Raw genomic sequence first — 72,089 nt, 5'->3', positions numbered from 1 at the left:
GTGGTATTCCTTAAAATACATGGAGGCTAAGCAGCATTATTGTTTGGTGGATTGATTGCTTGTTATTTCATAGTGTGAAATAATCCTATTTGCCTTAAGATAGGTTTATTCCCAGTTTCAACAATGTTGTGATCTTAATCCCCTCTGCTCTCCTGTTTGGCAGGTCATTAAGACATCAGTTTCAGTATATGTGCTTATTAACTGTTTGGTCCTGTATGTTTCATAGGAATTTATATTCAGCTTTAGCCCTGCCTGTTTATTATAGTGATTTCATTGTGCTCCAGCGTTTTCATTCCTTTTTAACTTTTAATCTGTGCTAATTATTCTAATTGACTGAATAATATTAGAACAGGAAGCAGCACTGTTGAAAATGACAGTGCCTCAACACTTTCTAACACCCTCAAGCTATAGAAACTACTCTAAAGAATCTGCTTACTTTTTAATACAGGCCACTTAAGGAAGAATTAGAGAAGCCAACTACAATGGAAAAATCACCCATAAGCAAGCGCCCTACATTTTTGTCCTATGTAAGCACATTTTTGACCAACTAGAGAGTTAAATAGGGTATAACTGTCCTTTTCTCAGAAAAAAGTGATTGATTGCATTTAGTTCCTAGGAAATATAAACAACTTTTATTTCTCAGTTTTACAGTATTGCAGCTGATCCATCTGTCCTGACCATTCGTGTACCATCACATAATTAAGTCTGCTTTAAGAATAAATACCCTCTTCTTCCTCTTTATTATGCATGTAGTGTGCAGGGCAATTTACTACATAACAGATGTAGCTAAGTACCCAGGATCATGTCATGATTCATTCATTTAAACACAATCTGCTATGGTAATGTACAGATTTTTTGTTTAAAAAAAATTTAAACATGAAGCAGCTAAGGTTTTTTTTTTCAGTCGTTAGATGAAATATTGTTCTGCTTGCTAAACAAGTGGACTGAACTAAAAAGTCTGTGTATGTTGGAGGCTCAGAACTACAGCTTGGTTTAGAATCATATTAAGATGAACAATCATATTGAGTAAGTTTTTCTGCTCCAATTATTCCAGTGAGTATGGAGGGACTAAGAGTGTAGGTACCCTAATTTAACAGCCACCTTTCCCCCAGAAAGCCCTGGGCATTGTAATTCTGCAAAGAGAAGCTCAGGAGTACTGTTTGTTCTTTTCAAACTATAATACCAAGGTGGTTTTTGTTTGTTTTTAGCACAACCTATGACAATTAAACTGTAATAAAGCTAATACAAGTTTAGATATAAATACAGTTTGATTTACCAACAGTATTCTGCTTGATTATCCCTCCCCACAAATACTGGGTGCACATGATTAGGAATCCCCCAGTATGTGTGCATAGGAAGGGAAAGGTTGTGCCATCAAGTCAGTGTCAACTCCTGGCGACCATAGAGCCATGTGGTTTTCTTGGTAGAATACAGGAGGGGTTTACCATTGCCATCTCCCACCCAGTATGAGATGATGCCTTTCAGCACCTTCCTATATCGCTGCTGCCCGATATAGGTGTTTCCCATAGTCTGGGAAACATACAGTACCAGCAGGGAATTGAACCAACAGCCTCCTTCTATCTAGGCAGGATAATTCGCTGCTGCACCATTAGGTGGCTGTGTATGTGTGCAGTATCTCATATTACAGGCAAGAACAGGACAAGCCTAAGTATCTGTAACAATATGTGCATTTTGGAGTCCTGTGGAGCATAGGTTTGCACCAGGGTACAGCATATATGTACACTTCTTTTGGAAAGAATGAAAAATTGAATTGAATTGGTTGCGATAGTTCAACTATTACATAATAAATGTCTGTGGTAGGGCCTGTATGAACCCAACGGCCAGTTCATTCAGTATTCCGTTTGTTTTCATAAGGGTTACCTAGCAATGCAGCAGAGAAACCGAGTTTTTCTTTTTTCAAACAACTGACTTACTTTCTGCATAGTGAGCCGCCAGTCCAAGGGAGAGGCATGCTTACTGCTTCCAGTCTACTGTACATCCTGCCTGAGCTGCTTCTGAGGGTGAGGAGGCTCCATGCCTACTAAGGAGTACAATAACACATGTGCCTTGTTGTACAGTGGATTGGAAGCAATGAGCATTTCTCTCTCTTGGATTGGTGGCTAGCTGCACAGAGTGTAAGCTACTATTTTTAAAACTGAAAATAAGCACCAGAGCTCCCTTGGTCAGCTGCTTCTGAGCAGATGCCAATTCCCCCACAATGTCCCCAACATTGCGTCAGTCCATTGAGAGGGAAACATGGTACTGGGAAACAGCTGCCAGGAGAGGCTCAAGCAGCAGGTAAGCCTCGCCCCATTATGAAAATGAATAGGAGAAGAAAATTAGCAGGATTTGTCTAAAACTAAAACTTCTTAAAGGCAATATAGAATGTAAACTCTGGCTGTTGCCTAAATCTATCTCTCAACATTAATTGGTGTTTCTACAATTAGAAATACTACTTTCTCTATCTCCTGTAATTTCAGATGTTATACCTTAAGGCTGCTCTTGCCAGCAGCCTAACCCAGGCTAGGGAAGCCCAGCCAGGGTTTGGCTGTCGTGTTAGACCCAGCACTGAGATCATGTGTGTGCTTGGGGTGCTCACCCGCCTAGCCTACTGGGGGATTCTGAAAGCAGTTTTGAGATCCTAAAGATGAAACATAAGAACAGCCCTGCTGGATCAAGCCCAAGGCCCATCTAGTTCAGCATCTTGTTTCACAAAGTGGACCACCAGATGCCGCTGGAAGCCACAGGCAGAAGTAGTGATGTGCCCAGACCAGTCCGGAGGCCATTCTACAGGCCTCCAGACTGGTCCGGACATGGGCGGTTTGGATTCGGGTGGTTCGGGGTGGGGGGTTCCTTTAAGGCGCGGGAGGGTTTATTTACCCCTCCCGCCGCTTCCCCCCCCCTCCGGTGCCCGTATTTCTTTGAATAATTTTGCTTACTATCTCTTGGAGCGCCCCTTCACCGGCGCTGTGCTGCAGAAGTTCTTTAAGTAATGGGGCGGCAGGATATGTCCCTGCCACCCCTTCCCCCGCTTGGCATGCTGTGCAAAAAGGCTTTAAGAAGCCTTGTGTGTGTGCATGCGCGCACTTACTTTCTTGACTAAACGGAGCGGCAGGATATCTCCCTGCCGCCCCTTCTTCCACTTTGCTGCACTTTGCAGCAAAGCAGAACGGCAGCAAAGCAGAACGGAAGAAGAGGCGGCAGGGAGATATCCTGCCACTCCGTTTAGTCAATAAAGTACGTGCGCGCATGCACATACACAAAAGGCTTCTTAAAGCCTTTTTGCTCTGCATGCCAAGTGGGGGAAGGGGTGGCAGAGAGATATTACTTAAAGAACTTCTGCAGCACAGCGCCGGAGAAGGGGCGCTCCAAGAGATAGTAAGCGAAATTATTCAAAGAAATACGGGCACCGGAGGGGGGTAAAGCGCCGGGAGGGGTAAATAAACCCTCCCGCGCCTTAAAGGAACCCCCCACCCCAGTGCTGGACCGCAGCTCCGCGGTTCCGTGCACACCCCTAGGCAGGAGTTGAGGGCATGCCCTCTCTCCTGATGTCACTCCCCTGCAACTGGTACTCAGCGGCATCCTCCCTTTGAGGCTGGAGGTGGCCTACAGCCCTCTGACTAGTAGCCGGTGATAGACCTCTCCTCCATGAAGTTATCCAAACCCCTCTTAAAGCCATCCAGGTTGTTGGCTGTCACCACATCTCTTGGCAGAGAATTCCACAAGTGGATTATGCGTTGTGTGAAAAAGTACTTCCATTTGTTGGTCCTAGATTTCCCGGCAATCAATTTCATGGGATGACCCCTGGTTCTAGTGTTATGTGAGAGGGAGAAGAATTTCTCTCTATCCACTTTCTCCACATCATGCATGGTTTTATAGACCTCTATCATGTCTCCCTGCAGTCGTCTTTTTTCTAAACTAATAAGCCCCAGGTGTTGTAGTCTTGCCTCATAAGAAAGGTGCTCTAGGCATCTTGCTTGCCCTCTTCTGCACCTTTTCCAGTTCTACAATGTTCTTTTTTAGATGTGGTGACTAGAATTGTATGTAGTACTCCAGGTGTGGCCACACCATAGTTTTATATAAAGGCATTATAATATTAGCCAGGTTTTTTTGAGTAGTGGTTAGAGTGGTGGACTAGGACTGGGGAGACCCGAGTTCAAATCCCCATTCAGCCATGATACTAGCTGGGTGGCTCTGGGCCAGTCACTTCTCTCTCAGCCTAACCTACTTCACAGGGTTGTTGTGAGGAGAAACTCAAGTATGTAGTATACCGCTCTGGGCTCTTTGGAGGAAAAGCAGAATATAAATGTAATAATAATAATAATCTCTAGCATGGAATTGGCCTTTTTCACAGCTGCTGCACATTGAGTCGACACTTTCAACAAGCTGTCCACCACGACCCCCAAGATCCCTCTGCTGATCAGTCAGTGACAGCTAAGATCCCATCAGTGTATACTTGAATTTGGGGTTTTTCATCCCAATGTGCATCACTTTACACTTGCCAACATTGAACCGCATTTGCCACTTTGTCACCCACTCACCCAGTTTGGAGAGATCCTTTTGGAGCTCCTCACAATCCGTTTTGGATTTCACTACCCGAAAGAGTTTGGTGTCATCTGCAAATTTGGCCACCTTGCTACTTACTCCTGCTTCTAGATCATTTATGAATAAATTAAAAAACACCGGTCCCAGTAAAAATCCCTGGGGGACCCCACTTCTTACTTCCCTCCATTGTGAAAACTCTCCATTTATACCTACCCTCTGTTTCCTCTCTTTCCACCAGTTAGCAATCCACACATGTACTTGTCCTCTTATCCTATGATCGCTAAGTTTCCTCACTAGTCTTTGATGGGGAACTTTGTCAAAAGCTTTTTGGAAGTCCAGGTAGACTATGTCAACTGGATCACCTTGATCCACACACTTGTTGACACTCTCAACGAACTCCAAAAGGTTCTTTATGTGTTGGCAGTTTGGTGGATACAGCCCTTCTGAAGCCATCAATGATTTCCTGGGAGGCAGTAGTTTACATAACAAAACCATGAAATGTGGTCCATTTTAAGAGAAAAGTGTGGACACTAATGAGTAGAGTGAGAAATGTTAGCCTTATTCACAGAACAAATTGGGAAGAATCAATTCACAGAGCGGAGAGCAGGGCTGATCCTACAGGACTCACCCCCTGACCTCTGAACGTTGATCTAAAGTTCTGAACGGAGCCTACTCTCATGCAGGAGCAAATTGGCATTGTACCTTGTACCTTTGTACCTTGTTCAGGGATTTGGATTAATGTATGGAGGTCAGGAGTGATCTTGCTACTTTCTCCATAAACTGATTCTACATGCATTTGTTGTGTGACTCAGCTGAACTCAATCGGAGGAGATACACCTGCAAGTAAAAATGAAAATTATTATTAGGGATAGAAATATGACCTGTAGAAACACAAACCAAACTATGTTCAGTTCTGTGAACTGCTGACCAAGGCAGGAATATGGAAGTTACTAAATGCATATGTGATAGGGATATTCCCAGTTTGAAAGCATATATTTTTACTGTATCTGAAACCATATTATGTGTAAAACATTCAGCTTTTAGCATGTATTCTTTTGGTGGAGCAGTTTTATCACTACAATGCCAATTTCCCGTACCTAACCTTGTAGAATTGTACACATGAAATACCACTGAGATAATCTAGTATAACCTCTAGAGCAGAATCTTACATTTTTCAAGGCTTCTGAAAGAGAGAGAGAGAGAGAGAGAGAGAGAGCGCCCATCTTTGGATGTAACATGGAACCGTGGGTCCAATGGGCCCACGGTTCTGCGCCCCCTCCCCCCCCACTCTCCTGTGTGCATTCAGACAAAATGGAGAGGTACCTCTCTGCAGTCTTGCTGACTGCAGAGAGGAAGGGGATTTGGCTGTTGGAGCTTCCTTCTTTAATGAAGCACAGCCCCAGCAGCCTATAGCAGCCCGAGCGAGGGAGGAGCTTCCTCCCTCAATTTTGGTTGCAGAAGGAGGAATTCTGATGCCAGCGTTTGGACATAAGGCTGGCACCACAAAACTGGAGGCACAGATGGTGAAACCTATTTATTCCAAAGGTAGAAATCAGAGTATAGGGAGGAAAACCGTGGGTCTACTTTTTCATGAAACTGCTTGCACATGTAATGCCATTGTTTCTGGGTCAGTGTGATCGAGTTGTGTGCAGGGCAGCAACAACCACCACCAGCAGGCAGGAGTCAGCTGGCTCAGCTGCCAAAGAGGAGGAGGGGATGGCAGTGGTAACAATGATATGGGGGGAGGGAGAATAAACATGGCGGGTAGAGGGGAGAAGAAATGTAGGTGTGATGGCAGCAAGCAGCAGGAGCACAAAAGCTGCAGTTGCTGCACCGGGTCTGGAGACAGGGGTTGGATTAAGATTTCTCCCCCCTCCACTTGCTACCCTTGCCTTCCAAAGAGTTTCTTCACTGTTTTTCTCCCTACCCCGCCTTTGCTGCAGCGGAGGTGAGGGAGGAAGAGGGGAGAGTGGAAGCCTGGACTGTCTCCATGCAAAATGTGGTATGTGCGGGTCAGTGGGAAGTTTCTTATTCAGAATACCTTCTTTAAAATATATTTAAAGGTGTGTACACACACACACACACACACACACGGGAGGGGGGAGAGAGAGAGATTCTGCAAAGGGTGGCCCTGTTCCCTGTTAGCCCATTAGGTCCAGGTTCCAAAATTACCTACTTTGCGGCAGGGCCCCCACTTCCCAAAAGGCCTCTAGGTCCAGGCTCCATAATTACTTAGGTGCACTACTGACAAGGCTACAGTCACATCCAATTTGGAGTAAAGTGAATTGACTGGAATCTCTAAACAAACCATGGAAGGATCCTGCCAGAAAGCTGGATTTCCCTAGAGTTGTTTTATTAGGATTCAGGATAAAGATAAAGTAATAAGTACATGTCTGTTTTGCAGTGTATTTTTTTCATATTACACCAAGGAACAATGCATGGATCAACTTGTTAGGACTTATAGGAAGGCCATCTGCATTTTCTTTCCTCTTATCATTCTGTTGGAGTATTTGCTTGCAGCTTCAGGGCATAAGTTTTACATACAGTTCAACACACTTCATTCCATCCTAATCTTGTCCTCTCCCTTTGAAAGATCTTTCTCATTTGAAACACACTATGGAATATTTGTTTCCATCTGCAGAATAAAAGTTGTGCATAAAGTATGTGGGCTACAATTTCTTTATGCTTGCCCCATGGCTGTTTTGTGTGTACAAATATTTATTTTCTGTTGGCTGGAATAAGTTTAATTATCATTCCCCCCTAAGAAGGAGGAGGAGGAGGAGGAGGAGGAGGAGGAGGAGGCAGGGCAAGATTTTTGTGCAATTAACATGTCTCTTTTTTAAAACACCCTTTTCTATAATCTGTCTTTGAGAAATAAGTAAGAACCTACCAGGTTTTTTTCTTTATATTCAGATGTTCAGTTTCTGAGAAGTTTAACATGTCCAAGAAACCTCTGGGAAAGTCTGGGGAAACTTTGGGTTCTAAGCTAACAGATGTAGACACAGGTCTACATCTCATTTCCAATATCTGATCCTAAGGAGATGGTGTCCCTGAACTAGTGCTTGGAAACAGTTTTAGTCTGAGTAAGAGTGAATAACCTGAAGCTTCATAAGACAAAATGGTGATTCCATTTATTCTGTGATCTGGTCAGAAGTATCTTGGATACCCTCCCACTGAAAGCTCAAGCAAGCAGCTTGAGGATACTTCTGGCTCTGAAGCTGTCGCTAGATGTTGAAGTGGTAGCTATGACCGGGAGGGTCTTTGCCCAGCTTTGGCTGGTTCACCAAATGCAGCCCCAGCTGGAGACAATGAACTTAGCTTCAGTGACCATGCCCTAGTTACATCCAGGCTAGACTCTGATAATGCTATCTATAGACTCATCCAGACATTATAAAATTGCCCAACTGTAGCTGTATACAGTGGGGTGAAGGGGGAGAGAGTCCTGCCCCCACCAACTCAATCAGCAGTGCATCCAGCCACTCATGGATGCAGCAGGGCTTGTCTGAAGAGGGAAGAGGCCGAAACATGATGGCAGGTGTTTCCATTGTTGCGAGACTGTATCAATCCAGTTTCACAATCATAGATATGCCCACCATCATGCTATGGACTTTTCCTGCTTTGGACAAGCCCCATTATAAGTGTGAGTGACAGGGTGAGGGTGGGATTTGCCCTGTGGGGCAGTTTTATAATGTCTGAATGAGGCTTATGTGGGGCTGTCTTTAAATACAGTTTGGCAGCAACAACTAGTGCAATGCTAGGATAGTGATGGGATTGAGGTGAATGGTCTATATGACGCTTTTGTTGTACCAGCTGCATTGCTTGCCAGTTTAATTTCAGGTTCAGTTCAAAAGGGGTTCAGTTTTAAAAGGCCAGTTATTCCCATGTGAATCCCCTGGAGGCTTTTGATGGGCGTCAGGTGCTTGATCTCCGGCCTACTTTTAACTGAGATGAATGTGGCAAGTGCCAGATAGGCCACCCACACGATTACTGGCTCTCTCACGGAGCTGGTTGGGGCTGTGGGGATTGGGGGCCACCTGTGCTCTGGAAGTCCCAGAATGCCCTGCATGAGTGTGTTGGGCATCCTGGGAAGCCCCCCAACACTGCGAGGCTTGTTGTAGCCTCCCAGTTGGGGGTCTCCTTATGAGTCGATGTGTCACGGAGCCGTGCGTGGCGACTCACAATCAGGGAAATGGGGGGAACTTGATAGTTGTAACTTCTCCTGAATAAGAGAGCCTTGTTTTCCATCACCTCTGGAATCCCTCAGAGCACTAAGTTCCACTGGATTCCAACCACTTAACTGCTGTCCACAGATCCAGTGCAATTATGTTCAAATGGATCTCTTGTGACCCTTCAGTGGAGTGACCGGATATTTTCACAGAAATGAATACATATGTTTTAATGAATACATTGTTTTAATGAATGGCGGTATAGAAATTTAACAATAAAAAAATACGTGGATAGACACTGGAAAATTAGAATGAAATGAAATATATTAAAAGGAACTTACAGAAGCAAATCTGAAATATCCATGTGGGTTAGAATCCATAGAAGATATATTATTAGATGTAAATAAGTGTATATAGTTTTGACTTTATTTTTTACTGCATCGCTAGTGTGGCCAGACAGACAGGCCTGTTTTAAAACTAGCCATATTTATGTATTTATTACATGTATATACTGCCCCATCCAAATAGCTCTGGGCAGTGCACAACAACAAAACCAAAACCTGTGAATCGGTCATAGTAAATAAAACATTGATTACTAGGTTGCAGCAGTACACGTAAGAAGGAACTGGGATTCTCGGGCATTAGAAATATGCAAAAAGGAAAAACTGCTTTGATGTTGCTTAAGCTGAATCCTGAAATAACTGCTTCATTTGCTGAACTGTATGTAGACTCTACCACCTTAAGTGGCAAATCATAGAAATACTTGACTAACAAGCAGAAGGTTGCTGGTTTGAATCCCCGCTGCTGCTATATTGGGCAGCAGCGATATCGGAAGATGCTGAAAGGCAAGGCATCATCTCATACTGAGGAGGCAATGGTAAACCCTTCCTACAAAGAAAACCACAGGGCTTTCTTCTACCAAAGAAAACCACAAGGCTCTGTGGGCACCAGGAGTTGAAATTGACTTGACAGAACACTTTACCTTTACCTTTATGTAGACTCTAGTTGAAGAATGGTTTCTCGCATTCTAAATAATCATGGATTTTATTCCCTTTTGCTACCTTACCATTGCAGTTCTTCCAGCTAAAGAGCAGCAAGATGGTAGTTCCTTTAGATGTCATAGAGGCTATTCACAAGCAAATGCAAAACCAGGCTCCGGAGCTCCCCCAGCCTAGGCAAAGTGGCACTGGTAGCAGCAGCGATAACCTCAGGGCAGGCAACTGTGTGTAGCATGTGGAGTGAGGGGAGAGGCAGCAGCACAGGTGGCTGAGTAGGCACATCTGCAGTGAGCCTGCCAGACAGCCAGTGCATGCCTCACTTGATGGGTTGCCAACTTGTGCTGTGCCATGCACACACAGCCAGATCTGAGACCAACGGCATGAGAGAGAACAACAGGAGAACTGAATGCTATGTGCCCAGAGTCAACTTGTGTTCCAGGTAGAAGTACTGAGTTCTCATGTTATGTTGTGGATTAGGGTTAGCGGGAGTGGGTGAGAGAGGTGTGTGTGAGAGAGTGCTGGGACTCCAAGAGGGATCTGGTGCTTCAACTGATTTCTGTTTTCTGGGTGCTTTTGTGTGTGGGGGTGTGGGTGGCTGGTACAGTCCCAACTTCATTTCAAACCCCTTCCCCATGAAATAGATAAATAAAAATAGATGTAGAAAAAGGTCTCGGTCCTCAACTATAGTTTGAGAGAGAAAATGCTCTCATCCATTTTTGCAAGGCACTTTCTTTTTTCTTCTCTTATTTTCTTATCCTTCCTTCCCTCCTCCCTATTTGCGTCTTTCTCTTAAGTTCTGTATTCATTCTGTTTCCCTTCTTTGCCCCCCACCCCACCCCAATTAGAAATAGTTTGGGAGATGATCACAGGTTGGGAATGGGGGCTGGGTGCAGTTTCAAGAAGTGCTTAGAATAAACTCTGCTGGGTATGCCCCAGCTTTGTGTTGGATTATGCTGCTGCCTGGGTCTCCTTGGAAAAATAAGTTTCTCAGTACAGAATCATTGGACTCTCTTAAGTGTTACGCAAATATGTGGGATGGGAATATGTTAAGTTGCATGTTGAAATGTTTCTGCTAATGCATATCTGCATAAAGAGCACTGTTTTACATCCTTGCATTCTTTTGAGTTCAGTTGTTGTTTGGGCCCTCAAGAGCCCATGTGTTACTGTGTGTGTCACGGTGTGTGCGCATGAAGGGATGATGTTTATCTTGCAAGCTCCCCCCGCCCCGCAAAAAAAGGCCATTAGGTCCAGGCAAATTTCAGAAAGACATCTTGTATAACTACAGCAGGACCGTTTCTCACTGGGACTTCCATGGAAACTTCTGTGAATATAGAAACTGATTTCCTATCTGCATTTGTAGAAGCCTGCTGGGAGACATTTTATTTATGATTGTACAGATACCCTCTTTCTGTAAATATCACAAATAGTTGGTTACGGTGCACAGAAAAACCTAGTTTCAGCAATAAGTAATGCAAATTCTGACAATGTAACCTGCATGTACTGCAAAGATGTTATACTTCCATTTTAGCTAAACTAAAAAGGCTATAAGTACTTGTTTCCAAGAAAAAAGAGAATTTTGTGCTGAGTTCTTTTTAGAAATATATATATATTTAATATTTCATAAGCTATAAAGACCTTTAAGTTTACTTTCATTATTTTCTTTGACTCCTCAGCCTTCGATGCTATGAATCATCATCATAATTTCTGTCAGATCAATGTGTGTTTGATGTTGTGTCCAAGAATTTACAGCAATGCCTAAAGCTTTCTTTCTGGTATGTTTCATCCAAGTTTCAACATAAGTATGATCCAAGGTTCAGATATGCTTATTCCATAATTCTTCATTTTATTATACTTTTATGTTGTCGTATGTCAAAGAATAACAAGGCCGTGCTGCTAATGTAGTGAAAAGTACTTCTAATCCCTTTTGCTTATGATTAGTGAGGATTTCAAGCAAAGATGTGATTCACAGCCCTAACACGAACACTCAGAGCTTGAGTTGGAACTATAAAATGCTTGGCTTGGCGTGGCTTATCCCTTCAGTGGACACAATTTAGGGCTCAGTTTACACACCCAATGTACCCTGATCTCAGGGAAAAGGTTTGTTTCAAATGTCTGGTGAAGTAAGTTTCTGTTGCAAGATAGAAATGAGTCCTACCCCTTTGTGCTCTTAGGTTGCCCTATCGGTGCTGGCACTGCTGTCGCACAGGACGCGTTTAAACAGAATGTAACATTAACATGCAATGCTGTCAAAAATATTTTATTCATGATGAATAAAATCAATTTGTGGAATTCTCTGCCACAGTAATGGTAACTGACAGCAGCATGGATAGCTTTAAGAGGGGTTTAGATAAATTCATGGAGCACAGGTCTATCAATGGCTACTAGTCTGAGGGCTATAGGCCGGGCAAGATGCCTCCAAATGCCTGTTCCAGGGGAGCAACCGTAGGAGAGAGGGCATGCATATACCTCTTGCCTGTGGGCTTCCCAGAGGCATCTGGTGGGCCGCTGTGTGAAACAGGATGCTGGACTAGATAGGCCTAGTCCAGCAGGGCTGTCCTTATGTTATTTATTTATTTCTATACCTATTTTTATATGTATTATTTTATACATATTTTTATACCGCCCCAAACTTACATCTCTGGGTGGTTTACTACAAGATAAAAACAACATTAAAAAATTAGTTAAAAACAAAAACAAGACATTTAAAACACAATAATTTAACATTTTAAAAACAATATTCTAAAACAACATTAAAAACAATCAAAACCGTATCAGATAAAAGCCTGGGTGAATAGATGTGTCTTTAAAGACTTTTTAACAATTGTCAGAGATGGGGAGGCTCTTGTTTCACCAGAGAGTGCATTCCAAAGCCTCGGGGCAGCAATGGAGAAGGCCCGTTCCTGCGTAGCCACCAGACGAGCTGGTGGCAACGGCAAATTGACTTCTCTTGATGATCTCAATGGGCGGTGGGGTTCATAACGAAGAAGACATTCTCTTAAATACCCATGGCCCAAGCTGTTTCGAACTTTATAGGTTATAACTAACACTTTGTATTTTGCCCGGAAACATACTAGTAGGATACTAGCTGGGTGACTCTGGGCCAGTCACTTCTCTCTCAGCCTAACCTACTTTACAGGGTTGTTGTGAGGAGAAACTTAAGTATGTAGTACACCACTCTGGGCTCCTTGGAGGAAGAGCAGGATATAAAATGTAAAAATAAAATAATAAAAAATATTGGCAGCCCGTGTAACTCCTTCAATACAGGAGTAATATGGTCTCTCCTAGATGACCCAGAGACCAGCCTGGCTGCCGCATTCTGAACCAACTGTAGTTTCCAGACTATGTACAAGGGCAGCCCCACATAGACCGCATTACAGTAATCCAGTCTGGAGGTTACCAGCAGATGTACCACTGTTTTGAGGTCATCTATCTCAAGAAACGGACGCAGCTGGTGTATCAGCCGAAGCTGATAGAAGGCACCTCTGGCCACTGCCTCAACCTGGGACACCATGGAGAGACTTGGATCCAGAAGCACCCCCAGACTGCGTACCTGTTCCTTCTTGGGAAGTGTGACCCCATCCAGAACAGGCAGATCAAAATCGTCTCCTCCGTTTCGACCCTGCACAATGAGTACCTCACCAGGTACCTCACCAATAGTTCTTATGGATAAATGGCATCTCTGGTAGGGGGAAGACCCTTGTCTGAAGAAGCTCTGAAAAGCTGCTGCCAGCAGTCTGTACACACTACTGAGGTGGCTAGACTAGTGGTGTGAGTTAGTATAAGGCACCTTCCCATGTTCTTCCATTTGAAAGCTACATTCAGTTAGTTGAGAATGGAATTAAGATGCACAAGTCTTAGTTTTTAAAAGTACACTGAAATAATTTCACTTTGTTATGGATAAGCCACTTGGCCCAGGCAATTAAGAAGGGTATGCGCCAAAAGCATGCCCATTGTGATGTCTTCTGTGGATGTTGCAGCATCTTTCTAGCACATCTCTTTATCCTGAATAGCCCCTTCTTAATGTGCTCCAGATTTATTTATTTTTCAACAAGCCCACCTACTCAATAAAGGGATGCACTGGAAGGGTGCTGGGATTTCCATGGAGGATGTCACAATGGGTGCTCTCTTGGTGAATCCCCTTCCTAATAGTGTGTGCTGAGGGCTGCGTCTACTGAACCAGTGCACAAGCCTACTGAACCAGTGCACAAACATTTTAGTATAAGGAACAATTTGTGTGGGATTTGGGGAACCTTTGTTTAAAATCTCCTAGAATCTATACTAGAATTTTCAGTGGGGATAAAAATATTTGCAAAAAGTAGGTATAAAAACTAAATATAACGAAAAGTAGGACAGAATGTTATATATTATACTTGCATGCCTATTTATAAAACTGCTACGCTTTCTAGGTTGTAACTGTGGTTATATAAGAATGAGTGTGGGATACTGTTTCTAAACACCCACTGTGTGCCTAAGGCACTCAAAATTAAACATCAGAACTCCTGAATCAAAAATATTTTTAAATAATATGTAAGCTTTGTGACTTGATTGGATAATCTTGGCTGCTCACTGCTTCAGGCTATCTTTGTCATGCTGTCAGTGTGTCTTTTCCTCTCACATTGGAAAAATGGAAAGCAATGCATTAATATATACCTATTCGAAAACTGCAGTGATGGCTGACAAGACATCATTTTTATAAATATACAATAACACCGTGTCAGTGGGAGAATGTAGCAGAGCTAACTCATTTTTAGCAAGGCAGTCTGATATATCTTTTTTTAAGTTGCTGTAGCATTTAATCAGTTAATAATGATACATATGGATCTCTAGCTCCAAATCTACAGAGATCTTTCATTTCTGCCAAGAGCTATTGCTGGCAATTTCAAATTCTAGAGAGGCATACAGCTTCCAAGCTGCAGTTCACAATGGGTCTCAAAGGGACTGGGACCATAAAAAGCAGAAGTTTTAAAAAGGTGCACAAAGTTAAATGAACTGTAGACCATTAAATGTTGGTAGGATAGGGAATTAACATTGCTGAAAATTGGCTTGAACTCCAAGGCATGCCCCTCCTGTCTTCAACAATTGGTTTGTGATTTCTGAATTCTGTGTTCTAGGTTGTATCAATGCTAAGAACGTCTTTAGCACATGCAGAGCTGGCACGTTCTTTTATAAAAGGAATATGTGCAGCACAATCAAATGCGTGCTAACTTGAAGTAAGTCCCACTGGGCAACATCTAGACTAAGGGGCTATTCACACATGCAGGCAAAACCGGGCTAAGGAAGCCTAGCCTGGTTTTTCTGGTGTGTGTGAACCACCAGAAGCCATGCAGCTCCTGGCAATGGCATGGCAGCAAACCCACTTAGGGAGCCCACTGCTTAGCCCAGGTTTGGGGCATGAGGGCACCCTTAAACTGGGCTTAGTGCTTATGTGTTGGTTCAGCATGGCTCTGCATAGCACCTACACATGAGTAGCCTCCTGGTCAGTGCCTGGAGAATCCCTATAGTGCACTGTGCGCTCGTGCAATTCTGGGGCTGGGAAGATGCATCCCATGCTCTCTCCATGCTGCTGGCAGTAGCTGGCAATCGTCTGGGCAGGCAATCTGCTCACCCAGGAAGGAGTCCTCAATTGTCTGCTGGGGAGGTTGGCATTTTAAGACTTCCTCCCCTACAGATTGGAGCCTTTTCTCACTGGTTGTGAGAAACGGCTCTAAGGTAGAGTAACTAAATCACATTGAACTTAAAGAACCTGTTAGTCATGACTAACTGGTCTCATCAAATTCTATGGTGCTTAGCCATGACTAACCATCTGGCCCATGGCGTTTAAGGGAATTACTCCTTAGAAAATGATTAGGATGGCAGCTTTGGTCCTACTTCAGACTAGCACCTAAGCAAGGGGACTATATAATGACAGCAGCAGTTTGAAAAAGGACCATCACTGTGGCAGCTTTGTGCCTTGCATAACATGGCTTATAAGCCCTCTGGGAAGGCTTTCCACATGAGCAGTGTGGTGAGCCTTACTGGGCTCTGCGGGGAGAGCGGGCTTAGCCTGCTCTCTCTGCAGACAAGTAGGGAGTTGTCACTGGATGGCTGGATCAGCCACCCACACGACTACCAGCTCCGTCACAGAGCCGGTAGGGGCAATGGGGATCAGGGGCTGCCTGGCCCCTGGAAATCCCAGGTTGTCCTGCACATCCTTGGAGACCCCCCAAGACCAGGGGGCTGCTTGTAGCCTCCCGGTCAGGGATCTACTTGTGTGTTGCTACAGAGCCGTGCCATGGTGACGCACAATCAGTAAAATGGGGTTAGCAGAGTGCTTGCTCTGCTAACCTCGTTTAAGGGGGGAACTTAAGTGGGCTAACCGCCGGGACCCACACATCACCCAGCAGTTCCCACGACTGCAGGAAAGCAGACTGGGCTGCCTTAGCCCACTTTCCTGTGCTCATGAGAAGAGCCTCACTGTCTTCTGTGCAGCCCCACCATACTACTTATGTGCAGCCTGCCCCACCATACTGCTTTGCACTGCATGAATGTATGTGTATATATATGTGTGTGTGTGTGTGTGTGTATATATATATATAATAAAAATAATATAAATAGATTTTATTTATTTATTTTATTCACTTGTTCATGCACACTGCATCCCAAAGCACCATAATAATAAATAATAAAAAAAACCTAGACCAACATATCATCGCAAAATAAGTGAACAAACAGCAGGACAAACCAAACTTTAGGGAGGTAAATTAAAACCACTGGTTCACAGCTTTGGGTCTGCACTGCTGAAGGAGTATAAGGAAGCTCTGATGGTCTTGCATAAAAGCGCAAGTTCACAAATGTAAAGTTGTGCTCTTGCACCTTGGGAATGCAACTTATATTGTTTCCCATCAGTTATGCCCATGTAATGCTGCCCATGTGGGTCATTATATAAAAATAACAAACCAATATACAGCAGAAACCCTTATGTAAAACTAAACAGCTTGCATTAAATTTCAGAAGGAAGCTCTGTGAGGAGGCAAACGGGTTTCCAAAAGGAGAGTTTTCCACAATGTTGGGGCCACCACAGAAATAGTCCTCCTTTGAGTGAGTGACTGCCTCATTAAATCATGTTGTGGCATCTGGATCAGATATTGAACAGTGTGAGAAGTTACATATAGACAAAGGCAAATCTTAAGGTACCTACAGTGGCTATAGGAAAGAATCACCCCCTTTGATAGACCTTAAATTCTGGTTCCCTTACATCCTGAAATGAAAACACAAAGAAAATTCCCTTCACCAGCTGTACTTATCCAATGCAACCTATAACATCCAACTGAAAAACATCACAATTACAGTCCAGAAAAAGTGTCAGAAATAAAAAACAAGAATTACTGAGATTGAAAAAGGATCACCCCCCCCCCATGTCAATATTTTGTTAAACCACCTTTTGCTTTAATAACAGCCGTGAGTCTGTTGGGATACTTCTCTATCAACCTTGCACATCTAGACAGAGCAATATTTGCCCACTTCTCCATACAGAACTGTTCAAGTTCGGTCACATTGGATGGTAGGTGTTGGTGGACTGCTATCTTCAAATCTCTCCACAGATTTTCTATGGGATTTAGGTCTGGGCTCTGACTGGGCCACATGAGGACGTTCACTTTTTTCTCCTTCAGCCACTGTGTGGTCAATTTTGCTGTGTGCTTCGGATCATTGTCATGTTGAAAGGTGAATCTTCTGCCCATCCTCAACTGTATGGCAGAGGGTAGCAGGTTTTCTTCTGGAATCTGACGGTATTTTGCCCCATCCATTTTTCCTTCTACCCTAACAAGAGCCCCAGTCCCTGAGGCAGAGAAACACCCCCACAACAGGATGCTGCCACCTCCATGCTTCACTGTAGGTATGGTGTGTTGTGGATGGTGAGCTGTGTTGGATTTACGCCAGGTGTACTGTTTGGTGTTGAGGCCAAATAGTTCAATCTTGGTCTCATCTGACCATAAGACCTTTTTCCATTTGGCATCAGAATCTTCAAGGTGCCTTCTGGCAAAGCTCAAATGAGCTTTAATGTGGCCTTTCTTGAGAAGTGGCTTTCTCCTTGCGACCCTCCCGAACAGGCCACATCTGTGGAGCGCTCGTGAAATTGTTGTCACATGCACAGAACAACCACTCTTTGCCATGAAGTGCTTTAACTCCTTCAGAGTGGCCATTGGCCTCTTGATAACCTCTCTTACCAGTTTCCTCCTTGCTCTTCCATCCAGATTGGAGGGCCGACTGGATCCAGGGAGGATAGCAGTCCACCAACACCTACCATCCAATGTGACCGAACTTGAACAGTTCTGTATGGAGGAGTGGGCAAATATTGCTCCGTCTAGATGTGCAAGGTTGATAGAGAAGTATCCCAACAGACTCAAGGCTGTTATTAAAGCAAAAGTTGTTTCAACAAAATATTGACATGGGGGTGGGGGTGATCCTTTTTCAATCTCAGTAATTCTTGTTTTTTGTTTCTGACACTTTTTCTGGACTGTAATTGTGATGTTTTTCAGTTGGATGTTATAGGTTGCATTGGATAAGTACAGCTGGTGAAGGGAATTTTCTTTGTGTTTTCATTTCAGGATGTAAGGGAACCAGAATTTAAGGTCTATCAAAGGGGGTGATTCTTTCCTATACCCACTGTAGATTCTAACATGTATACTCCCTTTTAAAGGTGAAAAACAGGACTTTGAATTGGACCTGGAAACACACTGGCAGCCAATGCAGCTCACATAGTATTGGGGTGAAGTGCTCTCAATGCAAAGCCCTAGCTAAAAGTCAGGCGACAACATTTTGTAGGGGTGTGCACAGAACCAACTGGCCCAGTTCGGTTCAAGTCCAGACTAGACTCGAACCAGACCGGCCAAGTTCGGTCCGGTCCCCATCGAACACCCCCCGGTCTGATTTAAAACACCTGGAGCCCCTTCAGGGGGCTCCTGTAGGCTGGTGTGTGTGTGTGTCTGTAAAAGTTCCCTCTCCCCCTGCCGGCCTCTCAAATCACTGCCACAGCCGGGTAAGCTGAGTATTCTCGGCCCTTTCGAGCCTCTGTAAAGGCATGCGGCAGCCATTTTGGCCACCGCCACACATGCTTACATGGCCTCTGTGAGGCCGTAGGCCATACTAGGCCTTGCAGAGGCCATGTACGCATGTACGGTGGCAGCCATAATGCCCCCCCTGCGGCCTACAGGAAGCCCCCTGAAGGGGCTACAGGTATTTTAAATCTATTATTTTTTTAAAAAAAAATTGCGGACCTGTCCAGCAGTTTGTTTCCGGTATGGACAGAACTGGTGTGTGTGTGTTTGTGTGTGTGTGGGTGTGGGTGGGTGTTCGGTTCGATCCTGAACCCCCAAACCTCCAGACCGAACTTCCGCACTGCCGGACTGGTTTGCACATCTCTAACATTTTGTACCATATAATGTGATTAATATAATGGATGAGAATGCATTTGTCTCTGTGAAGTAATCAGAGATGGCTGTTATTCACCTGAAGGGAAAAAGCAAAGTCTATCCTGGGGGCTGTGACTTTACTGAAAGGCACAATGAGACTTGCAGCTTACATTATTCTGCATTGTTTATAATTCACTTTGGTCCAAAGTGGTCACTTTGGAATGAAATATGGGGTTGGTTTCTATTTATTTGCACTCATTTTAAGTACAAATATCTCTTTTGATGCTGAGCTTGATAGGGTGGGTCACATTAGTAGAAATTTAGTGGCTTATTTGTTTACTGTCAAAACAGCATTCTGATTTGTTAAGCAGTAATGGACAGAAAAACCATGCTTTGCCTCTGGCTACTTTGCAATCACTGGCTTGAGCCTGAGTCTGGCAGTGTTTTAGTGCTCTGTTTTTAATGACTGTCACTGACCCAACACCATCTTGGGTCATCCATCAGTACACACTTTCTCAGCCATTTGGCCTTCTGGCCAACCTGGAACAGATGAAGGTCAGACATCACCATTAAAACCAGCGTGGTGACATACTGTAAGGCTATTTCTGAACTGGGCCCCTCAGCAGTCAATTTGAAGCAGCCTGAGATGGATAGAAATGGGTGTATGAAAGTTCCTTCTTTCCCACTATAAGTAAAATTCATTTTCCATTTTAACTGTTAATAAAATGTGGCTGTAATCCCTCAAGACATTCAGCACCACAGACTTAAAAGTCCTATTTACAGGATATTGTAGGAATTCTAGCTTTTTAAAAAGCTTTTTTTTTCATTTTTAGTAAAAATATGTGAAATAGTACCACCAACAATATATAGTACTATACAATATAAACAATCCACCAAAAAGCACCCCAAAACAAAAATAGGCCTGTGCAACTAATATCAAAGAGGGCCAACAAAATATCATTATCATTATAAATACAATGTTTACATAATAACTATTTTTAATCATTCTGGTTTAGTGTAATTAGATTTAGGATTATTAATCAAATTTAGAAAGGAAACCTATCTTTCCAAAAAGTAGCATTTATAATCCAGACTCAAAGATGCTTTGATTTGTGATGACAAGTTGTCCTGAACTAAGTTGTCCCAAACCCCTAGTTTTGTGAGAGGAGCCAGGGATCTTTAGGTACAATTTTCAGCACAGTCATCAAAGTACAATCCCAGGGTTCTTTGGTGCAAATCATGGCAATTAAACTAGTTTAAATTGGTAATGCAGATACATCTTTAGAGATCTGGAAGACCTCATTGGGATTTACTCCTAGGAGAGTATCTGGAGCTGTACAGGCATTTTGCTTTTCTAATGGTCTTGTTTGAATAGCCCAGCTGACTGCTGACATTGGATTAAAAAAAGAAAGAAGATAGGCAAATGTTAAAAGATTAAACCTTTCTAATATGTCCTATGAATTTTAGTTCTTAATTCTTCTTTAATTCATTTTCATTTGACCAAACACAGATTTTATGTTGACTTCTAACTTTGACCATCCAGTCTGACTTCAGTGCCAGGGAAGGTACTTGAAGAACATATGGAAAGCAGTCAAGCTGTAATCTTGATATCAGTGTATAGTGGAAGCCAGCGTAGATACAGGTATGTCAGGAATAATTTCTTCTAGACTAGTCCTAGCTCTCTTTTTTAATTGAGTTACTAGCTTAGTGAATTGTGGGAATGCTGTAGATGTAATTTATTTTGATTTGTTATGAAAGTATTTGATAATATTTCCCATGTTACCAAACTTATAAAAAATGGGCTAGATTGTGCCATCAGGTGGATTTACAACTGACTGGATAGCTCTACTCAAAGAATTCTCCCAATCGTTCCTCATCAAACTGGATGGACTTTTCAAGTGGGCTGCTGCAAGGCTTTGTCCTGGATCCAGCATTCTTCAACATTTTTGGCAATGGCTCAATGAAGCAGTGGAGGGAAGCCTCATCACGTTATCAGATGATACAAAACTAGGGAGGAGAGCCCACATTTTAACTGTGCTGAAACTATCAAAATGAAATTAAACAGAGATAAATGCAAATTTATGAAATTTGGCAGAAAATACAATCTACCACATCCTTGCGGGGGTGGGGGTGGGTGGGGTGGATACCTGGCTTGAGAGTGAAATAGGGGATACTTGGTTTGGCACTTTAAAAAGGATCTTGATATTGCAGATGAAGTGGGTGGGGGGAGGAGGGGGGAAATGTGATTTTTAGACCATAGTAATAGAATGATTGGGCAGGATCCAGACTAAATTAATCATGACAGATTTAATCATGGAGTGGTGGGCTCTCTCTTGCTGAGGTCTTTGAGAAGAGGATGAGCAGCCATCTGTTGGGGATGCTTTAGCTGAGGTCCAGATTTCCTACATTGATCAGGGGGTTGGCCTAGATGGCCTTCAATGCCCTCCAACTCTATAATTCTGTAATTCTACTTGTCAACTTCTTTAAAAGCCAGTATACAATATTGTAGCCATTACCAAATTAAGAAAATATCTGTTAACCAGGAACTTTACTTAAGGGACAGTTTTTTGTTGCTCTATACAGATTGTAAAATTATTTAGTATACATATGCATGTGAGTGTGTGTGTGGTATCCCCAGTAACTATGCAAAGCAGGAAATTATTATTCAGTGCACATTCAGCAGGCAAGAAGCAGAGGATCAGGAACTGTTATGTTTTGTATTAGTGTCTGAAAGGAACGAAGACATTTTCTTTTTCATTAGTAATTGAAGGAAGAAAAAGATGTGATATTAGTGTCTGAAGCCGGAAATCTTCAAATAATTAAAAAATGTGCTAGCTGTTATGCACTTATTCTTATCTTGCTCTTTTATGCATGTAAAGAAAGACATAGTGGCACAATTTTCAGCAGTGTTCACTAAACAGCTTAGTTTACAAATTAGAATTATAGTAGCAAATATATTGCATTAAAAAAACAACCCAAAAACCCCTTGATTTTGTCCGTGTACTTCAGGTGGCTGCAAGGTTTATAATCTCACTGCATGGCAGCTGCGTTCTTTTGGATAGCCTGTCATCTGTAACAAGTGGGCATGTGGTGAAGCTGACCCTACTGTGCCCTTGCTAAAGAACTGAAGGTAAGCTGTAAGCTTGGGTGGCCATGTGGTCATTGCTACAATTGCCTTCCGCATGGCTGCAGCCATTGCACAGTGAGATCATAAGCAGCCATGAGCTGCTTGGACATCTGAAATGACTGATCTCAAAAGGAATCTTCTATACTGTTCAGCTGTCCCTATTCTCCCAAGAGTGTCTTGACACTCTAGGTCTTGCCCTAGATGAATCATTGGCTTGAGAAGTCCCGGGTTTTCTGAACTCTTACTTATTTGCTTGAATGTGACTTCAAAACCAGTATACGAAAGTTATTTTTTTGTTGTTAGTGTGCATGTCTAATTTTTCTTCTCCCAACATCAGGGTCAGGTTTCAGAGAGTTTTTGGCAAACTGCATTCCTTGCCCCTCCCCCATTAGGTGGCCCTGAGAGTAACTCTACCACCAGCTTGCAGAGGCGCTGATAAATGAGATGCTGTAAGGGATCAGTAGTAGGCCCTCTGCAGTTGCTCAGTGATGCTTACCCCTGACACAACCCCTCTTTCCTCCTTTTTTATCCCTACTCAGGCTTTCTGCCCTGTGACAGGAACATGGCAGTCCTAGGATAAAAGGTGTCTGGTGTAAGTAGTGCCTATGGCACTTCCCCGTGGTTCACTCAACACTTGTGCTCAGCTTTGCGCTCCCTTCAGATAGGTGCCCTGGATGATTGCCTGGCTCGTCCACCACTAAGGTCTGCCCTGAACAGGAAGCCGTGTCCACCTCCCTACCTCCCTACTATAGAACAGGTAAGGAAGCTAGAGGAAGAGATCAGAACTGAACATGTTGTGGGCAAATTATTGTCCTCATGACGGGCTAGAAACGGATAGATTGAATTTGCCAGTCGGCTCATGGTCAGGGGGCAGAGAGGAGAATGACAGGAACTATGGAATGTGATGAAATTCCTAAACACCGCTCCAATGTATGGTTCTACTGAGCATGCTGAGTTTCACTTCAGCTGCATCCACATGGCTTTTGTTGCTGCTTCTTGGTGTGCCTTTTCTTGCTTGAACTGAAATACTATGTACTTGAGAAAATTGAACAAATGTGGCAGTGGTCTTTCCTTTCAAGTAAACTTATTAGGATTGAGCTCTAGCTCATCCTGAACACACTTATTTGAAAACAAAATGTACGGATTTTATTGGCTCTCCATTTCAAATCATCATCATCATCATCATCATCCATCATCATCATCATCATCATCATCATCATCCTTTAGTATTATTTACAAATATTTATATGTTGTTTTTCAACAAAAGATTCTCAAAGCAGTTTACTTAACAAATGGATAAGATGTTTGCTTGTCCCAAAGGGGATCACAATAAAAAAAAAAAGAAACACAAAGAAAGCAGGAGCAGCAACCAGGCTCTGGGGAGATGCTGTTCTAGGGTTCTACGGAGACAGTTGCTCTCCTCTTGAAACAGTTGCTCTCCATTTGCTATAGAGACAGTTGCTCAGCTCCTGCAGCAGTTGCTCTCCACTTTAAGAGGTGCCCATTTGCCTTAGTCAACAGGGGTGATTTGTTTAAGTTTGCAATTCTCTTGCACTCACCTCAACTTCAGTTTCTCTGTAGCTTTCACCTTTCCCAATCTCATTTCTCTTCCTTCCTATCTCTCTTCCTCTCTCCACTTCTTGTTTCCTTTCTTTTCTTGGAATGTTTACCTTCCCGGATGGAGTGTTCCCAACTTGGCTGTGCCAACTTGTGTCTTAGGAGGATTGGTTGCTTTCAAGGCTTTTTACTTTTTTGACAGTTACTAATTAGTCCCTAACACATGAGGGGATTAGTTGGGGTGTGTATATTCCTGCGTTGGGATGCAGATGCCCTTCGGGCTGCCTTTGCCTGTCATTTTCTAAAGTAAAGAAGTGCTGGGTTTTAGGCCTTCATGAAAACAATACATTTTTGTTCTCAGAGCCCCTTCATCTAATTCAAGAGCGGTAATAATTCAGTGCACTGATGAGCAAAAACCCTCAGTACAAATTCAAAGAAGATATTGCTTCACTTGTTTTGAGGCTGAGCCTGAAAACAGACTTGGGGGAGGGGATACAACCAAAGCTCCGCAGGATGTTCCCTGTTGTTGATGGGCATGTTGTCTGACAGCTCTAGTTTTGTAGACAAAGCCTGAGAAGGGCTGGTGCCCAGCCTGCTTGGAAATCATGCTCTCTGCCCTTGAAGCCCCCTCCTAACTAGAAATCTCTAGGTATTCTTAGCAGTAAAGGAGGAAAACTCAGTGGAGAAGTTGCTTGCCTGTTATAATCATTGGTGAAAATGGGACGGTATCATTTAATGGCTTTTGTTGGGGAAAGGAGACTGGCATAGTCTTTTGTGGAGTTTGTGTTCTGGAAGTTTACAACAGCTGAAAAGCAGCAGATAAGCCTTACCATAGGTCTTATGACTTCTCATACTACTATGCTACCCATGTGTGCTCCCAAAGCCAATTTGTGGAAATTTGCTCAAAACTGAGTTTGCATGAATAACAAATGGACAGTAGACTGAACAGAGGCAAGACAACTTTAGGAGACCCCAGAGGAGCAATAGACTCCGGTGTAAATTCATTGAGCCTCTTCTCACGAGCCGTGAGAAGGGCTCCAGAGTGGGCTGTGGGGAAGGTGGGTTAAATCTACCTTCCCCGCAGATGATCCAGCTGGTGTTTCTGGGTGCACTCCCCATGTGCCCAGACGATTCCCTGCATACCGAGGCAGAGGGGAGGGCCAGGGGCTGGGATGTCTCATCCCAGCCCCTGGAAATACCATGATGCACTGCGCAAGTGCATGATGCATCATGGGGACCCCCACCATCCCTCCTCAGGCTCCCCACAGTCTGGCAATCAGCCGTGGCTGCCAGATGATCAGAAAATGGGGTTAAGGGAACTCTTGTTCCCTTAACCTTATTTTTATGAGTGGCTATTTAGGTGGGTTTGCTGTCGTGTTGCATCTGGGATCAGCCCGGTCCTGGTGGTTCACATGCATGTGCAAAACTGAGCTGGGCTCCCTTAGCCCAGTTTTGCATGTGCTTGTGAATAGCCTCATTTTATATCTTGTTTGATCTAAGGACATACTTTTAGAAATAAGTGAACTGAAAGTGGAGGGGGGGGAAATCAAATATTTGGGCGTCTGGTTGACAAATAATAACTCTTTGTTGTTTTCAAATATGGAATACAGTAAAAATCGACTTGCAAAGAGGGTCTAGAATGAACTTATCTTTAATGGGAAGAATTTAAGTTGTGAAAATGAATGTTTTACCTAAAATGCTGTTTCTTTTTCAGACTATTCCTATAATTAATACTTTAACTTGTTTTAAGCAATGGCAAAAGCACATAACTAAATTTGTTTGGCAGGGTAAAAGACCAAGAATTAACTTTTAAAAATTTAACAGATGCTAAAGAAAGAGGTGGTCTTACCCTGCCAGACTTAAGGTTGTATTTTGATGCCGTCTGTTTGACGTGGTTAAAAGAATGGATAACATTAAGAAATCCTAGAATTCTTGATTTGGAAGGATTTGATAGAAGGTTCGGATGGCATTCATATCTGTGTATGACAAAAGTAATATACATAAAGATTTTCTGAATCTCTATGTAAGAAGGAGTCTAATGAGAGTGTGGGTAAAATATAAAAAATGGCTGGAACCTAAAACTCCATTATGGTTATCGCCGATTGAAGCTCTAGTACGTAAAGAGATAAATATGCAACCGCAATGGGGTACCTGTAGGGATCTGTTGTTTTTCCAAGAAAAGGGCTGTAAGTTAAAAAATCTAATTGAAGTACAAAATCTGGTTAGTAATTGGTTTCAGTACCATCAGTTAAATGAAGTTTTTAAGAAGGATTTTAAACTTGGATTTGAGGATCAAATGCCGAGATTTGAGAAGGAGCTATGTGAAAATGATGAAAAATTAGTGTCTAAGATGTATAGGCTGTTGCTTTTGGAAGAGACAAGAGATGAAGTGGTTAAAACGACTATGATAAAATGGGCTCAAGATGTGGCTCATAATATAGATATGGCAGCTTGGGAAAAATTATGGAAAACTGATTTAAAGTTCACTGCATGTTACACTTTAAAAGAAAATTATTATAAGATGATGTACAGGTGGTATTTGACGCCTAAAAAACTGACGATAATGTATAAAAATGTTTCAAACAAAGGTTGGAAATGTGGACATAATGAAGGAACTTTTTTTCATATGTGGTGGTCTTGTAGGAAGACAAAGGCCTTTTGGGACATGATATATAATGAGTTAATTTTTTAAAAAATGACATTTCCTAAGAGCCCAGAATCCTTCCTGTTGGGAATAACGCAAGGAGAGTTTTCCACAAGCAATTTAACATTCTTCATGTATGCAACCACGGCGGCCAGGATAGTATATGCACAGAAATGGAAGGACAATGAACTGCCCTCAAAAGAAGATTGGCTGATAAAAATTTTGGAATATGCGGAGATGGCAAAAGATACAGTACTGATAAGAGATTAAAATTTGGAAGGTTTTAAAGAAGATTGGAAATCATTCTTACTGTACCTAAAGAACTATTTTCCTAATATTGATTTTTCAACAGGGTTTGAAATTTAGTAATACTAGCCAGTTGAGTAGACTACAATCGTGTTTGGTAAGATATAGGATATATGTTTTGAATTATTATAGCAAGGATTAATTGTATAGCTAGTGATTCGCGCTGGTTGGTGAGCTGGAAGTCAAATTTTGTTTAATTGGATGTAATGAGATTTTCAAGACATTGTTAAAATCAATAAAAATTTAAAGCAAAAAAGAATTATATATCTTGTTTGCAAAACAAGATATAAAATGTATTTGTAAAATGCAGAGGCACAATGTGAAATGTGGTAGCTGGCAAATTTGGTAATCATGATTACCTAGGGAGTGGAGTTGTCTTCTGGGAAGAGATGAGGAGGGGGAAAGAGTGAGGGAGTGAGGGCTCTAATAGCCTTGTGGGTCGCAGATGCTGGAACATGGGTGAGAGATGGGGGAGAAAGAGACAGAGAAGAGATAATTGACCAACTTTGATACCTGTCCTCAGTCTCCTACTTTGTGCATAATGCCAAAAAGGGCTGGCTTCTACTGGGAAAGGTTTTGGGTTCTTGACCTAAAAGATTTTGCCAAATGGGCATCTAAGGAGAAGCAGCAGTGTTGGCTTGGCACCAGATTCCAAGGTCAGTTGTACTCCGTGTGCCCACTGGGTTTCTCAGACAGTCAGGCACAGGATTAGCTCATGGCAATCCAACTTAGGGAATGGCCTAGCCTCAGTGGCTCAAGGATTTTGCTCCAAAACCCAGGACACCTCAGGCAGTCAAGCACAGGAATGACACAGGAATCTGTACAGGCAAATCCCCCATGTACCCACGGATTCTTCCAAGAGTGTAAACAGCAGTTCTGTGCAAGTCTCTTGACAAAAGACCCATACATACAAGGCACATTCAAGAACAGTTGAATCCTCTGCTAACTGAGCAAAGAGGCAACTTTGTTAAGTGGTGATCCTCTTTATTGAGCAGGGGAAGAGCAGCTGGCTGGCCTTATCCAACTCCAGCACAGCATCCCTCCAGTGGCTGTTGCCGGTGTCTACCTTATGTTTGTTTTTTAGATTGTGAGCCATTTGGGACAGGGAACCATTTTATTTATTTATTTATTTATTTGTTTATATCTGTGTAAACCACTTAGAAAATTCTTGTTGAAAAGTGGTATATAAATATTCATAGTAGTAGTAGTTACTTTCAGTTACTTCTGGACCCCATGGTACAGTGTTCTAACTAGGGATGTGCGAATCAATGATTTGTACAAAATCATTCGGGTACAAAATGATGATCACCTGAATCTGGCTGATTCGGGTGATTCATAGACAGAACAAATCACCCCTATGCTCAATTGCCCAGATTCAGGTACAAAACAAATCACCCCAGATTCAGACCTGAAAAATTCGGAGATTCGGACCTCCATTTTGTGGCCAAAGTGGGTTGGATGGTAGTGCCCAATGGGTGGAAGCTGTTTTTCTGAGAGTAGATTCTCTGGTAGTAAATGAGAGAATCCATTATCATTTCCTACCAGGGAATCAACTCAGAACAACTCAGACATTGAAAACAACAAAACCGAGTGTCCCATGGGCTTGTTGTTTTGGGGGTGGCTTGCACCCTATGTGCACTATACCACAACCCACTCTGGGCCACCCTGGTGCCCCCCCAAGTTGATTTATGTGGCTGCTGAAATTCCCCATTATTCCCTATGGGGGGAAAAGCTTAAAGACACTCAAAATTCAGAAAAAAAATTAGAAATCACCCCTTTCACCAATTTATTTGAAATCTTGGTGGTAGCAGGCACCCACTGGGCACTACCACCTGACCCACTCTTTTGCCCCCCAAACCCCTTTTCTTCCCTGAATCTGCCACAAAGGCATGCAAACTTCAATTTTTTTAATTAAAAAACCCCACCCTTGCCCAATTTCTTTGAAATCTGGATGGTAGGTTCCTTGCATCCATTGAGCACTACCACCCACCACAACCTTCTCTCGGCCACCCTGGTGCCCCCCACATGGAGCTATAAGGCTGCTGGAATCCCCATTATTCCCTATGAGGATAAGCTTAAAGACACGTGAACTTCAAAAATCTTTTAAAAAGATTTTTCCTTGGAATTTGGGTGGTAGCTTCCACCCATGGGGCACTACCACCCACACCACTTTTGCCCCTGGAACCCCTTTTTTTGCCCCAAATTGATTCAGATTTAGAAACTTTGGGTACAAATCAAATCTGGGGTGATTCGGGGGCAGATTTGGACCCAAAACAAATTGAGGGTGATTTGATTCAGGTACAAATTGAATTGAAAAAAATCAATTCATGCACATCCCTAGTTCTAACTAAGGGACTCAGCAGTCCGGTGATTCAGTTTAAGGGAAAGGGTTTCCCTTAAGATCCCACTGGCAGGTGCATAGCCAGATGAATTTCTGGACACTAGAAGACAGTGTGTGACACCAAGCTCTCATGACTTCAGAGACTGAGATTCTAAAGCGGAATCCCTCTGCTAGGTTTCAAAAGCAAAAATAAAATGCGAAAAAGATAAACAGGAAGAGTACCATTCAGATTCCTCCAGAAGGTGTGGGTGTTTTGCTACTCAGGGGAAGCATAGAACAATAGGGCCTTATTATGATAATTCTATGTAAGTGAAGTACAACTTGACCTTGATTGCATTCTGGAGTGCTCTCCATGCTTCTCAGGGTAGCCAATAAGGTTGTTCACATTACCTTCCTTCTCGGAGCTGGGGAGGTCTGGTGCGAAAGGGGATGATTCAGCTTAGATTGCAGCATGAGTGGAGGGAACATTTAACCGTATCTCTGTGTGATCCCCCCACCACCTTAAATTACCTTTTAACATTACCAACAGCTTCATTGCAGAAAAAAGAGAGCTATGTTAGATAGATACCCGATTATTTTCACCAGTGGGGCAAATGGAAGTCTGAGAAGGGATTCTGATATAGAAAATGGTATAGGGGAAAGGGTTAACTATTCAGAAGCACTGTTCTGAGCCAATTCAGATTTTTCCATTGCTGCTTTTAAGGTTTGAACAGATGTCAGGAGATCTAATGATGGATCACTCATATCATATGTAGTTTGAATTTCAGAGCAATTGGATATGATAGATTACTATATCACAATTATAAAATTAAAACAATTATGAAATGATCAGTTATAAATTGTGCATGATATGGCAAGGATGGATGGATAGAGATATTCTTCTCATGCTCTCATAACACCAGTACTCAAGGGTCAACCACTGAAATGGATCAGCAGTAGTTTCAAGAACAGAGAAAAATGAAGTCCTATTTCACACAGCATGTAGCTAATTTTTGGAATTCATTGCCCCAGGTAGTGTAGTAATGGTGATAAGCTTAGGTGGCTCTAAAAAGGATTAGACACATTTATGAAGGATAAAACTACTCCTGGAGCTAAAAAGAACTATGATATTAAGAGGTAGCTGGAGCATAGCAAGGTTGGAGTGGGCCCTGGGATAAGTGATGATGGTCGTCTTGATTCCCATTCTTCACCTATCCCCTGGCCTTTAGTATGCTGCAGTCATGAATCATGACCCCCCCCCCCAATCAATTTTACCAGTATTGGTGGCAAGAAAATGCAAGCCACGTGGATCTGTTCTGAACCATGCAAAAATACACTGCAGCTGGATTCAATGGATTCCTCTGGAACCTTCTATAAACATAGAAGGTTCTGGAATCTTCTATAAACATCTATCATCAAGCCCAAGAGTATATTAGTGTCTGTGAACTGTTAGATCAGAAACTTATAAGATGAAGTTTAACAGTCATTTTAAAGTTCAGTAGCATGTACCTACTTATAATGAATACCTTCCTTAAATAAATAAACACTTCATGCAAAAAGGCTAGATTTACGAAGGAGTTTAGGCAGGCTATATGAAAGTCAAGTGTAATGGAAGATTAATTACAAACACCTTGAACTAAATGACTGGTATATTTTTTGTTTCATAAGAATTAAGAATGTTAATAGCATGCAATGAACAAGAGGTTCCTAAAGGTTCTACATAAACAAAACAATTTGTGCTATAGCCAAAAAAAAAAAGGTGAAAAAATAACTGCAGCTTATTTTCTCAGAAATTTAGATTTAATATGATGTTTCACACAAATAAGGGGGTGGGTATGAGGGTTCGTGCGGGGAAGAGATCAAGAAGCAGAATAAGGAAGCGATAGAACCAAATTGAAGCACTCTTCAGTTTTGTGTTCAAGAGAGTAAGCATATGCTTAACTTTCCTATTAAAATAAGTGATAACTTTTCTTTAAAAAAAAACAGATTGAGAAATGTGACAAAATTTCTACATAGCAATGCAGAAAAAGGCTCACATTGTTATATACACATTCTGAAAGTTAACTAGAGACAAGTAGAGCTTAACTATTTCTTAATTTTAATTTAATTAAAATGTTCTGACCCACTTCTCAAAGAAGTTCTCAAAACAACTAACATGAAGGCCTGGTTCTCATGACCAGATGATTGGTGTACGAAGTTACCATGTAAAGCAAATGTAAAACAATATAAAAACAGCCTCTGAATGTTGGGTGGTGGAAGGAGGAGGAGGAATGCACTTCCAATTTCCAGTTGTCTGTGCAGTGTCAACAACGAGAAAGTGACTGGCTGCATTTGCATGTAATAGGGGACCAGAGTTGGAGGGACCCACGGTTTCCTTACCATTACATCCAAAAGCAGCCAACTCCAGTCCCGTCTGTAGCATGACCCTAGGTCACACTGATGAAACTCAAATTTCAAACTCACTCAACTCACTACAGTTTGTAGTGAGTTTCGCTGCTTTAAACCCAGGGTCCAGGCAGGCCTGTCCTTAGGGAAACAAGGATCAGAAGGTGAGGATGGGGATTAGTCTTCCTGAGCCTTTAACACCTTATAGCATCATGAAAATTGCATTAAAGTTGGGGAGATGCAATGTTTTGTTGCAGGACCAACTTGTTTCCTTTAATAGCGATATAAGAATAACTCAGATATTATTCTGTGACTTAGCTGCCACAGAATAAGGGAGTAGGTTCATGTACGCCTTGATAACTGGCTGAAGGATAGGAAACAAAAGTCAGGAATAAACAGAAAATTTTCACAATGGACAGAAGTAAGGTCCCCCAGGGATCAGTAGTGGGGCCACTTCTTTTTTTCATAAATGAGTTAGTAATGGGGGTAAGCAGCAATGTGGTTAAATCTGTGTGTGTTTACATGTAATGCATATTGCAATACAACAATAATACAATACAATGAATATTTATATAGAGCTTTCCAACTAAAATTTCCAAAGTGGTTCACACAGATATAAATAAATAAATAAAATGGCTCCCTGTCCCCAAAAGGCTCACAATCTGAAAAGAAACATAAGGCAGACACCAGCAACAGTCACTGGAGGGATGCTGTGCTGGGGATGGATAGGGCCAGTTGCTCTCCCCCTGCTAAATAAAGAGAATCATCACTTTTAAAAGATGCCTCTTTCAAATTTTATTGAACTGTTAAGGAGGCCCTACATAAACTGATTCGCCTCCAGCCCCAAACACCCCTATGGACAGCCCTGGATCCAGGGAGCCTTCTTTTCATCCAAATGCAGAACTGGAGGCTGCATTCAGCTGGACTGGAGCTAAGGGAGGAAGCTCCTCCCTCTCACTCTCCCTGATTGGCTTTTTAGGCTATCCTTCAAGCAAGAAGGAACCCTGCATAGCCAGCTCCCCCCACCCCCACCCCTGCAGTCTTGCTGACTGTAGAGAGGATGCTGTCCTGAGCATCCAAATGTGGACAAGCGAGCGAGGGGGGGGGCATTACATGTGAATTGTTTGGGGTTTTTTCAGTGTGGCTGCTTGGTATGGTCAACCAACAATGACAATTTAGGATCTGAAGTAAGGTGGCCAGTGCTGATTGCTACGCTGAGCGACCAGAATTGAACCTTGTACATGATTGTGTCCCAGTCATTTTCACTGCAGAGATGATTAGGAATCGGGAAGGGAACACATATGCGTGTTCCTTCTCCCCTCACCCCCTGACATTTGGCAGCATATCTATAATCACCAGATTGTGAGAGCTGGCTCTAAACAATAAAACCCAATAAAAGCAGCTTTGTCTTGGGTTCTTGCAGTTCCCAGGGCAGTAACAAACTTGTGATGCATTGCTGGTTCATGTGTGAAATCTCTCTGAAATGGAAGAAACAAAGTGGACCCCTTTGTTGCTGGAGGGTAGAGAGAACGGGAGCTTTAGTGAGTGAGCTGTTGGTGCTGAAACAGCAGCAGCAAAGAAGGCAACAAGAAGGCAGCACTGCTGGATTCAAGCTCCATCCATGCTGCCTCATGACAGGCTTAGGAACATAGGAAGCTGCCATATACTGAGTCAGACCATTGGTCCATCTAGCTCAGTATTGACTACACAGACTGGCAGCGGCTTCTCCAAGGTTGCAGGCAGGACTCTCTCTGCCCTATCTTGGAGATGCCAGGAGGGAGCTTGGAACCTAGATGAAAGCATCTCTAGCATCCCAGAGCTGCTCCATCCCCTAAGGGGAATATCTTTCAGTGCTCACACATCAGGTCTCCCATTCATATGAAACCAGGGTGGACCCTGCTTAGCTAAGGGGACAAGTCATGCTTGCTACCACAAGATCAACTCTCCTCTCTGCTTACAATACCAAGCAGCAGTGTGTGCTGGAAGGTGATGAAGGGGGCAGAGTTGAGGTCATTGAGGCAGGTGCAGAGCTATCAAGAGAAGTGGGGGCAGGGCCAGCAAGGGAGCTGAATGGCATCAGCATCAATTCTGGGAGAGGGTGTGTCCTGTGGGGATGCTGGCTACTCATTGCTCTTTGTTCTCCTTGGGTTCCTTGCTCCTTTTGATTAAAAAAGTAGAGAGGAAGCACAATTTTCCAGCCCTAGAAAGGAAGCAGATGAGTGTCTTCTGCCAGCTGCATCTGTCAACAACCAGATTATTGTTCTGGGCCATGAATAGTCTGTGTCTTATGAAGCCTGTTCAGGTGTTATAGAATGTGGCAATCCTGTACTCACTTACAAAATCCCTGAGAGTGTATTTGGAAAACCTAACCCTTGTGACTCTCTGAAACCCAGCCCTCCAATCTCCACACATCCAGTGGCCGCCTTCACACAGAACAGCAAACCATGGGTCCAACAGACCCGCTATTGGCCTCTATCCCCCACCCCCCACATGCTCCCTCTTCAGTCTGGGAGCCAGCAACTGTGGCGGGACTGGCTGCGTGGGCTGCCTCAGACCCTGGAAGGACAGCCTGCATCAGCCTATGGAAGGGAAGCCAGCGGGAGGAGCTTCCTCCATGAACTCCAGTTTGTGTTAAATTCCCAATCTGGATGACATAGAGGAGGGAATGGACCCTTGGTTGAGTGAGTGGAACTCACTACAAACCTAGGGTCCATTCCCAGGTTTGGGGGCAAAATCGGAACTGCAGTTGGGTCTGGGAACCACAGTTCAAATATTTTGGATGACACAGTGGTCAAACCAGAGGTGAGTTCACCTCCAGTTTGGTGTTATGTGTGAAGGCAGCCTGTGTTTATCTGAGGTGACAAATACTGTCCTTGTGAGTTATGGAGAGATTCTTTCTATTATCTGAATGTTGGGGTGTTCCAGGATTTCACATCGCAGCGATGATCTCTTCATGAGCACACTGGTTGTCACTTCAGACAAACATTGTAAGCTTGGAAAGGTGGGCTGGAGTTTCAGAGTGTGTCTGCTGGACTTGAGTAGTCTTTCCATTTTCTATAAAGCCTGAACATGTGCGTTTGTATGTTTGTGTTGAGGGGAAGTGCAGCTGTGTGTGTGTGTGCACACGCATGTATGCTTTGGGGGCTGTGCTCACTTTTTAAAAAGAGTGTGCCTATATGTTTCTTTTCACCTCTTACCATTCAAGTGATCCTAAACACACACACACACACACACACACACACACACACACACACACACACACACACACCTCTCTTTTGGCCACTATAAATGCATGACAGGGTGTAAGGGATAACCTACAGTGATCCTGGGGGAAAACCCTGTTAGTTATCCTTTTCTTCCTTTCTGCCATGTTATCCTCACCTTTATAGTGGCTAAAGGGGATTTTGAAAAGATCATTTAAGTATGTTAAGGCTGATAGTGATAAAAGCTAAGATCATTATCATCTTGAGAGAACTTTGAAAAAAATCCACCTTAAAGGATGCTAGAAGTAACTCAAAGTAAAGTCATGTTGAACAGAAATCCACCCTGTAAGTAATTTCTTACTCCTTTAAGCAACCTACCATGCTTATAGTCATAATACCTAAAAGGGGATACATTCAGGATCACTTAAAGAATGATACAAGTGATAGTATACTTAGAATGCAGATCTCTATTTCTGTTTCCTTTCTATTTTAGTCTGCAGAATTATTTCTTCATTTATTTAAAAACAATTTTGCTAAAGAAAGATACAAACAGACACCAAAAAATCTCAAAAGCAACATCAAGGAAAGGAAAAATATTATAACTACAAATCTTCTAAAGTAAATTTGTTGTTTCTTTTTGTTATGAATTGTCCTAAGTCCCATGAGACTATAGAGTTTATCAATTAACAAATAAATGAATTGCATTTTTTTAGAGTTGCGGTTAGGAACTGGTGCATCATTAATCTATATTTATTTATTTAAAATATTTATATCCCACCCCTGCAGTACACTGCTGCTCAGTAGGGATGTGCACAAATAGACCATCTCTCCTCCCTTTAAAAGAACCAACTCGCCACCCTCAGCAGTGCTGTACTGGTTCAGACCTTGGCTGAACCATGCATGAACCTTGGTTCATGCATAATCCTACTGCTCAGGAAGGTTTGTAATAAAAGCATAAACACAAAAGAATCCTTGATAAAATAATAAAAGAGTAAAAGACCATAAAACACAATGAATCATCCTAAAACAAAAGAGCAGATAATATAAGACAAGTAGAACAGCAACCAGGATTAAAACTAGATGAAAATCACAGCCAAGAAAATGGACGGTTCCTGTTATAGTAGGTTGGTTATTTGCTTCCTAATACAACCCTAACTTTTTCCTTCTTGCAACAACAACATCAAAAAAGACATGGGGGAAGTTGTACTTACAGTTCCTGTGCTTCCTCATCAGAACACTTTTCATAACTGCAGGTTTTATATGAAAAAAATTGGCCTCTGTTGCTGTTACACTAATTGCTGGGAAATAATATTTGCATAGTTCATATATTAGAACCCTTGAAAAAGCATAATGGTTTATACAACTTCCACTTCATGTTAAGATGCCAGCTATAGAATATAATAATGTGTGATGTGAAATATTCCATATGCTAGACTTAAATAAACACAATAGAAAAGCATTCCCTAAATGGTGTTATTTTGGCTTGGACTGACTGACAGTTCTTAATATTCAATTAAGTAGCATGTTCTTGGGCTCAGATGCTGATGCAGGCCTGAAAGGGAGCTTAATTCATTTGACCCTAGTAACCCATGGACTTTGATTTTATTTGAGACGGGTACCTAATGCAGTTTATGTAACCAAGGGACCCACAACATCTCTTCATTATGGGGATGAGATGTCCAGTTGCTTCTCTAAAAGCCTACTTAAGTGTCCCTGATATATTGATTAGGAGGGGAAAGGAAAGAAACAAGCTTGAAGAACCTTTAACCTACATTAAATCTTTTTTATTTGCTAATCTAAACAGGAAATAATCACTGGTGCAAAGGATTAACAGACACAAGAGACCAGATTCTACAATTTAAGTTTTACTTTGGAGTCCTAGGGGAATGTTATACTGTGGAATTGGATTAACCTTTTTGACACTGTTTCTAATAACCCAAAAGCTACAGTATAAGAGTTAATCTCTTGATACCCTGCAAGGATAGTCTTCAAAGTGTGTAGATTCTGTAAATGTGCATGCCTAGACATACACATTATCAAACAATATGGCTAAATATTTCCCTATACTATTGCTACAAGTTACTATTGTAACTTTTAGTTACATAATAGTAATTGAGTATTAATAGTAACCTTAGTCCAACCTAACTGTCTCATAGGTCAACCAATGTGTATATGAAGCTTTAGCAATGGCAAAGTTTGTAAAAATAATGTATTTTAATAATTCCTTGTAACTGGATTTAGAGAAATAGATATATGCATGCATATTGAATAGATACTTATGTTAAGGGCATAACTATAATTGAACAACGTCTTGGGGTGGGGATGTCCTTGGGCCCTTGAGAGAGGGGGGCCTGGTGGCTGATTGACAGCTTGCTCTTTGCTCTTCACTTTGAAGTTTTAGGAATATATGAATAATTGTATTGGGTATATGTTTAGAAGCCACCTAATGGTGCAGCAGGAAATGACTTGCCTAGCAAGCATGAGGTTGCTGGTTTGACTCCCCGCTGGTATGTTTCCCAGACTATGGAAAGCATCTATATTGGGCAGCAGCAATATAGGAAGATGCTGAAAGGCATCATCTCATACTGTGCAGGAGATGGCAAAAGTAAACCCCTCCTGTATTCTACCAAAGAAAAACTACAGGGCTCTGTGGTCACCAGGAGTCGACACCGACTGGAGGGCATACTTTACCTTTATATATGTTTAAAAGAGTATTTCTGAGCCAGGGTAATGCGTGTGTGAAAGTGTAACATGGGTAACATGCTTTTTGCATAGGAGCAAGAGAAAGGGCATGCCAAGAATGTTTTGTTTTTCACCATACCTTTACAGTCTACAGCAGCAAAGACATGGGGGGGGGGGCAAGAAGACGTGGTATGTTGGTGCCCATCTTAGGTTTTCATCCCAGGTCCCACTTCAACCTTGCCATGCTCCTGATTCTGTTTATAGATAAAGTTTCTGTAATCAATTGTGCATGGACAAAGACCATTGTCTTCCACATGAGTTGTGCATGAGAAACTAGGGACTGGTTTGCAACTAAAATGTTAGCTGCTAATTATCTAGAAACATAGTTTGACAATGGATTCTTTGCATGATGTTATATTTCTATATAATATCACACCATAATCATTCTAATTAAAATATTCATAGTTATAATAATGGGAGTGGGTGAAATTGCCACTTTCCCATCAGCAATCAGAGGAATGTGGCCCTCTCATATTTTGAATTGTTTCTGTCTTTCTATAGAGTTTCCACAGAACTTCAGTTTGTGTGTTGTGTTGAATTCAATGTTGGTGAAAAAGAATCTGGGAGGACATCTTGAATGAAAACTGGGGAAAACTGATTTTTCATGTGTTACATGGAAGTTGTAGCACCACCCATGCCACTGCAGTGTTCTGACACACACAGTGACAGTGATGCACAAGAGGGAAGTACCAGAACTAAAGACCTCTTGTGCAATCGCATGTCCCAATGGAAGTAGCACACACAATGTGCAATTGCTCAAGAGGTCAGTGGTTCTGGTACTGCCTTCTTGCACTGCTTCCTTGCACAGCAGTATAGACAGTTCTGAAACGCCCGCGTTACACTGCTAGATGTGTAAGCCACCATTCTTTTTTAAAATGGATTTTTGCCAAAAAAAGGTCACTAAACTTAATATTATGCAATGCAATAATATTAAACACAGATCTTTAAATAATTACCAAAAGAGAGAAGTGAAGAATCCTTCATTAGTACTCCATTAAAGCATAGGCCAATAGTCGCCCTCTATCTGGGTGGCTTCTTGAAGAATACAGTTCAATTCATATTCAGTTTGGTTAGTGCCACTTCTAAGTGAAAACTTAAAAGCAACACTTTGATGACTTTCATGAGTACTTGTTAGGCTTACAAAATGCTTTTTGGATCCCTGACTTCAATCTATCCAGGCATGCTTTTAGATTCCTGATTTCCATGGAGTGATTATCTTTGTTGAATACACAGCACATGATCAAGTTCAATGGGATGATAGCCTTATGCCTGTTAATCAAGCATAATATAAATTCATTTTGTGTGCAAATTTATGTAACAACAGTGCTTTATAGATATATAATTACATATGTGTTCAGGAAATAATTTTTCAAGAATGTTGAGTGGAATGGCTTTAGGATTTTTTAAGGAAATTTGGTCCTGGGGGGAAGGAGAGTAACATCAGCTTCCTGATGCCTGGTGCCACCTAGTTTTCAGCTGAGAGGAAGGTGCTGCCAAAGGAGTCAAAAGCAAGGCTAGTGAAGCTAACTAGTGAGGCATAGAGGTGTTCAAATAGAGGCTCCTTGATAGCTAGCAATTAATGTGTGTGTCTGGCTGCTGACAGACCAGTGCTTCCAGAGCAAAATGTGTTTTAGAATGGGCTATATTATATGAGACAGACCCAAGGTTGTCAGAAAGGCCACCAAGTCAATCATGAAGAATTAGCCATGACATATTTGTTGATATCTCATAGCATGATGACTCTGGTTCAATGCAACCTAAAAGAGCAGCTGAGCAGCAGATCAGTACATCTCTTTCCTTAATATATTCAGGCCTCTACCAGGAGCATATATTTCATGTTGGATAACCTGGGTAATATGAAAAGGAATACTGCTTACAGAAAGAAGAGTGATAATATTTTGTAATCTCCAACTCTAGGTTGATATTGTATTGTACCAAACTGGAACCATCTAGCAGGGTTGTGCTTTTTTCCCCTTTTCTGTTTTGTTTTTGGCCCAAATCTGAAACACCCTCATTTTGTTCTTTGTTTGAAATCAGCCAATCAGAAACACCTCAATTTTGTTCTTCATTCGAAATTGCAAAATCTGGATCTGAAATGTTTTGCATTTTAAAAAACGGACCCAGGGAAAAACTAGTGGGTGGGGGTGGTGGTGCCCAATGGGTGGAAGCTACCACCCACATTTCAGAGAAATTGGGCAAAGGGCTGATTTTGGGTAAATTGTTGAAGTTTACGATTTTGCCCATAGGGAATAATGGAGATTTCAGCAAAAGTATAGCTTCACATTGGGGGGAAAGGGGTGGCCCAGAGCAGAGTTGGGTGGGTGGTAGTGCCCAGTGGTGACAAGGAAGCTGCCAGAATTATTTCAAAGGAATTGGGCAGAGGGCTGATTTTTAAAGATTTAATGGAGTTTATGCATCTTTAAAGTTCTTCCCATAGGTAATGATGGAGGTTTCAGCAGCCCCATACTGCACTTGGGGGGTACCAAGAGCGAGTGGTGGTAGGGTGGCCCAGAGTGCGGTGGCCCAGAGCGAGTGGTGGTATAGAGCACATAGGGTGCCAACCACCCCCATGGGTTGCTAACCCATGGGGTACTGGGTTCTGTTGTTTCTGAGATATTTTGAGTGTGGATTCTCTGGTAGCATATGAGAGTGGATTCATGGTTTGTCTTTGAAAATCTCATTTCCCACTTAGCTGCTTACCCCAACATCTAGATCACTTATGAACAAGTTAAAGAGCATTGGTCCCAGTACTGATTCCTTGGGGACCCCACTTCCTACTTCCCTCCATTGTGAAAACTGTCCATTTATTCCTACCCTGTTTCCTGTCCTTCAACCAGCTACCAATCCACAATTGAACCTTTGCCCTTATCCCATGACTGCTAAGATTACTCAATAGCCTGCCTTTGGTGGAAAACGTTGTCAAAAGCTTTTTGGAAGACCAAATATCCTATGTCAACTAGATCACCTTTATCCACATGCCTGTTCTTCTATATGTTTAACAATTTTGTCCTTAACTATGTTTTCCATCCATTTATCTGGCACAGAAGTTAAGCTAACCTGCCTATATTTTCCCGGATTCCCCCTGGTTCCTTTTTTGAAAATCTGAGTTACATTGCTACTTTCCAGTTTTCTGGTACAAAGCCTGATTGTAGGGACAAGGTACATATTTTTCTAGGAGATCAGCAATTTCACATTTGAGTTCCTTCAGAACTCTTGGGTAGATGCTGTCTGGCCCTGGCAATCTGTTAATTTTTAGTTTTTCAAGACAGTTTAGAACATCTTCTCTTGTCACCTCATATTTTCCCAGTTCTTCAGCCTCCAAACCTGATAAGCTCAGTGCTGGAGTGGGTATATTATCAGTATCCTTTGCTGTGAAGAAAGATGCAAACAACTCATTCAGTTTCTCTGAAATCTTATCCTACTTAATAATCCCTTCCATGCCCTCATCATCCAAGGGTCCAACTGCCTCAACACAGGAATATAGGAAGCTGCTTTATACCAATTAAGACAATTGTCTCCATTGCTGCTTCTTGTATTTTGTACTGTTTTTATGCTTGTGTTTTAATTTTTTTAAAATCAGATTTGTTTTTATATTTTTAGCTCAATATTTTAATGTGTCTTTTTTATAATCTTGTTTTTAAATTTTATTGTGAGCCTCTTTGGGATTTTCTTAGTGAAAGACGGGGTATAAATTTAACAATAAATAAAAATAAATGAATGAATCGGAACATCTAGTATTGTCTACACAGACTGGTAGCGGCTTGGCTTCTCCAAGGTTGCAAGCAGCAATCTCTCTCTCAGTTGTCTTGGAGATGCCAGGGAGGGAACTTGAAACCTTCTGCATGCAAGCATGCAGTTGCTCTTTCCAGAGTGTCCTCATCCTTACAGTGTTCACACATGTCTCACATATCTTACAGTGCTCATACATGTCTTTCATTCAAAACCAGGGCAGACCCTGCTTAGCAAAGGGGACAATTCATACTTGCCAACACAAGACCAGCTCTCCTCCCTGGAAGTTTTCTGCTTCTGATGCATTTAAAGAAGTTTATGTTGTTCCCCTTGTCACTTCTAGTTTGCTCCTCAAACTCTTTTTTGCTTCCCTTATTGTCTCATTGCATTTCTTTTGCCAGAGTTTATGTTCCTTTCTGTTCTCTTCATTTGGGCAGACTTCCATTTCTGAAGGAAGTCTTCTTTCCTTTTATGGCTTCCCTAACTCTTTTTGTTAGCCATGCTGATGTCCTCCTGAACTTGGTTCCTGCCTTTCCTCCTCCTTGCTATACATTCCAAGTGATCCTCTATTATTGTAGTTTAAAGTAAGTTCCATACTTTCTGGTGTGATTTGACTTTCCATTTCCCTCCTGCCTTTTCTTTCAGCTTCGTTTTTATGAGTCCCCTCATTTTTGAGAAGTTTCCTCTTCTGAATTCCACCATATCTGTGTTGAACTTCCTTTGCAATGGTCCACTCACATATAAGCTGAACTGGATCACGCTATGGTCACTGTTCCCCAATGGTTCTACAACTCTGGCATCTTGCACCAGGTCCAGGGCACCACTTAGGATTATGTCCAAGGTAGCCTTCACTCTGGTTGGTTCTGTGACCAACTGTTCTAAGGCACAGTCATTTAGCATGTCTAGAAATCTGGCCTCTCTGTCCATACCCACACATGAATTTGCCCAGTCTATATGAGGGTAATTAAAGTCACCCATTATTACTGCTCTGTCTCTCTTTGACACCTCTTTTGTTCCATCAACTGAAATTCCAGCAACAGGAGTTTGATTTCCCTTTAGAATAAGTCTTGACGTAATCCTCAGATTGTTCCATCAGTTCATACTTTTTTCTTTTTCAATGTGGCATTCACTAGAGCAACGATTTGTTTATAGAACTGCCAAGTGGATATCACAGATACAAAAGAAGGTCAAGCCTCAGAGAAAGCTGTCATGATCTCCTTGCAAGCGTCTTCTGCCCTAATGCTTTCTTCTGCCATTCCCCAAGGAGGTAGGAGTTATGTAGCTTCTGGGCTTTGTTCCGATGTGTCTCATCTGGCTCTTATTCTTTCTGTTGGAATTTTCCTGTTCATCAAATGGGAATGATAATAATACTTACTAACCTTTTCAAAGAGCTCAGGAAACTTCAGGTTAAATGGGCCAACTAAATAAAAAATATAATAATTTATGACTAGCTGGAAACATGGGAAGAGGAAACGCAGTTCTTGTACACTGAATCAATAATATGTATGGGCAAGAAACTGATGAGCAGAAAAGTTTTTAAAATATATATCTTTATGCTAATTTCATACATACAATGAGAACAGTCAACATATATAAAGAACAAAGATGAAATTTAAATGAATTAAAATTATAATTACAAACTAGTGATTAAAGTGTTCCCATACAAAATGATTTCCATTAAGCAACAGATACACACACACACACACACACACACACACACACAACACATACAGTTTTATTTTGGAAAAGAGACACAGTGAGTATGTCTCATTTCCTCTACCCCCAATTTGCTGCTATAGCATTGGGGCCACTCATGATGGAATTAACTGAGTACATCTTGAGTTGAGAAAGATAATCGTTTTGTATAGGAACATAGGAAGCTGCCTTATAGAGGATCAGACCATTGATCCATCCAGCAGTATTGTCTACACAGAGTGGCAGCAACTTCTCCAAGATTGCGGGCAGGAATATCTCTTAGCCCTATCTTGGAGATGCCAGGGAGGGAACATGGAACCTTCTGCAGGCAAGCATGCAGATGCTATTTCCAGAGCGGCCCCATCCCCTAAGAGGAATATCTTACAGTGCTCACACATTTATTCTCCTATTCAAATGCAAACTTTGCTTAGCAAAGGGGACAACTATAAAACACATAGCATAGCATATACCTGTATCCAAACTAGTATGAAAGGAATCAACTAGATTTGTGTCACTTTCTTCTTGATATTCATCAGCCATCAGTCACTATAGTTCTGACTAATATGACAGTATCTGCAACTTAGTGTTTCAGCACTTTCCTTCCTTCATTTCTTTCTCTTCTGAGAATATAATATTAACAATCATAATGAAATTGGATTACAACAAACAAACATTTTAATTCACTGTCAGCTTGTTGAATTTGAAGGTTTTCTGTCACAGAATTTATCAGTCAGATCTTGGAGAAGATGCTTTGGCACCCACATGCATAGAAAAAATCTGCCCATGCAGCAGAGTGATAAATGAAAATAATTTTGTCTGACAAAATCTTCACCTACCCCCAACTTTCAGGCTAAAAGAGTGCTGAAATGAGGGGGAAATGAATGTGAATTCTTCCCAGATACTTCTCAGTCTCCTGGATGAATTCCATTACCATGAATATGACCTTTACAGTTCATATTTCTTTTGAGCCTAATGTTATCCTCCATTCCCTTATAATGAAAGTATTACATGGATAACTATCCAGCATTATCTTCCAAAAGGGAACTAATTTGTGAACAAAATGAAGTACTTTAACATAATACCAGGCTAGATACCTGAGAGTGAGTACTGAGCAATTTCATGGACATGATAAATACATAGAAGAACCTATTTGTTGTAAAATATGATTTCCATTTCAAAGTTCAGGGGACAGCCATATCAATGTTTCTTTGCAGTTATAATATAAGAACATAAGAACAGCCCTGCTGGATCAGGCCCAAGGCCCATCTAGTCCAGGATCCTGTTTCAGACAGTGGCCCACCAGATGCCTCTGAGAAGCCCACAGGCAAGAGGTGAGGGCATGCCCTCTCTCCTGTTATTGCTCCCCTGCAACTGCTACTCAGAGGCATCCTGCCTTTGAGGCTGGAGGTGGTCCACAGCCACCAGACTAGTAACCATTGATAGACCTGTCCTCCATGGATTTGTCTAAGCCCCTTTTAAAGCCATCCAAGCTGGTGGACATCACCACTTCCCATGGCAAAGAATTCCATAGATTATGTGCTGTGTGAAAAAGTACTTCTTCTTGTTGGCCCTAAATTGCCCAACCTTCAGTTTCATGGGATGACCCCTGGTTATACTGGTGTGTGTGTGTGTGTGTGTGTGTGTGTGTGTGTGTGTGTGAGAGAGAGAGAGAGAGAGAGAGAGAGAGAGATTTCTTTTTGTCCACCTTCTCCATTCCATGCATAATTTTATACTCTTCGATCATGTCTCCCCTTAGTCGCCTCTTTCCCAAGGTAAAGAGCACCAGATGCTGCAGCCTAGCCTCATAAGGAAGGTGTTTCAGGGCCCTGATCTTCTGCACCTTTTCCAGTTCTACAATATCCTTTTAAAGATATGGTGACCAAAGCTGTACACAGTACTCCAGATGTGGCTGCATCATAGATTTTTATAAAGGGCATTATAATATTAGCATTTTTATTTTCAATCCCCTTCTTAATGACTCCTATCATGGAATTAGCCTTTTCCACATCTGCCGTACACTAAGTTGACTCTTTCAATGAGCTGTCCACCGTGACCCCAAGATCTCTTTCCTGGTTAGTCACCAACAGCTCAGATCCCATCAGCGTATATGTCAAGTTGGGGTTCTTTGCCTCAATATGCACCACTTTAAACTTGCTTACATTGAACCACATTTGCCATTTTGTCACTCCATCCCTTAGTTTGTTGAGATCTTTTTGCAGCTCCTCATAATTTCTTGTGGATTTCACTACTCAAGTTTAATGTCATCTGCAGATTTGGTCACTTTGTTGCTGACCCCAACTTCTAGATAATTTCTGAACAAGTTAAAGAGCACTGGTCCCAGTACCAATCCCTGGGGACCCCACTTCCTACTCCCCTCCATTGTGAAAACTGTCCATTATAGCTACCCTTTGTTTCATGTCCTTGAACCAGTTACCGAGTCACACATGAACCTGTCCCCTTATCCCATGACTGCTAAGTTTACTCAAGAGCCTTTGGTGGGGGAGTTTGTCAAAAACCTTTTGGAAGTCCAAGTATACTATGTGAACTGGATCACCTTTATCCACATGCCTGTTGACATTCTCAAAGAACTTCAAAAGGTTAGTAAGTCAAGACTTGCCCTTAAAGAAGCCATGTTGGTTCTCCCTCAGCAAGGTCTTTTCTTCTATATGTTTAACAATTTTTACTTAAGTATGCTTTCCATCAATTTCCCCAACACCAAAGTTAAGCTGATCAGCCTGTAATTTCCAGGATCTAATGATTGAATAACCCACTACTAGGAGGTGCCCACCCCCTGGAGGAGTATCCTCTGTGTGAGATGATATGGGCGCATCAACCAAGGAAGTCATCCCTTGCTAAGGAAGTATTTCCCTCTTCCTCAGAGTGATGTCCTCCTTCCCTGAGACCTTCCCTCTCCATAACAGCAGAAGCACTGTCAGCCTGGGGTTGGGATGCCTCTATCACATTCCTAAAGGTCTCATCCACACACCTCTCTGCTTTCCTGAGCTTCTCCAGGTCAGCCACCTTGGCTTTGAGTGAACAAACCTGTTCCTGGAGAGCCAGGAGCTCTTTGCACCGAGCGCACACCCAGGACTTCTGCCTCTCAGGCAGATAGTCATACATGCGACACTCTGTGCAATACATTGGGAAGCACCCCCTACCCTGCTGGTATTCTACCTTCATAACTGGTTTGATTGGCTATTTAGAATATATAGGGCTTGTTCACTTGAAGCTATGTACTGCGTGCAGTTGTCAGCTAATTAAAGGTTTTAAGCTTGTCCTCCAAGAAAATTACAAAGTTTGGTTAGTACTCACCTTATTCTTGTGTTGGTTGTCTCCTCTGGGATTTACCACTTGTATGCGTCCCCACAGAGTTCCCCGCCAATCTTCTGCTAAGTTCCTGCAAAACTCCTTTGATATCAGTTTGCAAACTCCTGTTAGCAAAGTTCCTGGGAGGAAAGCTCCTCTGGTCTGAGACTTGTATTACAGATCAGCAGGCAAACTGACTCTCCTCAGGAATTTGACCCCTCCCACAAACTGGAATGTCACTCACCTAGAATGAATTCCCCACTCAGGCTCCTCTGACAAACACACAAACACTTTCAGACAGCCAGAAATCAAACCCTAGAAAATTACCAGCCCTAACAAACTTTGCTTCTTCTATATTTCAGATTAACTTGGACATATGTATATTTTGGAGGGGGTGCAATTATGTGATTACTATTACATTCTAAAATTGCTAAAGAGAGTAGGGATGTGCAAAATGTTTCCATGTAGAAACGTTTTGACTCAAAATGAGCCATTTTGAGTGCCTCGAGCTTGAAACCAAACTTGTTTGTTTGTTTGTTTAACATATTTTTATACTGCCCAAAATTTACATCTTTGGGCTGTTTACAACAAAATAAAAACAGAAAGTAAAACATTAGTTAAAACAAAAACAAAAAGTTTAAAACATTACAACAATTTAAAATTTGTAAAACTATATTTTAAAACAGCATTACAACCATTAAGACAATATTACATAAAATCCTGGGTGAACAGATGCCTCTTTAAATACTTTTAAAAAGCTGTCAGAAATGGGGAGGCTCTTATTTCACTAGGGAGCGCATTCCAAAGCCTCGGGGTAGCAGTGGAGAAGGCCTGTCCCTGAGCAGCCACCAGACGAGCCGGTGACAAATGCAGACAGACCTCTCCAGATGATCTCAGTGGGTGGTGGGGTTCATGATGAAGCAGACATTATCTTAAATACCCAAGGCCCAAGCAGTTTAGGGCTTTATAGGTTATAACCACCACCTTGTATTTTGCCCAGAAACATATCAGCAGCCAGTGCAGCTCCTTCAATACAGGAGTTATATGGTTTCTCCAAGATGACCCAGAGACCAACCTGGCTGCCGCATTCTGGACCAACAGTAGTTTCTGGGCTACGTACAAGGGGAGCCCAACATAGAGCGCATTGCAGTCATCCAGTCTGGAGGTTACCAGCAGATGTACCACTGTTTTGAGGTTGTTCATCTCAAGAAACAGATGCAGCTGGCATATCAGCCGAAGCTGATAGAAAGCACTTCTGGCCACCACCTCAACCTGGGAGATCAGGGAGAGACTTGGATCCAGAAGTACCCCTAGACTGCATACCTGTTCCTTCTGGGGACGTGTGACCCCACCCAGAACAGGAAGATCAAAATTGCCTCTTGAGTCCCAACCCAGCACAATGAGTATCTCCATCTTATCTGGATTCAGTCTCAGTTTGTTATCCCTCATGCAGCGTATCACCGACTCCAGGCAGGCATTTAGGGAGGTTATGCCCTCTCCTGATGATGCTCACATGGAGAAATAGATTTGAGTGTCATCAGCATGCTGATAGCACCCTGCACCAAATATCCTGATGATCTCTCCCAGAGGTTTTATGTAGATGTTAAAAAACATCGGAGACAGTGTGGAGCCTTGAGGCACACCATACAAAAGTTCAGATTTTGAAGAACAACAGTCTCCAAGGGACACCATCTGGAACCTGCCCAAGATGTAGGAGTGGAACCACTGCAAAGCAGTGTCTCCAACTCCCAACCCCCTCAGACGCTCCAGAAGGATACTATGGTCAATAGTATCGAAAGCCGCCGAGAGGTCCAAAAGGACCAACAGAGTCACACTTCCTCTGTCCATTTCCAATTGGAGATCATCCATTGGGCCGACCAAGGCAGTCTCCACCCCATAGCCAGCCCGAAAGCCAGTTTGAAATGGGTCAAGATAATCAGTTTCCTCCAAGACTCTGTGGAGCTGGGAGGCTCCAGGGTCTGTTTTGGGTCTGTTTCGAGCTCAGAACAAAACAACCCATTTCAATTTGAAATGTTTTGGCAATTTGAGTGCCATATTGGAGGCCTGTTTTTCCCCTTGATGACTGGCTTTCTGGCACTGGCTTCTGATTGGCTTGCAATCCTATAGGGGTTTGGGAGAAAGGTTAAAAATTTGTTTAAAATTGACTGCTTGCCCATTTCTTTTGTGCATTGGATGGTAGGTAGTCCCCATCATGCCCTACCACCCAACCAACTTTGCAGACCCCATGGGGAGCAATGGGGTGTTTTCAATTTTCCCCATTGTTCCCTATGGCTGAAACACTTGAAACATTTTGAGGTTTGTTCTGTTGAAACAACCGGATCGACTGCTGTTTCAATCAAATGTTTCAGCCATCTGCATTTTGTTTTGAGCTCAAAAGAAAAAGGAGAAATCAGTTTTGTGCATGTCCCTTAAAGAGAGCTATGCTGTTCAGCCTAGTTTTATTCACATCTGCCAAGCAGCAGTCAGTAATTATGATGATTAGTGATTTTACATTTTTATTAGTGTCAGATTTTTTTGAAGTAGCACTGTAGCATAAGGCGTTTGTTATATAAAGGAATGTGAGAGAAGATGAGACAAATCTCTGCATGTATGTGCTAGCAGAGGTGTGCATACATTGCAAAGGACTTGTGTAGATATAACTTGATCTCTCAGAAAATATATTAGGTCCATAAACAGAATTTCAAATAATGTTTAGGGCAGGATGCGGTGATTACTACTTGACTTGATCTTGTATATAGGAAATACATGAGCATTACCCCATGTATATAATCATGCCTAGTTACATGCCATGAAGCAATTTAATGCTTTGAATGAAACTGATCCCACTATACTGATTAAACAAATTATCTGCCTTTTACTTATGATGAGGGCCAGTTAGTTTGTTATTGAAGACTAAATAGAAGTTCAATTTTTACTCAACTTCTGGCAATTTCCTTTGTTTTTCTTTTGTTGCATTCCTCAAGTGGCTTGCCCATACTTTAAGTACAGAATAGGAGATATGGGGGGAGAGAGAGAGAGGGAGAGAGAGAGACTCTGTTTGAAGCTACTCAGAGGTTTGGAATGTTAAAACAAGTCCCTGAAATGATGAATTAGTGGATAGAAGACAGAGGGTCAAAGGTTCTTGCCCTCAAATCTGTCTCATGGTTGTGTAGCTTGCTATAGGGATGCTAGCATCAATTTTGCATGTGTTTATTTTTGTACGAAAACATAGCATATTGGAAATGGGGCATTTAATTTCCTTCTGTACTTTAAGAAAAGGGCATAAAGACAGTCCCACAACATCAATATGAAAAATAGAACTGATTATCCTGCCACAGCTGAAAAGCCCTGAATGAGAAAAGATGGAGCTTCCACTGTTGCACAGGTATCTTTTGACTCGTAGCCTCAGTTGAACCCTGGGTTGTTCTCAATTCCTGAAAGAAGCCACCTTTTTGTTCTCAATGGTGCTTCTTACTTCTTGTTGTCTCTTCCTTTCCACACATCCATCCTTTCCTCTTCAGGAAAACTAGATTGTTTTTACATAGTTCAGTGCTTTGAGTCATAATGTGCTTCTACACAATCTCCTGGATTTCATAAGTACTTCTTTTTAAAGGGTGTTTTAGCTACATAAATATAATGTGACCTTTAATTTTTTTCTCACATTGATACATATTTCTCTCTCTCCTATTGATACACATGACTTCATTTCATGAGGAAATGAAGTCTTGTGCACTAAAAATGTGGTAATAAATACTAGGCATTTCTACTTGGTTTGTGAACTTCTTTTTTGTTTAATTAAGGACCAATCCAGATTAAAAAATACCATGATTCTTGTTTTAAACACAGTTTAAAGCTCCCCCTGGAGTCTGAGCCAAGTAAAATCTATAAACAACCATGGGATGCATGTATATTATTTTCAGGAATATGTCACTGTAATCCCCCCCCCTTGCAAACTGCTGCGGAAGATTGCACAATGAGGCAGTTCAGTCAAAATCACAATCCACAAGCCTTTCCCCCAGGGGTGTAGCAACCAGTGTTCAAAAGTGTCCAAAAGTGTCCCGCACTCCCAGGGGCCCTGCCATCTGCCCCTCACCTTCGTGCCTTCTCACTCCCACTTCTTGTGGCCATTGTGGCTTGCCTCCTGCCCTGCTACCCCTTGCCCCCACTGTTTGCCTTCTGCCCAGCTGTTCCTCATCACCGCTGCTCCTCACCCCTCCTCATTCACTTGAGTGAGAAGCCATAGAACCCCTCAGCACTATATGAGCCAGCTAAGAAGGTGTGCATGCACCCTGATGCCTAAACTGGATGCATGCACACACTCCATTTTGTAGGGTTTGCACAGTGGTAAGTATTTCTGTGACTTCTCTCTTCATTCAAGCAAGCAGATAAATAATGGAACATCCCACCCCGCTGTGTGAACTGGCTACTGAGTGGTGGAAGAAGTGGCAGGGCAAGAGGCAAGTGACAGGTTTTAGTGGTGGGGCAGCTGAGGAGCTGCAGGATGTCAGTGATGGCACTAGGTAAAAGAGAAAGTTAAAAATAAAGTAAAAAATATTTATGTCATGAAAACACACACACAAAGATCCCAATGTTCATTTATTGAACACAGGCCCTTGCTGACCTTACTACACCCCTGCTTGTTCCTGTTGTAGACTCATGTTCCTAAATATTATCCCTTACATAAATGCTGTATTTGTGGCTGGTTGGAACAGAAATCTTTTGTTGGTCCCCCTTGTGTCCTGTTTTGCATTATCAAAATTCTTTCAGGTTTAGTGTATTTCTCCCATGATCCATGGAGAACAAAGTGCAAAACGAAAATTACATCACTGATTTCAGTGAGTAGGAAAGGGAGACCTTGGAGTCTGGAGGTCTAGGAAGACCCTGACAAGACAATACCTTGTCAATCAACTAAGTTGTAGCCCTAAACCTCTCTTCAGGGACTTAAAGATGGCCGAATTCCAAGCTGACTCTCATAATCTAGATTTTTATGTCTAATTGTGCATGTTTTACAGTCATTTAAATAATAAATAAATAAATAATTTCAGTATTCTGGGGAACCCTAGGGGGTAACTGCTTGGTTACTGGGTATACCTCCAGATATGGGTGCAGTTATTTCCTTATAGATATTATTATTTAATGTGGCAAATGGCTCCCTATTTGGAATGGTGAACTTCGCATTCAGCTTACCAGTGATGGTCCAAAACCTCTTGGCACTTGAATCTGGATGCCAAATGCTCTCTCTCTCCCCCGCCCATTTCTTCTTCTTCAAGTTATGCACATACCTACACATACTCTCCTTTAGCACCACCTTCTCCTTTCCATTGCAGTAACCATAATATGATATACAATGGATGCATCCTTATCTGCTTCCTCCCTTGTATGCCACTGAAAATGAGAAAGGGAAGGAAGAAATGAAGAAATTACAGGGAAGAAGGCAGATGAGGATTCACACACTGCACAAAACATGGCAACTGTTGCCTCACAAAGGAGGATAAGGTGGCAGAGATGTGTGTGTGTGTGTGTGTGTGTGTGTGTGTACACACACATACATGTGCAGGTGTGTGTAAATGCCTTGGAAAAATAGAAGAAACAGTGTTATTTAGCACTTTGCCTCAGGCACAAAGAGGTCTTGTACCATCACTGAAGAACTGGATGCTAATCTCAGCAACTGGGTACTCTAATGCTCTTTCTTTATTTTTTCTCCTGCATTCCCCTTTCTCATTATCAGCCCAGTGGCAGACAAGGAGAAGGAAGAAGCAGTGATGAAGAGGTGGTAGTGGTGTTCAGAAAGAGGGAAGTGCAACAGCTACTACTCAGTAAAGAGCTACTCAGGTGGTAGAGGGCAGCAGAGGGAGGCAGGTGAGGTGGTAGGTGCAGCAGGAGGTATCTTACCACCCTTCTGATGCCCCAATAATTCACCTATCGACCTCCTCATCTTGCCTCATGGAAAAACTGTCTGTGGAGCTTACACATCCCTTTCCCCATGTAATACACGAACATGTCCTATGTTCTACACTTGATTTGTGAATAATTGCTAGTAATTCCACAGTATAATAGAATATCAAGTCTTCTGATTGTTTTATTACCTCCTTGGCTGGACACCCTCCACTTCCTAGCCCGCTATCAAAATACTAGGTTTGCTTCATTCCCAGCCATGATCATCCTGTTTAAATGGTTTCATTGACAATGTTGCTTTTGGCTTTTGTCATATCTTTTGAAATACAGGCATAGAGAATGGTTTTGTTCAATGCTACCAATATCATTTAAACCTGTACACAGCTTCTGTAGTTCAAATATTCTAAGAGTTCTGTTCCAGCCTGCAAGTTTGAGACAAACATTTCAAGTGATGACATGGGGAACACTTTGATTTAGTCAGACTTTATTTGATGGGGTCTAGAGGAGACCATGCAAACTTAATACAAATAGAAAAATGGCAGAGTAATCAGAATTGTGATTGCCATCATTCACACCACAAATCTCTGAAATTCTGACAGTGGCAAACATTATTCTTCCAGGTCACTTCAGTCTTTAACAAGAACCTAAAAGGTGTGTCTCTTTCTTTCCTCCCAAATATTCTTATTCACGACTCTTTCAGATATTGTCTTGGGTACTGGAACAGAAAATTCAATCTATGCCCAGTGTGCGCAAATGTAGACGTTTTGATGACAGGCTGGCAACATCTATTTTCGTTATCACTGGGGATCTTTAATAAGGAATGTAACATATGGGTGAGTGCATTGATTCTCAAACTTTATTATCACAGGCCCTCCTAAGTTAGGAAAAAGCCTTTTGGGAGCCCTTGAAATGTAACACAGCTACATCATTTGGTCTATGTGGTGCTTCATAGATCTAGTCCTGGCAAATCTAAAAAATACATTTATGTAAAAAACAAACAATTCAATTTTCTCTCCCACTAGCACTGATCGGCAGAGTTAAAATAAGAACAACTGAAATGGGGAGTCTTGGTCCAATGAACGCATATTTTTTTTTAAAAAAAAATGCCTATGGGGCTTATGGAGAAGTCCCTGTTTTCCATAGCAACACTATTACAGAGGCACTCCTCAACAGGGGTGTGCATGGAACCGTCTGGCCCAGTTTGGTTCAAGGCTGGATCAGCCTCGATTGGAATCGGGCCAGTTCGGTCCGGCCCCCATCGAAACGCCACCCCCCCGGTCCAGTCCTGGACCAGTCCATGAATTTTTTTTTAAAATGTTTTAAAATGTAAAAAGTAACTACTTATTGCCCCTTTGGGGGAGCTTGCTGTAGCTATGGGAGGGGTGTGTGTGTCCGCGCAGGTTCCCTCTCCTCCTGACAGCCTCCCTCATCACCGCTGTGTCTGGGTAAACTTAGTATTTTTGGCCCTTCTGGGCCTCCATAAGCAAGTGGCTGCCATTTTGGCCTCCGCTGCGCATGCACAAATGCCATCTGTGAGGCTGTAGGCCATGCCAGGCCTGTGCGGCAGCCGCCAAAATGACGGCCGCTTGCTTTTACGGAGGCCAGAAAGGGCCCAAAAGACAAAGTTTACCCAGCCGCGGCGGTGATGAGGGAGGCCGGCAGGGGGACAGGCAACTTGCGTGGACCCCCCCCCCCCGTGGCTACAGCAAGCCCCCTGAAGGGGCTACAGGTAGTTACTTTTTACATTTTAATTTTTTTAAAAAAATAAAATTTCGCGGACCTGCCGTACCTGACCCAATGGTCTGGTTCCGGTCCAGACGGAACCGGGGAGGGGGAGCGTTCAGTTCTATCACGAACCCATGAACCCCTGGACCAAACCGTCAGACCGTGGAACGCCGGACTGGTTCTGCACATCCCTACTCCTCAAACTTTGAGAATGATATAGCAGAAACAGCTATGGAGGATTTTCTTTTCCTATGTTTCTGCCTTTTCCCAAATAAATTTAGAAATTGTAGGAATGACATCTTTATTTGCTGTTGATAGTGCAGTTGTATTTTGTTTTGTTTTTTGTGAGAATAGAGGCAGCAAATGAAGATGTATCAGGATTGAAGTGCATTTGTGATAAAAGCTTTACCTCTTGATATTCTCCTGCTGTGGAAGCTTTATTTCATTCATTCATTCATTCATTCATTCATTCATTCATTGTTCCATTTCTATACTGATTTTCACTAAAATATTCCCAAAGTGGTTTACAATATAATTAAAACTATGCACAATTAAAATCCAAATTAAAATGTGATATTCATCAATATTAAATATAAACATATCTCTGTTTAAAAGTTTAAAAACCTATATAAAATGCTAACACACCAAATACAAAGCAGCAGTAGTAAAAAAGCCTGGGTGAAGCTTGAGGGTCACATAACTAGTTAGCATGCCAGAGTCTCGTACATTATCAAAATTAAAGGTATTAAAGGTATAGATCATCTTGGCTTTTTAAATAAGTGTGTAACATGTTGGCTGCATATGAACACAAGAAGAATCATGTCGGATCAGGCCAAGGCCTATCTAGTTCAGCATCTTGTTTCCCACTGTGATCCACAAGGTACATCTGGAAACTCCACAAGCAAGAGATGAAGGCCCACCATTGCTCCCCTGAAACCAGTCTTCAGCAACAGACCCTGCCGTAGTAAGGTCAGGTCCTCTAAATAACAATGTGCTTTACTTCTTTAATCAGTCATTTTCATCGCAAGATGCTAATTAAATACAGAAGCTTGGAAAATCCACTTTTCATCCAAGAAGCTGGTTACCTTAAATGGCCACACTTTCCACATGTCCTCAAGTCTCTGGCGAGTTTTCCAGCCCAATGCAGTCAAACTCTACAAAACATTCAAAGAGTTCCTCCCTTTCCTTGCCTCCAACATTCTAGAGAAAAGGAAGAACTTGTTTTCAGTCTTGTTCTCAGACATCTTAAATCTGCTTCAGATACTTACTGGCCATCACACAGTTGCTCTTGGGAGCCCACAAAGGTGGTTATGGGCTTGCCTACTAGGGACCATATAAATGCAGTTGTATGGACCAGTGTCTCTACATGGGAGATGGACATGTGGTGACTGTAATTTGAGTGACAGTGGCCAGAGGCGCCTCTGGCCAGTGGCCTCCTAGGTCTGGGGGTGCCTCCTGTAGGCACTCTGCACCACCCCACCACTGCCCCTGCACCTGCTGGGTGGCTCCAACACACCTTTTAAAAGAAAAAACCACCGCTGTGTGGTGGCAGCACTAGCTGTGGGGAGGGTGGGGGCAGGGTGATGAAGCGAGAGTTCCCCTTAATGAGATACCTGGAGGGAGTGTGGGATGGGACATGGCGGTGGTTGCAGGGAGGGTGGGGTGGGCAAGGAGGGGAGAGTTCCCCCTGTTACCCTCCATCGACTCCGAGATGGGAGGCGGCAAGCTCCATCCAGCTCCACTCCCTCCTCCCAAGTGACGGCCTCTCGCCCCTCTGCTTCCTCCATTTGGAGGAGGCAGAGAGGTGAGAGGCTGTCACTTGGGAGGAGGGAGCAGAGCTGGATGGAGCTCTTCACTCCCCAGTCCCATCCCGGACAGAGGGTAACAGGGGGAACTCTCCTCTCCTTACCCCCACCCTCCCTGCAACTGACACTGCCGTGCCCCCTACCCCCACATAAACATCTCCTTAAAGGGGAGCTCTCCCTTCTCCACCGCCCATCCTCTCCACAGCTGGTGCCCCACCGTGTAGTGGCATTTTTTAAAAAAAACAGTGTGTAAAATGGGTGGACTTTCTCCTAACACCCCCCCCCCCATCATGATGGGGGGCGGGCTCCAAAGCCCTTCAAGTCTGGGCTCCCAAATGACATACTGACTGTGGCAGCTTGAAAAATGGATTGTTATGATTCTGCAAATCATAGTGGCTGACACCCAGACTAACTTACTGAATGGTACTGTTCAGGGAACATTCTAAAGGATTACTAAATTTCAGTAGGATTTCTTCTAGTAAATTTAAGGCAAGATGTCAGCCAATGATCACATGTCCACTCTCCCCTTAGGGGAAAGGATGCACTTTTATAAGTTATCCAGCTCTGCTGAAAACATTGTGTCAGCCTAAGCAATTTCTGTGGGATCAAATCAACTTAAAACCTCATTTTTACTTTATTCTCTGCTGGAGAATAAAAAGATACTATGGGGTGCTGGAAGATGGGGAAGAGAAGGTAAGCGGCCAGACCCCTATGCCTTATGGTGGTCTGGTGGTCTTGGTGGTCTTGGTGGTCTGGCTTCCCCCACCCCACCTTAGGCTCTCTCCTCTTGCAACCTCTCTGTGTCAATCCTTCATTCCCAACCTGACTGGGATATTCCTGGGCAAAATGCTCTGTCAGATCCCAGCAGGAAGAAATGCAGGGGGAAGGAAGTGACTGCAGAAGCTGTAAGTGGGGCTCTGGGGCTCTGGAAGGTGTGGGAGTGAAGACAAGGGACCAGAAGTCATTCTTAAGGCTTGGTGGGTAAAACTGCCCCCTTTGTCTTGTCACAGCAAAAACTTAAAAAAATAAAAATTCATGTTTAAAATTCATACATGTAGGTGTACACACACAGTTTTCCACATTTATTTTATAAGAGAAAGTGGGTGAAATTTGTAAAAAGCACACTTGTCTTGTAAAGTAAAGGTAAAGTGTGCCGTTGAGTTGATTTCAACTCATGGTGCCCACCGAGCCCTGTGGTTTTCTTTGGTGGAATACAGGAGGAGTTCACCATTGCCTCCTCCCATGCAATATGAGGATGTCTTTCAGCTTCTTCCTATATCACTGCTGCCCGATATAGTACCAGCGGGGATTCGAACCAGCAACCTTCTGCTTGTTAGTCAAGCATTTCCCCACTGCGCCACTTACTTGTAAGCAGCACATTTCATACCTATGTCAGTTAGTATGGCAGGAATTAAAAGGGCTTTCTCACAACTTTCCACCTCAAACAAGGGAGGGAAAAAATTGTGACAAAAGTAAGTTTTGCCTACATAACTGGATGATCCAATTTTGGGCCCAGTACTGTTTATAATTCAAACTCTATGGTAAGGGGGGTGGAAAACACCACATTGCAATTCAGATGATTAATCACACAATAGTGACTACCCCACATTCTAAATCCTACATTACATCTAGTATTTAAATCCAGGGTAGAGAATGTATGGTTTTCCATCCAGAAGATGATTTGTACATGGGTAAGGTAAAGGTAAAGAGTGCCGTCTAGTTGGTGTCTACTCCTGGTGACCACAGAGCCCTGTGGTTGTCTTTGGTAGAATACAGGAGGGGTTTACCATTGCCATCTCCTGCACAGTATGAGATGATGCCTTCCTGCATCCTCCTATATCGCTGCTGCCTGATATAGGTATTTCCCATAGTCTGGGAAACATACCTGTGGGGATTTGAACTGGCAAACTCTGGGTTGATATTTAAGTCATTTCCCTGCTGCACCATTAGGTGGCTTAGAGAAATATAATCATGCACTGAAAGTATTGTCTGAACTGGCCTACTGTGAAGTGAGAATTCTAAATTATTGCTCTTAGCACTGCAGGAACCAATTCTGGCCACTAGAGGCATGAGGAGCTATGTTAATAGGTCTCTCATGGTCAACTAAGACTCAGTTAAAATTGTTCAGTTGTTGAAGGTATTTGGGCATGATGTTCCTTCTCCCAGTATATGATCTTTAGTTTCTTAATAAATCTTTATTTATTTTTTTAACAAAACCTAATGTCTCCAGATAATCTCTTGGGTTTAACTTTGTGAGGCCTGCTGTGTGAGGATTTTAATGCTTTTCCTCACATCCCTCAACAGTCACAGCCTTTGCTAGGAGCTTTTATACTGGCTGGCTACTGAGAGACTGAAACAAAGAAAGGTGTTACAGGGACTCTCAGCTTCGTGAGAGTGAGATATATTTCACAGGAGGAAAGAAATATTATTTCATTAGAAAATATGAGGACAGAATCTCCTACTATAAAAACAGAATACACAATTAGAGAGAACATACAACTCCAGGAAGAGAACAATTGTAGAAAAACATAGGTTTAATCACTGTCAATTGTGTTTCCTCACCTTTCTCCCTATTTCCCATGTTCAACAAATTTTCCTCTTCACTCCTTACCTTCTACTCCTCAACATTTGATTTTAAATGGTCAAATAACTGACCATTAAATGGTCCTAAATGGTCTACAACTTTTCTTGGTCAACATTTCTTTCCACCAAGTAGGGATCCAAAAACCTTTGTCCTGAAGATGTAATTCTTTATATTATATTAATGCCATCATGAACAGAGATGGTGTTCTATGTAGAGCTGCTTTGATAGAAAAGGCTGTTCAGCAAAATATCCCCTGGTTTAAATATTTTCAGGTTAGACATCTTTAAGGAGATGTTATCATCTATTAACAAAGCATTAACAGATTTTGAAAATAATGCTAATGGAGGGATCACAAGGGTTTAAAGGTTTCATTACTAAAATTTAGAGCACTCTTGTAATGTTAAAATGGGAAAAATTTCCATATGGTTACATGAGAAGTTGGGAAACAGATTTAAGAGTCAGTATGGACAAATATATTGTCTAAAGGTCTGTTTTCCTCTCCTTCATTAAATGTAAGGGAATCTACACCCAATAGGAGAGAGATTGAGATCCTTGCCTCCCTCCTTTCCCCAACCCACACCCCCTTCTTCCTTCTCATCTTGTTACCTTGGAATCTGCTGTAAATATCCTGATTCTGCAATGGTGTTGGGGTCTCTTTAAGCCGTCCCTTTAAGTAGTCTCATGAGCAGCCCAACCCAGGCTAGCCCTGGGTTGGGCTGTTCATGTGCAACAATTTTGATTCTGGTGCTGCCTTTGCCCCAGTTTGAAGCTCAGCTTTTTACTGGGGTTGGAGGGCACAAGAGTGCCCTCCATCCCAGGGCTGGGATCATATGTGGTGGTCTTGCCCATGATTTAAATTATTTTTGCACAGAGTGATTCAGTATGTCAAATTATGTCTGTGGTGGTATTCTGGAAACCTGAAAGAATTTTGCTTCATGCCTTTGAGAAGACACCATTGCCTACTGCATGCAGGGAACTGATAATGCTTTTATTATTGGCAGCAAAACTTTGCATTTTTAAGGAATGGAAAAGGAAGAACCTTTCAAAAAATTAAATGTTGGTTCAATAAAACTTGGGAGTTACTAGTGCAGGACAAGCTCTCTTCCCAGCTAAAAGCTTATCCAGATTACAAGTGTTTCTTTTTAGACCTTTGGTTACCCTTTTTAAAATGTATTGATGCAAAAACAAAACAAAACAAAACAAAAAACCCTGCATGTACAGGACTTTAAACGACCTGAAAGGTTGACAATGATTTTTATTTTATAAATTTATTTACAAATATTCTAAATGATTTAATTGGAATAATGATTCACATTTATTTGTTCCTGAGTGTAGTTTTATCTTTAAAAAATATATTTTGTTTTCTTTTGCATATCTCTGCAAAGATAAGATAAGATAAGATAAGATAAGATAAGATAAGATAAGATAAGATAAGATAAGATAAGATTTTGAATGCTGTAGGTTGCACAATGGTGGATGTCTCTGAAGTTTTGAAGAGTTCCTTCAGGATATCAGGGTTATGCCAACTGGTGTATTTTAGAAAGTGCTGCACTTGCAGGGGCATAACTATAATAGGGCAAGGGGAGACAGTTGTCTGAGGGCCCACTGCCTTGGGGGGGCCCCCAGAGGCGAGTCACATGACTGACTCCCCCGGCTGCGCACCTGCCCGGGCTTCCTTCAGTTGTATTCATCCTCCAAAATTGATGTGAATGTTAAGACCTGGAGCTACCAGAACAGCATGTCTTTCTCTAGTACCATTAAATGACTTGCAGCATCCACAATTTACAAAACCTTTAAAAACATAATTTAGGATGATGTTCTATTGTGGCACATAGGTGTTATATATATATAAATTTTACTGTGCTTTTTGTTACCACTGTTCAGCCTCATTTAGGATTTATTTACTTCATGAACTGAGCTTCAGTGGTGGCGGGGGGGGGCATTTTAAAATCTTGTCTCTGGGCCCACTCCAACCTTGCCACGCCCCTGTGCACTTGCCACATGATTTGCCTTCCTTCTTTGCTGTCACTCAGTCAAAGCAAGATGGACTGATGTGATAGTTCCATTTCATACGAAGGTTGCATTCCATTGGCTGCCTGTCCTAACATGTAGCATTTATTGTATGCAATGATGACATCTTCCTTTTCCACAAACACCACCTCAGCATTCTAGGGCACACTGTACAGGCTCACTTCAGGATACCTCACAGAACAACTCAGCAATGTTGTCTGTGAATTGCCAGTGCAAATTATTCATAGTCATCTTAGCATTTTATAATGGGTTGAGGGCTTGGTCAACTGGTATTGCTCTCTAGTGGATTGGTTTTATTATGTATGTATGTATGTATGTATAAATGTATGTATTAATTTATTTCATTTATATCCTGCTCTTCCTCCGAGGAGCTCAGAGTGGTGTACATGCTTATTTTTATACTCACAACATCCCTGTGAGGTAGGTTAGTCTGAGAGATACATGACTGGCCCAGAGTCATCCAGTGAGTTTTATGGTTGAATAGTGGTTCACACTTGGGTCTTCCCGGTCCTAGTCCAACACTCTAACCACTATGCTATGCTGGAGTTTGGTTACTAAGGTCTGGAACATGTTTGTCGGGGCCTTTGTCCAGATGGGAAAAGGTGGTGTTGAAGGTGCTGTGTAGGTATCATTCTGTACCACTTTTGTGAGAGGAGCAGTCTTTGATATAGAGAACTTATTGTCACTTAGGCCAGCTACACTGTACAGAAAACTATTTATGGTAGTGATTTTTATGTTTGTGGAAGTGAAGATATATTTGCATTAGAATTAGGGATGTGCGAACCGGTTTGAATTTGAACCAGTTCAAATTCGAACCAGGGTGGTTAGAAGGTTTGAATTCGAACCGAACCAGCATCAGGTTCGAGCTGCAGGTTTGAATTCGAACCGAACCAGGGGGTGGTTCGTGGCTCCAGGCAGACTTTTTCACTATCACATTTATTCATTGTTATCCCTAGCTAAGGTCCTGCATCACAGGATTAGGTTGTTCAGAGGATTTCACGAGGACGTTGCTTTGTGGCTAGAGTTTTTGAATTTGTTCAGTGGTGCCACCTTTGGGAGGGACTCCATTTTGGAGGAAAGCAGCTTTCAAATCGACTCAGATGCAACAGGCTCCATTAGCTTTGGTCTATGTTGGTGGTGCCAGTGGTGCACAGCCCTTTGGCCTGTGAAATGACAAGCTGACAATGTTGAGAAGGACCTCATGTTTTTGGAATCCCCCGCCCCAATACTGGTGGCAGTGCTGGTTTGGGGTCCTTCTTTCTCCAAGTCCATTCCTTTTTGGTTCAATAACCTCACAGTTGTACAGGTTGTTAACAGTCAGTCTTCCAAGTCAGCACGGGTTATGCACCTTGTGCGGGAGTTTGTGTTGCTATGTTTAAAGTTCAGTATTTCTTTTAAAGCTCATCATGTGCCCAGCCTGGACAATGGGACTGCAGATGCCCTTTTGTGCTTTCAGTTATCCAGGTTTGGGCTGCTTGCTCTGAAGGCAAACATGGAACTGGTGCCTCTTCCACGTGGTACAACAAGGTAGACTAGGCCCTCCTTGCCTCATGGGCTCCTTCCACTTGTGCAGCATACTCTAAAGCTTTGAGCAATTGCCTTTCTTCACTGTATATGGATCTGAGCAAACACACACCCACCCACCATTTAGCACATCTCCCCACCAGCACCTTTGGAGTTTCTTTTTCTTCATGAAAAGGGCTTGTCATGTTGCTCCCTTTTGCAATGGTTGTTGTTGGTATCTGTTTTCCTTAAGGCACACAGGCAGCCAGACCCGTGCAAGGATTTTAGGCTATGTAGAGCTGCTCAGTGTGGGACCAGGGCGGCAGGTAGTCCATGGATGTGAGATTGCCTGTTCAGGTCCACATCTTATGCAAATTCTTGCTGCTTTGCCCCTAATTTGTTCTGATCTTGAGGTCTGCCTTTTCTGGGTTGCTTTCGTGCTGCTGTTTTTTGGAGCTTTGTGTATAAGTGAGCTCTTGCCTCAATCCAAGTTTGACTGTTGTATGTTGTTCCATGATGTTTCAGTGCAGGATTCTATGGTTTCTTTGCAATTACATTTTTCCAAGATGGCTCATTTGGGTAATGGAACTGGAGTTCAGCTGAGGGGTGGCACTGTGCAGGGTATATGCCCCCTCATAGCAGTGGCCATCTACTTGGGGTGGAGGCCTATCAGTGTCAGTCCATTTTAAATCCATCAGGACAGTACCCCACTGAAACAGTTCCAATTCCCCCAGCAGGACCCCTGCTAACTTGGCAGAGGCACCTTTTAACATGGTGATTCTCTTTATTTAGCAGGGGGAGAGTAACTGGCCCTGTCCACCCCCAGCACAGTACCTCCAGTGACTGTTACTGGTGTCTATCTGATGTTTCTTTTAGATTGTGAGCCCTTTGGGGACAGGGACCCATCATATTTATTTGTTATTTCTCTGTGTAAACTGCCTTGAGCCATTTTTGGAAGTGCGGTATAGAAATCGAATGAATTCCAGTCCATCTTCATGAAAGTTTGCAGTCTTGCTGATTTTCCTGCAGATCGTTTTGGCATGCATTCTTTTCACATCAGTGTCACTTCTGTCACAGCTTTTGAGGGTGCCTCGCCCAAGGACATGAAGTGGATTTGGGCTGGTTTTCAGGTGCATTCTGGCTGTGTGTCTCAAAGGGCCTATTCTAAAGCATCAGTTAATCATTACTGTTCTTGTTTCCTTGTGTAGGTGTGGCAACTGGTGGGGACCATATATTGAGTTGGAGAAACAGCCATAGCATTCCTTACTGGGCATCCTTCAACTGCCGGAATCCACAGCTTGGGTTCAGGTCTCATGATGACATTCACTGGGTCTGCTGTCGAGGGATATTTTGGAGGTATCTGTTGTTGGAGGTCAAGTCATTAAGCAGAGAGTGTCAGCCACTGCATTTGTTAGATATTTATCTGGGCAAGAATGACATTGTATTTGTTTGCAGCCTCAAGTTTATACCATTAGTTGCCAACAATTTTACTCATGTTCTTTGGATCTGTCCTGGCTCCACCATCACCATAGTCAAATTATTACTTCAGCTGTGGTGGCCTGGGGCCCGGCAAGTCAGTGCACTTAACAGGTCCAGGAAGGAGGTCATTTTGGAACTGTTCAAAATTGTTTCTTGGAGGGGTGGTATTTTGTGTATACAGCCTGAGTTTTGGATACCTAGTGGGGGCATGTTGAGCAGGGATTGGATTCATCTTTCTCAGGAGGGTGGGAAGGCTTACATGCAGGGTTTGAAGGTGGGCATTTCTGCCTTTCTATCTAGGCATTTGGTGGGATGGGGCTCTCTGTGTGTGTGGGCCCGCCTGTGACAGTTGGGACTGAAGGGCAGCATGGCAATTAAGATGCAACAAAGGGGAGACCCAAGTCCCATGGTGCTGTGAAATTGTTTATTGCAGCCCAACGTGCATTGGCTGAAGTTTTCTTCAGGGGCAAAATATTTTCAGTGAAATCCTGCCATACAAAACCAACTTCTCCTCAAACAAGTAAAAGCATCCTCAGACTAGCCAAGTTGGTTTTATATGGCAGGATTTCATTGAAAATATTTTGCCCCCGAAGAAGGCTTCAGTCGATATGCATTGGGCTGCAATAAACAATTTCACAGCACCATGGGACTTGGGTCTCCCCTTTGTTGCATCTTGACTGGATGCTTCTCTTTTTTCTTCATTACTTCTGAAGCAGTGTCAATTTAAGCATGTTTGGTGTATTGGAAAGGAAGAGGAAATGTAAATGCAGTTTAAATGAAGGTTGATTTAGGGTAAAGGTGAGGAATTACAGAAGACAAAGAGAGTTTGGTTAGGAAAATCAATAATTTGGCTAACATTTCTGAATAAGAATCTAATTAGAGGCTTGCAATAAAAGAGTGCCTGGAGAGTGGGGAGGAAAGCAAAGAAGGGAGAAGCAACAAGGGAGCTTAGAGAGGCAGGGTGCTGGTATTACCTATTCTTTTAAGTGCATTGGTTGCACAACGATCAGGCCAGGTGCCTCCTTGGGAGTAGAAAGTGGGGTGAAGTGGGGATGAAGAGTGAGAGGCAGCAGACACAGCTTGTGTTTGTGAGAGTCCATAGGATGGTAGGATCCAAACAGATTCTGATGCCATGTGGCCTTCTTAGGGCAGTTATACTCTAAAATGTGCTTGAGGCAGTTTCTGAATTGATCAGGTTGTGAAACCACCCCTCCCCCCGTAGGGCAGGGTGACTCTTGCAAAACAAAAGTGTCCATTGCAAGATGGACTTAGTCCTGCAAGATGAAGGCAATAGCAAACTATGTAAATGTTCACATGTGTAAGAAGATTGGAGTATCAGGTACCCCCTGCCCCCAATAGGGGAGGTTCGTTCCTGGGCGGATGGAGCCCAATAATCAGAGGGACCCCCAAGATGGGTCTATGTTTGTTTACTATCTCAAGACTACCGTGTCTCCAGGTGCAAAGATACATGCCTAGTGTTTGTTTATAAGCGTCACCTCCCTGGTCCTTGCTAGCCAGTTCATTAAACTTAATGAGATGGGATATGGCTGTTTATCTGTACTCCTCCTTTTGGAGTATTCCAGTTGTGATCTCTTTGCTTTGATGAGTCTGTTCAGCCGGTTTTTAGTGCTCTTAAGAGGGGGACAGCATGTCCTGTTGTGATTTCATTGATTCTTGAACCTAGAGGCATGTTGCCAAATTCTGCCTGTGCTTAATGACCAACTTGAGCTAAGCCATTTGGCTAAGCATGGTGAAAAGTTCACTGAGGCTATGAGCCCATAGTCTCATGTTGTTAGTGAAATCATATATAGAGCGAGAGGTGCTTTTCTTCGTGACCCCTAAAACATGGCTTACTGGCAACAGACATTCCATTCACTCAGGCACTGTTTATGTGATTGTTCACAATGTTCTTCATATAACAGGGTGAGAGAGTGTAAGGGAGTTGCATCCTTCTGTTGAACTGTTTTTGTGATCATCATGACAAGGGCCACTGTTTCTATAGCATCAACCTTCTCTCTGATTTTCTCTCTGGCACCAATAACTTTGATCACATTCTTGCTGCTTTGCTGCTTCTCAGAATTCAGTATTTCACAGGTATCTTGCACTTTCTCCTTGATTTTGAACCTGGCATCTGTCTAAAGCAGTTTCTCTTGGGCATTTTTCATACCAGTTGTGTGTTGTGTATTGATAAGGCCAATCTTTTGAAGTCCATCAAATATCCACTGGTAACCAGCACTTCTTGCTGGTTAGCTTAGAAATGTTTGTTGGACTCTGATTTGAGATCTAATACTGGCCTCGTATTTAGTCTCTCCTTCACATACATTGATGCCACATTTCCTGATCAACTCATCTAGAGACAGGTCTGCAACCCAAGTGAGGTTGGGGACCCTTCACCCTCTGCCAGAATTAAATGAAGACAGTAGGAGCTTTTTTAAAAAAGGCTGCTCATTTTAATTTAGTCCATCTGTGGGCTCATTCTTGTGGATGACTGATTTCTTTCAGCTATCCTGCTTCACGACATGAAAAGCTCTTAAAGAAAGATGGTGAATTAATATTTCTGTCTTTTCAAGAGGCCTGAATCACCAGGCTTTTCCAATCATTTAACACTGTGATCCTCAGAGCTCTCCACTGTTGCAAAATGCTGTTGAACCAAATGGTTCTTGCCGAACCAGCATCTTAAATATTGGAGACTCTCTTTAAGATGTTGTCTGCAATTTATTTAAGCTGTGTGTTCACAAGACTTTTCAGACTTCAGCTGCTTTGAACACTGTGCCACATGGCATTCATACAAGCACACATGGTCTAGCTGTTAAAATGGAAAACTAATGTATAAATCACTGCCAAAAATCATGCTGCCTTCTTAGTCAGAAAGAGACCACTGAAATGCTATAAAAGCAAGAGAAGCTGACAAGAAAAGCAAAAGGAAAAGACTAAATAAAATACCTTTCGCCCCCGCACGCAGTCTGTAATGATTCTATAGGCTTCAGTCCCACAGTATTCATTTACTATTGCCTCCTGGAAGAGTCCACATTCTCTGCAGTAGTTATGTTGCCCATAGCAAATATCCAAAGTGTGAATGACAGATGTACTGATACTTAAATAGCCACATTCTGATATTTTGAGACATGGCTCCTGAATACATTTACCTAGGTGTTTCAGTTATATGTCTGTTTCTTGAACTTTACATGTTTCCTGAAGGAAACCCTGGGTGATGTGGATGATGTGGCAAATGTGACTTCTCTGCAAAGTGTGGGGCAATTCTTAGATGTGGACCTGTTCATAGATGTTTAAACAGAGAAAAGCTTTCTGCTAATATAAGGCAAGCAGGCATAAAGCAATTGGGAAGTTTATTGCTGAAAAATGGGTCAACAGAAATCAGGGTTCTGTCACCATATCTGATAGAGGTTTAACATCGGTGATCTTTTTGTTTGATTTATCATACATTCTCTTTGTTATGCCACTTTCCAGTCCACTCCACCAGGGGTTTCCAATCTTGAGGGTCCAGATGTTGTTGGATTACAACTTCTATCATTCCTGTGGATGGTATAAATTGTAGTACAACAACAGCTAGATACCCAAGGCTGGGAAGCTCTGCGATATGCCATCATGTGAGAGAGAGAGAGAGAGAGAGAGAGAGAGAGAGAGAGAGAGAGAGAGAGAGAGAGGCAGGCTGCAATGGGTTGGAGGGTCCTGAAGAGAATGGAGGTGTTCAAGCAAAAAATAGTGAGAAACCTGAGAAGATGTTGGATAATGCAGGTCTGGTCCTTTTTGATAGGTAGTAATGTTAGAGCAGTTTGGAATTATGGATGAAATATGACTGGATTATATTTTGTTATGAAGAAAACCATAGTATATAATATAATCACAAATAAGTACATTGCTCTCTTGCTTATTTACAGATATGTGGTGGTAAAATCCATAGAAGACTGTTCTGTATGTTTTAAATAACTAACCCCAAGGCTTCCTGTTTTGAAGGTGTTTACAGTATACTCTTTATGCAAAAGTGAGTTTTCAATCATCTGTGATTTATGCTCTTCACAATGACCTCCTTGAGGTCTTTCCCGGGGTACATAATTTTATCTTAATTAATACATCTAGGTAGAAAACATTTTTTATCTAAAACAACAACAAGCCTGTTCAGATTGACCACAGAATAATTTTCTCATTGTGAAATTAAGGACGGGGTGGGGGAAGGTAAATTGATAAGGGCAAATGGAATTAGCCCAGGAAACCACATTGAACACACAAAGCTGCTTTGGAAATAATTAACATAAATCTTTTTTAGGAATATGATCCCATATTTCAGCTGCAGATCAACTGTGTCTACGTGAAGCAATATTTCTCTTTACATTTGACAATATACACCTTGATTGTAAAATTTACCTTTTGCTCTCTGCTAGCAAGGATAAAGTAAGACATTTTGGTTTGTGACAGGCATAGTACAGGCTTTGCTGAACTATTTCCATGCCTATTTTGTATGTTTGTATTTGTTGTGGAATTAACAAATGATCCATAGGAATGGAGATTTGCCCATTTATTCCAAAGCTAACCATGGCAAAGAGGCATTGCGCCCACACCCCCAAGAAGACATGAGACACAGGTTTATGGTGAAAAGGGCCACAATTTTATTGATAATTTTGAATAGTAACTGGAATGGAACACAGATTGGCTCTCCACTCCCACAGTGTGGTAGCTAAAGACTTGCCATCTCAGTGCAAGCCTCACCTGATTTCCCTGCGGGCGACACACCTTGGCTCCAGGCAGCCCCATTGACCTAACATCTCAGCTGACCTAAGGTCAGGTCTATGCCCTCATAGGCACCTCCCCCCCGAAGCCATCAAGCCTTTCAAGGAGGTGTCACTTGAAAGAGTAGAGTAGGCGAGATCAGAGTTCAATGAGCCATCAAACCTCTAGGGAGTAGACCGGTCCCCTCTATCGCCAAATGTGTACCTGAATATGCTCACTGAACCTGCCAATTGTGACCAGGAACTGTAACAGCAACTATCTAACTAAGAGGTACAATCAGTAAGAGGCAGGTGAAAAGGGATGCACACCACATGCCAATCAGGTGAGCGCTCCCCCAAATTCCTGCCTGGCCCCAATAGGTGACCAGCAAGCCCAATCTGTACCAAGGGAAAGGAGGGAGGGTGCCTGCCAAAAATGGACTGAGGAGGAAGGATGCTGATGAGCAGCTGCTCGGCGGAAGCTCTACCCTCCTCATCCCAAGCAAACTTATTGGCTCCTATACTTGCCTTGTGCTCCCTTGGAAGGGGGCTGGGCTGGGGCAAATGGGCTGTGCTGCCTATGCAGTCAGCGAGCAGCCAACTTACAGTCGAAGACTATAGATGGACCAAAATCAAATTTATGATTTATACTGGACTATGTACTTCTTTAGCTAAAGTGTGACTATTTACTAGTTGGGCACAAGGATCCAACACCATACTCACAGTCTGTGACCACTTTATGCAGAGAACTTTCTGCTTCAGCTGTGGTTTCTGTGTGTAAGAGTTGGGAGGACAGGAAGCAAGGATTATGTCATTAAGTCCTATGTAGGTCACTTTTTGGGAAATGATGACAGAACTTTTAATCAGGCATTCCTGGTGGAAATAGCTTTTCATGGCAATGCTGTTTGTGCTGAAACCCAGAACGTCAATTTTTGAATTTCAGAATGAAGATAATCAGCATGTCACACCATTCTTCTCTGAACTGTGAGCCAGTAAACAGTCAGGTCTTGATCACTGAAGCACTGGTCTGATAGCATTTCACCCTATGGAGCTCATGAGAAGCAGCGTATAAAGGAAAAGCAAAAAAGCAAGCAGAAATCAGTCAGTGCACAAGTTTCTACCCATGTTTCCAACATATGGGAACTGTCTTTTTAAAGTACATAAAAGAAAATATCCTTCTACATAGTATGCAGGTCATATGGAACACTCAGGTAATCATAGGGGAGATCAAAGAAGGAAACTAATAATTGTTATTTGTTTTCTTCTTTCATCTCATCTGTGCTTCTTATTCTCTCACTACTTTTAACTTTTACTGCTATTGATTTACAGTGTTATTGTTTCATTGTTTTTATTGATGCAAGTCAGTCTGAGAGTGTGTTTTAACAGAAGGAGGGAGTATAAATGTTATACATATATAAAGGTATTATTAGTACTCTTACATTGTTGAATGCTCTTTCAGGAATACTTATCTGCCCATTGCCAAATGTAGGGCATTGTGCTTACCTGTCTATGGAGCTTATCTAGTCTTATAGTCACCTGGTTTTGATGGCATATTTCCATGGAAGCCTGTTCCATGAATTTCATTTAAGTTTATTTCTGAGTAAATAAATTGTGTTTTACTCAGATTTTACTCAAGTGTGTTTAGGACTTTAGCCTCTCTGTTAACATACCACTCTGTTAAAATTAAGTACTTTTTGAGGTGCTTCACACTAGCAGTGTGAAGTGCCAAAAATGGGTCTGTGAGGAGAGTGGGTTTGACCTGCTCTCCCCACAGACAATCAGGGAGTACTCCCTGGGTGGCCAGATTGGCCACCCAGATGATTACCTGCTCCGTCATGGAGCTGGTTGGGGTAGCAGGGTTCAGGTTTCCCTGGCCCCCAGAAGTTCCATAAGGCACTACGAGAGTGCATGGTGCCTTGTGGGGAGCCTCCCAGTTGGGAGGCAACTCGTGAGTCGCTGCAGCATGGAGCCATGCTGTAGTGACATACAGAGGCGCTTCACACTATTAGTGTGAAGTGCTGGGAGGGATAGTGCAGGAAGATCGAGCTTAGCACCTCTCCCTGTACGCAAGTGGATCGGCCACCCACACAACTACCAGCTAGGGAAGGCGGAGATCAGGGGTTGCCTGGCCCCCAGAAGTCCCAGCATGCCCCACGCGAGTGCACCAGGCATGCTGGGGAGACCTCTGAGGCTGGGAGGCTTGATGGAGCTTCCCACTTGGGGTCTCCTCATGAGTCACTGCAGCACGGAGATGCACCATGGCATCTCACAACCCAAAAACCCAAGTTAGCGGAGCACTCACTCCGCCAAAACCTAAAAGTGGTTCCATGGGAACATAGGAAGCTGCTTTATACCGAGTCAAACCAGTATTGTTTTTGTATTTAAAGAGTGTTCTGGAGCTGGTAAGTTTCAAAACTATTGAATGGAATGATTTAGACTAAATTAAGGCTGTTGGATATTATCATTTATGTACTAAAGGACCATTTGGGTTTCTTCCAGCCTGACAACTGTAAGATTCCATTAACAACTTGCTGCAGGAACTTGCATATATACATGGAAGGACTGGGCATGCAGCTTGGAAGAAAAGAAGAAAAAACTATATCCGTATGAATCACTTGAAGAAAATTCCAGCCTCCTTCTCCATGGTCTATTCTGTATTCTTTGGGGTTTTATTAAATTTGAAACATTAAAAAGAAAACATCCTCTTAAAAACAAAATAGAAGAATGGAACACTTTGAGGTTAGTAAGACCCCTCCTGTTCAGGGGATGCTTCCCATTTACTTTGGTTTTCATTTTTCTCTTGATCTACAGATGCACACTCTAGTATACTTTTAGGACTGGTGCCATTATTATTCTGTATGTATGTTTGTCAAAGAATTCATGTGCAACAGACACATTTAGTCTGCAATCACTCAGGGAGCCTTGGCATTTCACATATGAAAAGATTCCCATCTGATTCTTCAGTGTGAAAGAAGCATGGCTTTGTTCTTATCACTTCAGTAAATGGCCCTCTTTTCCTTTTGAGGGTCAGTGATTCGCAACTAATCGTCTTTGTTTATATCTACCAGAAGTGTGCATTGCAAGCTTTGATGAATCAAATGGGGAATATGAGTTGATAGGGTGGTGACTTTCGAGCTCCAGGCAGTTGTAAGGGAACGAAAACTGCCTGGACCCATTTCAAAATGGCTTTCGGGCAGGCTTTGGGTTTGGTTGGCCTGACAGATGATATTTAATTAGGAATAGACAGAGGGAGTGTCAGTCGGTTGATCCTTTTGTATCCCTTGGTGATTCTTGATATCATCAACCATGGGTCACCTTAGAGAGTTGGGGTTGGGAAGCACTGTTTTATATGGTTCTGCTCCTACCTCTCAGATAGATTTCAGATGGTGTCACTTGGAGACTATTGCTCTTCAAAGCAAGAGCTATTGGATGGAGTTCTGGAGGGCTCCATAATAACTCCAATGCTTTTTTCTATCTACAAGAAACTGTTGGGAGAGATCTTCAGGAGATTTGGTGATATCAGTATGCTGCATATCACCATATCTCCTGATGCTCCATTTTTCCATACCATCTTAATCAGGAAATGGCATAACTTTCCTAACTGCCTGCCTTTCCTATTGTCTCCTTCCTGGAGGCAGTAATGCACTGGATGAGGGATAATATACTGCAACTGAATCCAAGTAAGCTAGAGATACTGATTGTGGGGGGTTGAAACAGGAGAGCAGCTATAATTGGGCAGATGTGACTCAAGAACACGACACTGCCCTGCCTCTGGGGATGTCTCACTTGTCTCTGGGGCCACCTTGCTAGCCAGCTAGTCAGCCACTCCTGCTGCTGCACTCTTGCCGCCTGCTGCTACACTCCTGCCAGCATTCTTGTTCCCTGCGGCAGACCATGCTGCCACCCTAGCAGCATGCTGACTTCTGCAGCCCACCACCACTTCTCAGCCACCTGGGTTCTGAGCTCAATGTGGCTGGGAATGAGGGAGTGTGTGTGTGCTGTGACATCAGGGTGCAGGAATGCTCTTTATTCTCAGCTGCCTTGGGGGAAGAGGTGATTGGCGCATGGTGCATGACCAGTAGGAACCAGCCATCATTGTGTGGGGTGGGGAGAGGCTGCTGCTACCACCTCTGCCACTAGCAGGATAGGGAGCATGCCAGCGCCACCATAAGGGGCTGCATATGGCCTTGCTACCCCACTGGGTTGGAACTTGAGAGATGGTTTAGGTCAG

General features: G+C 42.5%; 1 pseudogene; it reads right to left on the bottom strand.

Moving 5' to 3' along the window:
• Nucleotides 1-65,010: 65,010 nt before the first annotated feature.
• Nucleotides 65,011-67,600, bottom strand: LOC128343634 (polymerase delta-interacting protein 3-like; annotated as a pseudogene).
• Nucleotides 67,601-72,089: the final 4,489 nt, after the last annotated feature.

This window comes from Hemicordylus capensis, chromosome 2 (genome assembly GCF_027244095.1).
Source record: "Hemicordylus capensis ecotype Gifberg chromosome 2, rHemCap1.1.pri, whole genome shotgun sequence".
Lineage (NCBI taxonomy): Eukaryota > Metazoa > Chordata > Lepidosauria > Squamata > Cordylidae > Hemicordylus > Hemicordylus capensis.
This window is presented reverse-complemented; position numbering and strand designations above follow the sequence as displayed.